The 60,948-nt window shown below is 41.3% G+C and overlaps 5 protein-coding genes across 8 annotated transcripts; 4 read left to right on the top strand and 1 right to left on the bottom strand.

Annotated features, from left to right (window-relative positions):
- Window positions 1-752: 752 nt before the first annotated feature.
- Window positions 753-10,372, top strand: LOC148323569 (LIM and senescent cell antigen-like-containing domain protein 1). Its single transcript, XM_088315704.1, has 11 exons — window positions 753-1,079; window positions 3,341-3,500; window positions 4,116-4,182; window positions 4,322-4,442; window positions 4,527-4,676; window positions 4,787-4,937; window positions 5,946-6,038; window positions 7,152-7,200; window positions 7,317-7,392; window positions 7,636-7,824; window positions 9,224-10,372. The coding sequence occupies exons 1-10, from the start codon at window positions 880-882 to the stop codon at window positions 7,778-7,780; spliced, it is 1,212 nt and encodes a 403-aa protein (XP_088171830.1). The 5' UTR covers window positions 753-879; the 3' UTR covers window positions 7,781-7,824; window positions 9,224-10,372.
- A 379-nt stretch (window positions 10,373-10,751) lies between these two features.
- ranbp2 (RAN binding protein 2) lies at window positions 10,752-27,455 on the top strand. 4 transcript variants are annotated; one of them, XM_088315322.1, is made up of 30 exons: window positions 10,752-10,969; window positions 12,178-12,245; window positions 12,332-12,443; window positions 12,538-12,690; window positions 12,917-13,147; window positions 13,378-13,520; window positions 13,708-13,903; window positions 13,995-14,129; window positions 14,215-14,374; window positions 14,831-15,012; window positions 15,165-15,364; window positions 15,551-15,674; window positions 15,800-15,961; window positions 16,090-16,227; window positions 16,542-16,673; window positions 16,768-16,986; window positions 17,081-17,164; window positions 17,346-17,487; window positions 17,594-17,688; window positions 17,757-22,026; window positions 23,402-23,563; window positions 23,912-23,998; window positions 24,071-24,246; window positions 24,711-24,942; window positions 24,988-25,038; window positions 25,144-25,233; window positions 25,314-25,468; window positions 25,687-25,960; window positions 26,088-26,437; window positions 26,705-27,455. In XM_088315322.1, the coding sequence occupies exons 1-30, from the start codon at window positions 10,898-10,900 to the stop codon at window positions 27,008-27,010; spliced, it is 8,901 nt and encodes a 2,966-aa protein (XP_088171448.1). In that variant the 5' UTR covers window positions 10,752-10,897; the 3' UTR covers window positions 27,011-27,455. The 4 variants fall into 4 exon arrangements, with proteins under 4 accessions (XP_088171448.1, XP_088171447.1, XP_088171446.1 ...); XM_088315321.1 differs by having other exon boundaries at window positions 15,830-15,961; window positions 24,711-25,038; XM_088315320.1 differs by having other exon boundaries at window positions 17,606-17,688; window positions 24,711-25,038.
- An 858-nt stretch (window positions 27,456-28,313) lies between these two features.
- Window positions 28,314-32,561, top strand: tpt1 (tumor protein, translationally-controlled 1). The gene is made up of 6 exons (XM_088315326.1): window positions 28,314-28,459; window positions 29,272-29,339; window positions 30,662-30,846; window positions 30,949-31,054; window positions 32,052-32,168; window positions 32,244-32,561. The coding sequence occupies exons 1-6, from the start codon at window positions 28,432-28,434 to the stop codon at window positions 32,244-32,246; spliced, it is 507 nt and encodes a 168-aa protein (XP_088171452.1). The 5' UTR covers window positions 28,314-28,431; the 3' UTR covers window positions 32,247-32,561.
- A 378-nt stretch (window positions 32,562-32,939) lies between these two features.
- LOC148323565 (general transcription factor IIF subunit 2-like) lies at window positions 32,940-55,320 on the bottom strand. The gene is made up of 9 exons (XM_088315325.1): window positions 55,185-55,320; window positions 54,914-54,987; window positions 54,787-54,805; window positions 54,122-54,266; window positions 36,308-36,389; window positions 34,743-34,842; window positions 34,509-34,652; window positions 33,073-33,220; window positions 32,940-32,993 (listed from the first exon to the last, which is right to left on the bottom strand). Exons 1-8 carry the CDS (start codon window positions 55,248-55,250, stop codon window positions 33,086-33,088), a joined length of 765 nt encoding a protein of 254 aa, XP_088171451.1. The 5' UTR covers window positions 55,251-55,320; the 3' UTR covers window positions 32,940-32,993; window positions 33,073-33,085.
- Window positions 42,691-44,163, top strand: kctd4 (potassium channel tetramerization domain containing 4). The gene has a single exon (XM_088315324.1). The coding sequence runs from the start codon at window positions 42,882-42,884 to the stop codon at window positions 43,656-43,658; it is 777 nt and encodes a 258-aa protein (XP_088171450.1). The 5' UTR covers window positions 42,691-42,881; the 3' UTR covers window positions 43,659-44,163.
- Window positions 55,321-60,948: the final 5,628 nt, after the last annotated feature.

Genomic DNA, 60,948 nt, shown 5'->3' with positions numbered 1-60,948 from the left:
ACACACGTATAACTTTTGTCACAAACGGCTTTAGGCTAAATTTGAGTACAAAAAAAAAGGTCAATGCGAAATCACTGCATCAAAGCTACGGCGAGATGATTTTACTTTTGCAATGCCCGTAAGTTGTCACTCACATGCGCTTTAAATCTCTTAATTTAACAATCAATGAGAAAATCAACATGGCGCATTCATGCACTGGCTGCTAATGGCCGCAATCCATGTTGAGTAACTCAACATGCAACAGGCAATCATCTCTATGCTGTCATTCGCTGACGCCCACGTCACTCACCAGGCCAGGCCCTGCCTTTTAAAGCCATACACATTCAAAGTCGCAGTTACTTTAGTAGAAAGTAAGGTTGGTGACCCAAAAAGCATAAAAATGATACCTGTCCTCACATGCACGTTACTGTGTTTAATAATGCATAGTCATTTATTATCCGATGATCTGGAGGATACTTGATTTGTAAAAATAGTTGCTAGTGGCAACCCTATATGGGAATTACAAATGTTGTTAGTTAGTGCACGTGTGCCTAGGTGTGCACGAATGTGTGACCGCTCAGCAGGCTGGCGTCAGGGTTGGCTTTTCATTTCAGTAGCCGGTCCAAGAATAGACAGCAAGTTCGACAGGCAGGAGACTGTGTGTGTGTGTGTGTGTGTGTGTGCGTGGCTGAAAAAAGAGAGCGTGTTGATGTGGGAAAACAAGGAGTGAGTGGGTGTGTGTACTTGCATGCAGGAGAGGGAGAGACTACACCCATCAGCGTCCGATGAGTGTGTCAGTCGACCGTTTGCTTTTCGGATTACTGCCCCAACTGATCGCTGGATTTGCGCCGCGGGGAATTTTGCAATCTCAAAGTCTTGTACCTGGTAAAGAGAGCAGAGATGAACGGCCGTGCTTTACCGCCTTCCATACCTGAGGATGGGGAGATCTTGGGCTACAATCGGCATGGAGAGATGAACGGTTACCATCAAAGGTTTGGGGATGGCGATGGAGGAGAGGCAGAAGTCCTGGTGTCTAAGTCCCAGAGGCGGAAGAGTGATGTCAAAGTCTATAAGGAGTTTTGTGATTTTTATGCACGCTTGTAAGTACAGAAGTGTGTTAGAGATATTTATTGCGCAATAGTATGCCATTCCTGATACCGAATCAAGACTGAATACCGGATTTCATAACTTATAACGGAAGTTATCGGTTGATACCAATTTGTCACAAATATTACATTTTGTTGACTGACATGCCACTGACGGTGATAACAGTGCTGAAACATCGTGCGGCTCCGGCTCGGTGTAGGCGAACGCATTGGGACATTCTGTCTTCACATAATTTGATACGGTGCCTGGCCCGTTTGATGCGACCTTGAGGTCTCACTGAATGTGTTGCATAGATCATACGAAAGTTGAACAACAGGTTGGATTTTTATGACGTTATAGTGCCGAACTCTGCATAAGTTATTTTTGCTCCAATGGGAGGAGTGATTATGCAAAATAGAAAATGCCAGCTGGCATCCTGAGTATGTGTCCATGAATGACATGAAGGCTAAATATAAATGCTATATTTACTGACTGAGGGCATGAAGTCATCAGCTGATTTGTGGAATCAAAAGGTTTCTTTTTTTATGGTCTTCTGTTTGTGATTTGGCAAAAAAAAAAAAACATTTGTTTTGATTGAAATCAAATTTACGATAACCGCATATAATACATTGAGAAAAATGCTCTTCCTGATTGATTTGAATCAAAACCAAAACTATCTGAAAAGCGCTGAAATATTATAAAATATTGTTTTGCAAGCCTGACGTGTATCCCAGCGGACTTTGGGTGGGCGCAGGGTACACCCTAGATTGGTCAGTTGCAGCCAGGCTTTATCCGAGTGATTTTGGGTTCATCCCCAATTTTTTTTGGACTGACTGACTGACCATTTACGTCTCAGTCCAAGTAATTTAGGTCATTGACAACAATTATTCCTCATCACATCCGACAAACCAGAGATGGGTGTATTGTTTTTCTTATTAAATCAATCAGATTTTTCCGATTGTTCAGCCTTATCGGAGGTGTGCCCTCTACTGAGCGCCGTTCTAGTTTTGAGGATACCTTTGGAAAAATGCCAGTTAAAATTGACCTGCAGAGTTACAAAACATATTTTTAACATGCCACACAGATTCCCACTCTAAGGACGGGCAACTGGCGGCCTTCGGGCTGCATGTGGCAACAACACTCTGACTTAATTGTACGTGGCTTTGTTGTGCTTGTCGTATACTAAACTACAACGTGACGAGGCCTATTAATTTTTTGTGGATTTGGAATGACATGTAATCCAAACAGTACCTGAATAATATTACAATTTTCAGTGAGTTGATTTCTGTGAAAATAAATTGCACAAAATGAGATTGATTTTGGTTTACGTTGGTTTACTGTTTAGTAGTTTTGTGCCATCCTTGAATTTTTTTTTAACAATGTTTTTTTTGTTGTTTTTTTTTTATTGTTAGATTTATTTTTTTGCTTACAAAAAAATTAAATATATTAAGATACTGTGATGTACATTGGTTACATTTTTGTCCATATTTATATTGGCATTTTTGTTCAAATGAAAAATGTTGGCCCTCTCCATTATTTAATTTGCCTCTCCCTGATCTACACTTCCGAGCACATTCTTCTACAAAACAAAGCTTTAAAAACTTGCCACATACTGAATGGCATTTTTATACATTTCTGAAATGATTGCTTATTATTACATCTCACTAAGCACATCTGTAGAATTCATTAGCAGCCAAGTTAGCCATTGCACGTTTTTTATTGAAGAAAGTCTATTCTCCACCGAGGCAGTAGCAAAATACAGGGTGGAAATGCCAAAGGCACGGATCACTTCCTGTCACTAATCCTGTAAGGCAGGGCTGACGGTGCATGTTACGTTCGTTCTCAATGTATAGATTATAGAACAAATAGAGAGAGAATTTGTAGTATTCCACTTTCTCTACAGCGTATTGAGATGAGATTTTTAGAAGCCTAATTTTCACATCCCAAACAAATCTCCACGCCCAAAATGTGACACCAATGAGTAGGCCTCACCTAGTTGTCATAGTCCAGTTATAAAATGTTATGACTGCCGTCTCCAGCAGGTCATGTTTTCATTGCTGTTAATTATTTGTCTAGTTCGCTTGGATTCTCTTCATTGTCTGATTGATTTTCATTTTAATAACATCATCCTAATTTCTGCTTATCCCTGACATATTTTTTGCACGAATCCCACGACACATTTTGGTGCAATATTTTGCACACGATACTTTCTACAATGGCTGCTATCAGTTTACTCCCAGTCACTAACGATCCCCATTTTTGTGTCATCCTTTAGCAACATGGCCAACGCCCTGGCCAATGCCATGTGCGAGCGCTGCAAGAGCGGCTTTGCTCCGGCAGAGAAGATAGTGAACAGCAACGGTGAACTTTACCATGAGCAGTGCTTTGTGTGCGCTCAGTGTTTCCAGCAGTTCCCAGAGGGACTCTTCTATGAGGTAAAACGAATGTTGGCTGCGTCATGTATCATTTAAACAAGTGTTTGATGTTGTTCTTGATAAACGTCAATAACGTCTTGCTCAATTAAATGTTCATTTTAAAAACACACTGGAGCTAAACAGCACGAGCACTAAGTGCTTCTTGAAGCTATTACGTTACGTTCGCACAAATCCAAATTTAACCGAAGGATATTGATGCGAGTATATCATTGGTGCAGTATTGAGTGATAATAAATAAATGGGTCTTCGCTTTTTTTTTTTTTTTAATTTGGTCTGTAACAGTGATGACGCTAAGCTATTAGCACATCTCACTGTTAATCCGAAAATTTTACCAGCTATGGTATTTTTCTTTAGGCAGCGCGTAGCCTCCAGGTCTGTTCTAAAAAATTTTAAAAAAAAAACTCACCAGTGGTGAGACATTGTAATTTCCCAAAAATGCTGGGGAAGTGATTAGTTAAAAATGTAAGCACTTGGTGGTATATAGAATTAGTGCTGCATATTAACATTTGTTGCCTACCTTGTTAAATCATTAATTAAAAAAAAAATCAGAGTTGCAATTTTTCTTGATTATTGGCATACTCAATAACTGTACGTCACTTTAAAATGTGTTGGCAGTTTGAAGACAGGAAATACTGTGAACATGACTTCCAGATGCTCTTTGCTCCATGCTGCCACCAATGTGGTAAGTGTACAAATTGCTCTCAAAGGAAACACAATTGGGCAAAAGCATGAAGACTGAAGTTCACAAAAAAGAAAAGTAAATAACCAAGAGAGCGGTTTCTTACAAACAAACAAATCAGAGTGATGTCCTCTTGTCTCAGGTGAGTTCATCATCGGCCGCGTCATCAAGGCCATGAACAACAGCTGGCACCCGGAGTGTTTCTGCTGTGACATCTGCCAAGCCGTGCTTGCCGATGTTGGATTTGTCAAGAATGCCGGCAGGTCGGTTTTACCTTAAATAGTGATACGATATTGACTATTGTAGTTCATAAAAGTTGAACCTTTCCCAAATTTCCCGGCTATCAGGCACCTGTGTCGTCCGTGCCACAACAGAGAGAAAGCGCGTGGCCTCGGCAAGTACATCTGCCAAAAGTGTCACGCCATCATTGAAGAGCAGCCTCTTCTGTTTAAGAATGACCCCTACCACCCGGATCACTTCAACTGCAACAACTGCGGGTAAGCATCAAAAAGCTAACATCTCATTTCTTTTTGAAAAACGTTTTGCAGTGTAGCGCCACATGCGTTTGTTTTAAATCACATCCGTCTTTTCATATGCCGGTCTGCAGAAAGGAGCTGACGGCGGACGCCAGGGAGCTCAAGGGGGAGCTTTACTGTTTGCCCTGCCATGACAAGATGGGCGTGCCCATCTGCGGAGCCTGCCGGAGACCCATCGAGGGCCGTGTGGTCAATGCAATGGGCAAGCAGTGGCATGTGGAGGTCTGACCGCAAACGCTTTCAACTAATATATTCTGAGTGCCACAAAAAAAAATTGTCATTATTCGACTATTTGAGTAAGTGCTTGTTCGGAGGCAGACAAAATGAAAAAGGCTTCAGGTTGAAAAATAAGATTGATTTCTCATAATTGCAACATATTCGAATGCATGGAGATTTTTTTTTGTAAGTGATTTTAAGACTGATTTCATTTCACGTTTAAGTGAGAATTTGCAATATTATGAGACATTTTTTGAGGCACTTTGTATATTGGGAGATAAGTAGCAATGTAACATCCAATCATACTGTCTACAGGCGACGAGTGATTTTTTTTTTTGATGAATTGAATTGAATCTGTGTTATTTCCTCAGATAGGTGCACTTTATCTCATTCGATCAGATCATCGCTCCTTTATCTCCTCTGCCTTTTCCCTACGACATAAATCCAATCTTCCTCTTTTCACTCTTTATGGGCCATTTTGCTGTCTTCCCTCTCCCACACGCAGCATCACGTCTGCACTTTGTGCGAGCGCTCTTTTCAGGGCCATCCATTTTATGAGCGGGATGGTCGAGCTTATTGCGAGACGCACTTTGACATGGTGAGGGGTCATACACTTGCCGTGATGTTTCAGCTGCGGCGAGCAGCTTTGCCTGGCCTCTGTAAAAGGGCTGCGCTGATATTGTTGATAATTAATATATTATTGGGTGTTAAACGCATAACAAAATGGAAATAATCACTTTTTCCATTTGCTCTTAAAACGCTTTGTTGGCTTTACTCTGCTTTTTGCCTGCTGCTCATCTACGCTGTCCACATTCGTTAGCTACAAATCTCCTCTATGAATTCCCAACATCTGCTCGACAATAGAGAGCATTCTGCTCCTTCTCTCTCCATTCTCTATTTTGCCCGACTGTTGTGAATCAACTCCAGGACTGGTGGGCTGATCTGAACTGTGGTGCTTGAGCTGACGGTGTTGCAGAGCTAACTGTGTGTGCGTGACCTTGGCTATGTTTGCAGCATTTTGTGTGTGCTAAGTGTGAGAAACCCTTCCTGGGACACCGCCACTACGAACGCAAGGGCCTGGCCTACTGCGAAACACACTACAACCAGGTAATATATGATGTGATGGAACACGGAAACTGTCATGGCAGCGTATTTGGGAGATATGAGACCACATGTTGTCGTTGGTTGAAATAAGGGCCACTCTGTCCACTTGGGAAAAAAAAAAAACAATAGACATGAAAAATAACAGGTTGTGCCACTAGGTGGCAGTAATTTGATGATTCATCTCTATGTGAGCATTTTTGGCCTATGATGTGCTAGTCTTCTTTTGTATTTGCGTTTTTGACTGTAGACTAGGCGGGAAACGAAATCTAATTTGAATCGGAAATTTGGTTTAGAGCTAAAAGATGTGAGGTCATTGACTAAAACTTCCACTTTAAAATGAATCGTGTAAATAAAATCTCTGAGGGAAATTTCAAATTTGAAGTGCTGATAAGTTCTTTCGTTAATTTTGTGAAATGACAAGAAGAAACTCACGGCATCCTACCCTCTTGAACTGGGTTGTACCATATCGAATTTGAATCATAATCCCACTGAATCGTTTCGGACCCAATGTATTGAGATACATATTGAATTATCTTTTATTGGAGAGATTCACACAACTACTGTTTACCAGGGTTAGAATAGTTTGGATTAATAGCATTGTTCATTTTAGTTACATTTTATTTATTTATTTTTAGTTTTTTAAATTCAGTTAGTTATAATAAACATTTAGAACAGCTTTGTTTTTTTTGTACTTTGTTTTTGTTCAGTTTTGATTAGTTTTATTTTTGGGGTCATATGGAGTGTTGTCTGATGCAAGCTATAATTCTCAAACGACTGACCTTCCTTCTTCAGAACAGGAATACAGAATTAAACAAAAGGAACCCCAGAAATTCATGTAATTTTTTTTTTAAATATTGCTAGAATTATAGTTGGTTTTTTTTTGTAATAAAAAAAATAATCATCAAAAAGCATTTTTGTTTAGATTTTACTTCTTGAACCAAAACATTGGGGCACCAGTAGGTCACGGTAGAACACATCTGTAACGGTGAAGGTGGCATGGCATCGGAATGCTGTTTTGTTACACGCCCAGAATCCAGCTGCTGAACTGTGATTTTACGAAGACGTGTTGCTGCAGTAATGCTGATAATATTTTTCCTTTCTTTCTGTAACTTTTAGCTCTTTGGAGATGTTTGCTACCACTGCAATCGCGTTATAGAAGGCGACGGTGAGATAACTCGTTTTTTTTGGTTTAAAATGTGTGAACGTTGGTGTAGGTGTTAAGTGTTAAAAGTTGCTTCTTAATGCTGTGATTGTTTCATGTTGCTTCTTTTGTGATTTCAGTGGTGTCAGCCCTCAACAAGGCTTGGTGCGTCAACTGTTTTGCTTGCTCCACTTGCAACACCAAACTCACCCTCAAGTAAGTAACAAACATTAACACGTGTACTGTGCTGCCACAAACTTGTGTTTAATTGTTGCTATTTACAGTGAGCTTTTTTTTTTTTTTACCTTTTGTGTGGACTTTTCACACCAATTTACTCCTACATTTGAATCTCTTATCCCAGATTATTGTACCTCTGTTTCTTTTCCTTCTCTCTTTCTCCATGTCGCTCCTGTCTTCTTTTTCCTCGTCTTTTGGGAAACTCTCCGACTGTGCTGTCAGGGATAAATTTGTGGAAGTAGATCTGAAGCCGGTGTGTAAGCACTGCTATGAACGTCTGCCGGACGACATGAAACGGCGGTTGTCAAAGCGGGAACGCGACTCAAAGGAGAAAAAGAAGAAACCGTTGATACCCATGTGTCTGTGATGCTCTCTCGTTTCCTTCTCCGCACTTCAGCTGCTCTTCTCTTGGTCAGTTTGCTTCTGTCCTTTTTGTCTTTTATGTTGAGTTGTGTCATTCCGTTTCTCCTTCTTGCTCCAAAAAAAAATAAATAAAATAATAATAATTTTCTGGTGAGTATGTTACATCTAATTGTAGTATGACCAGCCTTTATGTCCACCTTAAAGGGAAAGTCAAACCAAAAATATTATTTTCAAGTTCTGTGTGCTTTCACTGAGCCAAACATGGCAATTGCTTAGTATTGCATTTGTGGAAATATGAGTTAAGCAGCAAAATTCACCTCATTTTAGCCACGTCAGGGGCGGCCATATTATCACTTCTGTCGACTCAAAATGACATCACAGTTGCTCAGGACTCATCTAATGACCAATCATGGTTCAGCTTCAGAAAACAGGTGAGGCGTAATTGGCCGTTATCTGAGCCCTGAGCAACCGTGATGTCATTTTCAGTTGACAAAAGTGACAAAATGAAAGGGCAAAAAATATTTTATTCTTTAACTCAACGCTAAATTAATGACATTGCCATATTTGGACTCGTGGGGCTGCATAGAAAATATTTTTGCTCAGAATTGTTTGGGGGTTGACTTCCCCTTTAAGGTCCATGTACTATTACGCTCTTTAACCTCACTAATAAGACAATTCAGTGGAATAAATGCTCGTACAGCTTGCCCACGGTTTGAGCATTTATTCAATATCAGACTTGGGTGCTGAATCATGAATGGAAACTAGTACGCTGCAAATAATGGCTCGCAGGGCCACGTGGGTACCACATTGCACATTTTATAGAATGCTGTAGAATTTGACAGATTTCTGGAGTGCAGTGATGTGCAACTGTGCATGCACAAAGTCGCTGATGCAGTGATTTCCGTGCTCTGACACGTTTCAGCATTTGAGCAATTTGCCGCAACAAACGCAAGTAGAGAGTTAGGTTCTTGGAAAACTTCAGTCACATGTTGAAGGGACAGCTTTGTTTCACGGCGGCTCTTGTTCTGTCTGAGTCCAGAAGGAAAAGCCTTAATCACTTCCGGCAGCTTTTTATTTTTTTGCGTCCGCTGTGGAAATGCTAAAGGAGTACCGCTGAGTCTGACACGTGCCTTGTCCAGCCAGCGTGGTGTGGACAGGAAGCACAGAGTTAATCGAATTAAAGGTATTTGACACCGAAAAGAGCCAGTTCCCACACGTGTAAGCAAGTTATTCCCACAGACGTGTGAAACAGATTTCCTGTTTTGATGACCACTTTCACAGCAGTCATTTTTAGATTTTTTTTTTTTTTTTTCGGTTGCTGCAACCTAGAAAGCAAAACAAATGTCAGAAAAAAGCCTACTAGAACATCTGAAATCTCATCTAAAGTCAATCAAGTCTGTTATTGTGGAAGTGAAAAGAAAATTCCATTGTTTTATTTCCCGCACAGGAACAAGTTTGTGGAGTTTGACATGAAGCCGGTGTGCAAGAAGTGCTATGAGAAATTTCCACTGGAGCTGAAGAAGAGACTGAAGAAGCTGTCGGAAACTGTCGCAAGGAAGTGAACGCAGTGTTTACGTGAACCCCCGACATGTCTCCATTCAGTCTTTTTATGAAGAACTGCAGACCTTTGTGTGTCACGTCATGTGCCAGACAAGGTGCGCAGTCTGTATCATTTGTGGCTCAAAAGAATCTTTCACTCCGCTTCCTTTTCACGCCGCTATTTAACTCAAACACATTGCGATGGATTGACTGTGTTACTGATGCTCGAGCATATTAAAGAGCAAGCCCAAAGTAAAATGAAGAAAATGTTTTTTCGTTGAATGCTTATGTATGTGATGTTTACTTTTTGTTATTATAACTATTTTTTGTATCGTAAAAGTGTCTGTAATAGATTTTCATTTCAAGTTTTTTGAGTTTATCATTGATTGAATGGAGAATTTGTCTATTTTAAGTGTGTTTCTCCTCCATTTGGTTCAGATGTATTAGCCAATATACAATCAATGCATGCCTGACATTAAATCATTACGTAATTTGTTTCAAATTTTGTACCGGGAGAAAAAAAAAAGCTTCATGGTGGCCGACTGTATTTCAGAGCAACTCTTATGTTACAGTAAAACTTGATGAATGGTGGCATTTGCGTGTGGTGCGAAACATGTGTCGCCGCTGTTTGTAATCCAAAAATTATCCTCTTACCCCAACTTCCTTCAGACTCAAAAACAAAGCCGACTGTCCAATCTGCTTATCCAGTATTGTTTAACCTGAACTGTATTTTGCCCTAAAATGCAAATATCTTCCGTTCACTATAATTACACATTCCATAGTGGAGCAAAAACACAAGCTATGTGTTTTTGTTCTGAATTTCACACCTGATGCCAGATCATTCATTTATTCCATGTCAAAGTACATTCAGATAGCCATTTATTGGTAATTCTGACACACTTTAAATGAGGCATTGTGGTATACTAAAATATTAGTTTTTCTTCACATTGCTTGGCAATCACAAACATACCAAATTTGTATGGCCGTAAACCATAATGCAGTTATTCATCGATGGAAATTTGTGTCAGTTCAGCAAAATAAACATATATTTAAATTACGTATGATGTCATTTTTTTATTGTGTCTGAAGGTGTGTGTAGATGTAAATTACCTGATTACGTCACGAATTCATTATATTACTTTGCTGTAAAATCATATAGCGAATGTGATCTTAAGAAACCTTAAATAATCTCAAGAAAGCTCAGAATATTTTGTGGGGCTCTTAAATGCAAAGAAATATTCTCTATTTGTCATGTCAACGTCAGTGTTATTCATCAGTCGCCAATTTGCAGCGTTCAATTCAGTTCTCGCGACGTTAGAGCCCCGCCCCTTCCAACCCAAACCGAAAGTGCGTCATTCGCGTCACGCGAATGCTCAGCCCGATTGGACAAGAAGGCCGATTCGAGCCAGGGCCCCACCCACGTGATGCCTCTGCCGTTTGACGTTAGCGAGCCTGCGCAATAATATCATGAGCGGGTTATGTGACGGCGTGATCACTCTTTTAATGTTCGCCTTTATAATTTGTGACGGATCACATTCTATGCAACGTTAGCAACTTGTTTAGTGCCCTTTATTCCAGCGACATGCGGCGAAGTAAGACTGAAGTCGACCGGTATGTGGCCTCCGTACAGACGTCGTCTCCCTCACTCAAAGAGGTAAGTGGAGCCGGTGGCGGCTAATGTTAGCGCTGCTAACCGCGATCACTGCTTCACCTGAATCTTTAGTCAACTCTCATGTCATTAACGAAACAATTAGCATTCCTTTGACGGCGACTTCCATCGACGCGGTCTTTTGTGGTCGATAACAGTCCAGCTGGCCCTCGAGATCGAGTGGCTTTAGCTAACCGGCGTGATGACGATAGCCATGTCCTCCCCTTGAATGCCGAGAAAGCGCGCGGCGTGGGCTCGCCATGGAAGCTAAGCTACTGATCGCTGCAAGCTAGCTTGTGTGGACAGACGAAAACATTTCAACATAGGTGGTTATGAGCAAGCGTGTCCAATTTTAAACGTGTTTATAGTTTGGAGGATATATAAGTAAGCGGGTTGATAATACATTGATGTACCTTTTTTTTTAAGAAGCACTCACTTCCCCTGAAAGTGAAGTAGAATAATGAAACTGAAGTCTAATTCTAAGTGGGCAAACATTTTTTTCTTGAAATGCGTCTACTGCATTTCATGTCATGTTTTCATTAGATGTACGTGATTTAGACAAGTCCTAAAACAGGATGGTCAGATGCTATGTAATAGATTAAAAAAATAACATGTTTTTAATGTACATGGTAACACAATATTTGATTAAACGAATCAATTTGATCATGTGTGTTTTATTTTCATGATCATCATAGTGAACATGTTTCCATGTGTCCACGAAATTGCTGGGACCATGTTTTGTGCTGATGATTGACTAAAGTAAAAATAATAATAATAATTTTGGCTCAATTGAATCTGATTGTTGAGATTAACAATTTAATTTCCAGTTTGACAGTTAATTAACAGTAACATATTAACTGGAGAGTTTTCTGTAACCCAAGGCACTTTTGAACTTCATCTAGGCTGGGATACTCAATTTAGACCAGTGTGAGGTTACACAAAAAAAAAAAAAAAACAACTTCCCAGTGCGTACTAGTTAGCCCCAAGGGCAACATGAGCAGCCTTTGGGTCTGATATAAAAGTAGCTCACATGCGATGGGACACTCAATTACTAAGAACTAAACAAAAGATGGTAAATATGTTTCATAATGTACCAAATATTATGTATTTTGTTAAAGATGAAATACGTTTGTGTTCGATGGGAAAGAAATTCAGTTATTAATGTTTGTGGTTGTTGCTGAATCAAGATGTTTTTGAATGATTGTCATTTACAGAGGCCAGTCAAAGGATTTTTATTTGCTAAGCTATACTTTGAAGCCAAGGAATATGAGCTGGCTAAAAGGTAAGCATTTGTATGGGGGGGAGATAGGGGGTCTGAATTATGCAGTACTGTCTTTAATATCTTTACCATGTTTTCTTTATTCTAAGACATGTGTCGGAGTACCTTAAAGTTCAAGAGAGGGATCCCAAAGCACACAAATTCCTCGGGCAGCTCTATGAGCGCGAGGGAGATGTCAACAAGGCTGTCGGATGTTACAAGGTAAGAGGGCCATGTTGATTGCTAGTTAGCTGGTAGGAAGTCTGTGCATGTACGTGGTCGCTGTGTGCCTAAACGTTCTCTGTGTTGTCTGCAGCGCTCTGTGGACTTGAACCCTGTCCAGAGAGATCTGGTGCTGAAGGTAGCTGAGTTATTGGTCGGCAAAGAGGAAAGCGACAGCAGAGCCGATTTTTGGGTGGACAAGGCTGCCAAGTTGTTGCCAGGGAACCCAGCAGTCTTCAACCTGAAGGTGAGACTCATTTTCTTCTCAGAACTGCTTTTACCGGCTTTTGCAACCAAAGGTGTGAAATATATTTAAAATCATACGGAAGGGTCTGAAAAATATTCCAACAGAGGGAGTCGTGATACACGTTTTATGTTATATAATACACCAAAGTTAATGAATCCTCATTGTCATGTGGCATGCGAAGAGTATATCGTACTGACTGCTTTCCAATCACCTCCCATTTGTGAAGGAGCGTCTGTTGAGTCGTCAGGGCCAGCAGGGCTGGAACCGACTGTTTGACCTCCTTCAGGCTGAGCTGGCAGCACGACCAGGCGATGCGCATGTCAACGTGAAGCTGGTCCAGCTCTTTTGTCAGGACGGTCGACTGGAGGAGGCTGTTAAGCACTGCTTGGCCACTGAGCGAAGGGGTCTCCTGCGCCACAGTCTGGACTGGTACACTGTGGTGGTGCACACGCTTCAGGTTAGTATGCACTCAAATGGAGGATTTCGTAAAACGGCGCCGGTATGTAGTTTTTGGTGTGTCGATGGGACTTTAAAAAAAAAAAAAAAAAGGCTAGCAAGTAGCAGCCATTCACAACATCTGTGTGAATGTGTGTACACGGCACAAAAAACGAGAACACCCTCTCCAAACTGGTATGCTGTCAATACCTATTGCCGATTGACCGAAATCCTTGGACCAACTATTTTCAGGATTACCTGACTCAGCCCAGCGTGTCCAGCATTGACAAGATGTGTCGACGTCTTCAGAGGGAGCTTCTCTTGGCCCACTGCAACCTTGTGAGGATTACACTCTCTGGAAGCGCTGTGCAGTCTTGCGTTGATGCTCTCAAATGGTAAGCATGTGTGCGTCTGTCTTGAATTTGCCTATAAAATTGCATGCGGACCCTGGAAATTTTTTGCCAAGACAAGTGTTTCAACTATATCTTGTGAGAAGTGGTTTGAAGGAACGCCTAACTAAAAACAACTATTTTTAAATTGTCATCTATCGAAGTCTTACATTTTTGCTGTCTTTCTGCACAGTTTTGACAGTACTATGCAGAAGCTGAGCAGTGTTGCAAGCCGGCACACGGATGACCTTTACGAGGTGTTTGTGGAGATGCGAGCTCACCTGTACCTGCATGCTGGCACGCTGCTCCTGAAGCTGGCACAGGAACGCGTGCAGACATGGAGGGGAGTCATAGACCTGGCGGCGCTCTGTTATTTGCTGGCCCTGCAGGTACTTGGCCCTTGACACGAGTGCTGTGCATAAAATGTTATCAACAGTGTAACGTTTGACGACATAAACCTCCATTTTCACTACCCACTAGGTTCCCAAGCCAAAGGCGACCAAGCGAGATCAGACGACCCCGCATCTTCTCGAGCTGCTGGCTAACGACAGACAGAGTCAAGCTGGCCACATGCTGCTCAACCTTAGCACTGATCCATGCAGCTTAATCCGAGAGGTATGCGTGATTTTTGTTGATTAATGCTGCAAATGTGTAGAATGACCATGTTGTATTATTATTTTATTTTTTCGTGTTTATGTAGGTGGTGGAGGCATTTGGGAACCGTAGCGGTCAAGACTCCCTCGTTGAACTACTGTTAGGACCGCAGGCCTCGACTGCATCCTCTTTCATTGCCAACGATAACATCCATTCCATTAGAGCACAAGCTCCGGAAATATCTCAGCTAGCCAAGTGGGACGCAGGTACAGAATTACAAAGACTGATGGCAAATATGAACAAACATTTGGTTTAGTGAAATGTATTTATTAATGATGGGGTAATGAAGCTTCAAAATCCATCATGAACCAGTTGCTGTATTTTTTGACTACTCAAGATGGCACTGTGTCAACGTAGGGCTGAAAGCAAACTGACTTGCCATTTCTTAATTTCCTTTCTTTAAACCAGAAGTGTCATCAAGAGTAACAAAAATACGATAACTGGTTCAGGAAGCATCTTGAAGCTTCATTTCCTCATCACTAATCTTGAAATATTACATATTGATCATTGTGTCTACAAGGGCAATCATGGGTCAAGTCAAATTGTCACGTCAATGTGCAAAGGCCATTATAACAACTTAATTACACTCACATAACACAGCATATTCCTGTTTGAAAATCCAATCACAGTGCAGTGCGATGACTTGTGTGCTTCCTCTGTAGGTTCTATCCTGTTGTATTGCGGAGACTTGCAACATTTGAGCTGGTTGGGCTTGCAGTGGGCCCTTTTAGGCCAAAGACCATCCTTGCGAGCCTGGCTACAGCAACTCTTCCCCAGACTTAACCTAGAAACATCCAAACTGGACACAAATGCACCAGAGTCCATCTGCCTTCTGGATTTGGAGGTCGGTGGGAGCAGTCCCTGCTTATTTTGCATATTTATTCTACAAACATAACTCATAAGTACACAGTGACATCTTTTAAAAAAAAAAAACGTCACTGTGTACTCATGAATCTTTATTAATGTCAGCGGATAATTCTGTTTCTTGTCCTGCAGGTTTTTATTCTTGGTGTGGTGTTCTGCAGCCATTGTCAGCTACAGGAGACGGCAAAGTTAAACAGTGGAATCAACCAGCAGCAGCAACAGCAGCTCTATGAGCCTCGTTGCCTCCCTCTCCCCCTCCTACGTCTCTTGACCACAGAGAGACAGAGGGAGTGGTGGGATGCCGTCTATAGTCTTATTCATAAACGAGCTGTGTGAGTGTCTCCCTTCCTCATTGGTTCATGCTTTTGCTACGAATATAGCTGAGAAAGGGTGCTAACACTATCTTCAAATCATCGCAGTGTCAATCTATATGTGGACTCAAATTCCCCTTAAAATGTTTCCCTGTGCAATTTATTGATGGTTGGTTAATAAATATATATGCCTTTCTTTTCTCTAAGTCCTGGCATGTCAGCCAAATTGCGGATGATAGTACAACATGGGCTGAACACATTGAGAGCCGGAGAGAAACACGGACTGCATCCAGCACTGGCTATCTACTGGGCTCAGTGTCTCAGTCAGACGGTAAGTACGTTGATTTGCACACGTTGTAGATTTAGATCTGCATGTTTGAAGAACAGTTTGTCCATTTATGTGGCAGCGGAGGGCTCATCTGCTCATTTTGGTGTCCACTTTTTGTGAAATGAAAGGGTGATGGTGTTAACTCATACTATGATCAGAAGGAGTACGTCAGCCGCAGTTTCCACTACTGGAAAGTTGTCCTTCCACTGTTGGACAAGATCAAAAACAGACGAAGCATACCAGAACCTCTCGACCCCCTCTACATACATTTTCCATCCAAGGATATTCGGGTTAGTATCGGAGTTGTTGGCGTTCACTTTTAGTTTGGTCTTGCTGAAACTCAATGACTGTCTAACCTTGAGACAAAAGATCACATGGCGTCTCATACTTGTATGAATGCAACCTTTCTCCTGCCCAGGTCGCCTCCGTGAAGGGCTTTGAAGAAGAAGCCAAAATAGCACATGCAACGTTGCTTGACATAGAAGGCAAGACAGAAGAGGCCATTGCAACATTGGAATCAATCAATAACATGTCATCTGTCTGGCATTTGGCTCAGGTTGGTCGCGTGATTTTACTCAGGGGTTTATATGGCCAAATATATTTGCATGATTTCAAAACCTTCATTTCAGGTGCATTTCATAAACCTACTTGAACACATTCCATAGAGTGTATACTAATACGTTGTTACGATTCCAATGAGACTGTCCAATCTTGCATTTGTGTCGTGATCTGTTCTGTAACGTTCATGATGCTCAAGTCTTCTGGCAGCTCTCCCAACTCAAATGATTTATTACGGATCAACATCGATAGAAATCCCTCACATGTAATTTGGGCATGCGATTTACAAGACTATCATGTTTTGTTTGATAGATCTACCAGCGGCTGTCTGAGGAGGCCAGCAATGGCGTTGAGGAGACGCAGGACAGGTGCATCACTTTTCTGAAGAAATTCAGGATTTATCTCCTAAAGATCTACAATGCCAACGTGGATGAGGTTGAAAAAGTAATGGCTTTTTTTTTTTTTTTTTTAATTTTGAGAGCCTTGTGCTCATAAACTCTGAAAGCTTTAAAACCATTGCCTGTTTATTGCATTCCAGCTTCCTGTATCCATGGAGGAAGTGTTGGACCTTCTAAATGATGTCAACCAGCAACTTGGCGAGACTGGAGAGGATGATGACGAGGAGAAGAATGACGGTTGTAGGGGACTCGGCCATTCAACCCCTGCTTATCCCTCAGACACAAGTGCCACCATATCCCACATCAAGTTTTCCAGTCCCTCCCCTAACAAATCTGTTTCTCCCTCCAAACGACACCTGGTTGGTTCCATTTACATAATAACTTATTACTTGGATAATCATCTGAAATAGTTTCATGATTAAATGGTTTTCAACTCTTGACTACGTCTTCTAGATTTCTCCAAAGACCCCACCTCACTGGGTGGAGGACCAGAAAAGTCTCCTCCAAATGCTGTGTCAGCAAGTTGAAGCCCTTAAGGTCAGTCCATGAATCCCAATATTTAATACAGGTGAAGCGTAGATCTGATTTTGCTTTTTGTGTAATAAAGACCTTCTGTGGAAATGTCTACGCTCGGGCCTAACAATCATTTTCTTATACAGTATTTAAAGAGGTTATATAAGGACAGCCCTGAGCACGGCATTTTTTTTTTCTGTTGCAGAACGAGGTCCATGACCTGAGACACAACTCTTCAGCAAATGTGAGCTCTCCTCATCACAAAATGTATGCTGAGTGCTACGGCGCTGAAGGGCTACAGGAGTCTTTTGCTCCTGGCCAGTCCTACCATGGGGCCCCCTTGACAGGTCGGTGTCCTACCTGGAACACGTAACATTCTTATTCATGATTGGTTATTGTTAACCGCAATAGTTAATGGTAGACATTCTTCATGTTTGTGCTTTGTTGATCAAGTTTGCACTACAGGTCCCTCTGGGTACTACAATCAGTCTCCAGCATATAACTCTCAGTATCTCCTGCGCACAGCTACAAATGTAACCCCCACGAAGGTAAACAAAGCAATTGTTTCTCTTGTTGGCATGAAAATCTCATCCTGCGCTCCCCCTTTTTTACACAGGGCCCAATGTATGGTATGAACCGGATGCCGCCTCAGCAGCATATGTATGCCTATCAGCCGCCCACCCATACTCCTCCAATGCAAAGCGGCCCCGCTTGCGTTTATCCTCCTCAAGAACCGACCTTCCCTGCCCCGCTTCGATTTGAATCGCCAGCAACCAACCTCCTGTCACCCTATAGTGAAGATTACTTTGGACAGAGTGTACCTCACCAAACCACCAATCCTCCTTTACCCGAACCGGGTTATTTCACTAAACCGTCTGTAATTCCTGTTCAGCCACCAAAGAACATTGAGGGGAAACCTATGGATTTTGGGAAGCTCTCCTTTGGACAGCAGGCACCTGCTGAAGTACCCAAAGTCCCGAGTTTTGGATCGAGCACAGTTTCCCAATCAACACCATCAGCTGCCTTTAAATTCAACTCCAACTTTAAATCCAACGATGGAGATTTCACTTTCTCAGCATCCAAAGCCAAGCACAGTGAAAGTTTGCTCGGTCTTCTTACATCTGACATCCCCAGTAAGACGGATTCTTTGCCAGAGAGGCCGCCTGGTCAAGAGCAGACAGCGGGCCAAGCGAGTACTTTCACTTTTGGCAATAAAATAGCATCCGGCTTCTCGTTTGCTAATACAGCACAAAGCACTGGCACTTTGGGTCTGTTTGGAAAGGCGGACCAGCCATTTAAATTTGGAGATGTGAGCCAGCCAATATTTGGTAATGCCAAGTCAGTCCCCGAAGTTGAAAATGCCGCAGATAGTGACAACGATAGCACTCATGGTGAGGAGGATGAAGTGGAGGAAGATGATGACGACGGTCCTCACTTTGAACCGATTGTGCCACTTCCTGATAAGGTTGATGTGCGAACGGGTGAGGAAGATGAGGAGTTGTTGTTTTGCAATAGAGCAATGCTGTACAGATTCGACATGGAGACAAAAGAGTGGAAGGAACGAGGCATTGGCAATGTTAAAATCTTGAAACATATCACTACGGCGAAGGTTCGACTCCTAATGAGGCGGGAGCAAGTCCTGAAGATATGTGCCAATCACTACATCACCACTGACATGAAACTGGAACCTAATGTTGGTTCCGATAAATCATGGGTATGGAATACCATTGATTATGCAGATGAAACGCCCAAGTCTGAGCATCTCGCCATCCGCTTCAAAACAGTAGAGGAGGCGTTGATGTTTAAGAGTAAGTTTGAAGAAGCCCAGAGCATGGTGATCAAAACAAATGAGAAACAACAAGAGGATAAAGAAGACGAAGTCAAAACGAAACCAGCGGAAACTTTGACGGCAAAGTTTGCGATCAAAGAAGGTCAATGGGATTGCACTGAATGCTTGGTGAGAAATAAACCCGAGTGTGTGAGGTGCGCCTCTTGTCAAAGTCCCAATCCCAATTCCACCCCCGCACTAGACACGGGCGCTGAAAATGAAACAAAAGCCGCTCCCTTTACTTTCAAATTTGGCACAAGTGATACTTTCAAGTTTGGGACTAGTGAGGTGAAACCCAGCAGTTCTGGCTCTACCTTTCCTGGATTCGGCAGTTCTGGAACGTCATCTTTTACATTTGGCATTAATTCTAGTAAACCTGCTGACACTACAGAAAAGCAAAGCCCGTCTGCAAGCAAGAACTCCGAATCCGATGCGAGTTCTGGGTTTGGCACCCAAGTTACAAAGACACCAGGCCAGTGGGAGTGTGATGCATGTTGGGTCAAAAATAAAAATGATGCGGAGAAATGTGCCAGCTGTGCAAATCCCAGGCGCAGCAATGATTCGAAAGGGTGGGCTCCCGTGGTTGCAAATCCACCTGCGGCTCCATTTTCGGGTTTTGGAGCTGATTTAGCAAAGGAGGACAAGCCGGCGACTACGTCAACTTTACAAGCCCTATTTTCCAAGAAGGACTGTCAGTGGGATTGTGACGTCTGTTTGTTGAGAAATGACTCCCCGAGCAGCAAATGTGTTGCCTGCTCGGCGCCAAATCCCAACGTGAAAAGCACAAGTAGTACGACTTCATCTGCTTCAGCTTCCGCCTTCAGCTTCAATTTTGGAGTGAAACCGTCATCGAGCCAGATGACTGGAAGTGGCTTCACCGCGCCTCTTGGCGCTGGCGGTTCGTTTCAGTTTGGACAAAACAAAGCTGAGACTTCTCCTGCCACTTTCAACTTTGACGCTTCCCAGTCTGCTCCCAAAACAACAAGTTCTTCTGGGTTCTCTTTCTCGATGCCCATGCCCGCGGGTGGCTTTACATTTGGAATTCCAAGTTCTGAAAAAGATGAAACTGATAAGTCCACCACATGTGATGAGATGGCTTCAGGTTCAGCCTCCAGCTTTCTTAAAAGTATCGCTGATAAACACAAGGTGAAAGAAAATGATTTTACTCCTCCAGAAATCAGTCAAGAGTTTGAGACAAATCCATTGATATCTGGCAAAACGAATGCTTTTAGTTTTGCAGACTTGGCAAAGTCTTCCGGAGGAGACTTCCAGTTTGGTCAGAAGGACCCCGGTTTCAAAGGTTTCTCTGGTGCTGGTCAACAATTGTTCTCGTCAACACCCACCAAGGTGAATGCTCCAAATGAGCAGGGGGAAGACGACATGTATAAAACTGAAGAAAACGATGATATCCAGTTTGAACCGGTGGTTCAAATGCCCGAGAAGGTTGAACTTGTCACAGGGGAGGAGGATGAACAGGTTCTGTATTCCCAGCGTGTCAAGCTCTTCCGGTTTGATGCAAATAGCAGTCAGTGGAAAGAACGTGGGGTGGGAATCTTGAAATTTTTGAAAAACAGCTCTAATGGCAGACTTCGGGTTTTAATGAGAAGAGAGCAAGTTCTGAAAGTGTGTGCCAACCACTGGATCACGACCACCATGAATCTCAAGCCTCTCGCTGACTCGGACAAGGCATGGATCTGGATGGCCAATGATTTCTCCGATGGCGACGCCAAACCTGAACAATTAGCTGCCAAATTTAAAAGTCCAGAACTCGCTGAGGAATTCAAGGTGAAGTTTGAGGAATGCCAGCGACTCCTTTTGGACATCCCCCTGCAAACCCCGCACAAACTGGTTGACACAGGCAGAACTGCACACCTTATTCAGAAAGCCGAAGAAATGAAGTCTGGTTTGAAAGACCTCAAATCTTTTCTGACAGACGACAAAACAAAGATAAACGACGACAGCCAGCTTCCATCCACAAATGTCAAGTCAATGTCAAGTCTTCTAATCAAGCCTCACAATGAAACCACCGGCCCTACCTTGGAGTGGGATAACTACGACCTGAGAGAAGAGGCTTTGGATGACACGGCCAATTCGTCCGTCTATGCCTCTCCACTGGCCAGCAGCCCGCTAAGAAAGAACCTTTTCCGCTTTGGGGAGTCCATGGGTGGTTTCAGTTTTAGCTTCCAACCTGGCATAAGCCCCTCCAAGTCTCCCGCTAAACTCAACCAGAGCCGATCCTCGGTGGGCACAAACGACGAGCAAGATGTCACTCAGGATGAGGAGCGAGATGGTCTGTACTTTGAACCCGTAGTTCCTCTGCCTGACCTGGTTGAGATTTCCACGGGCGAAGAAAACGAACAGGCCGTCTTCAGTCACAGAGCCAAACTTTATCGTTATGATAAAGAAGTCAGTCAATGGAAGGAGAGGGGTATCGGAGATCTCAAGATCTTACAAAACTATAACACAAAAAGGGTGCGGTTGATTATGAGGCGAGAACAGGTACTTAAGATCTGTGCTAACCAATGGATCACGGCAGCCATGAAGCTCGAACCGATGAAGGGTGCCGAGAAGGCGTGGGTGTGGAGTGCACTGGACTTTGCTGAGGACGGAGAGGGTAAAGTGGAGCAACTGGCTGTGAGATTCAAATTGCAGGAAACTGCAAACACGTTTAAGCAGGTTTTTGATGAGGCCAAGATTGCTCAGGAGAAAGTGGAGCTTATGACCCCCGTGGCATCCGTCGTGCCTCAGGACAGTGGAGACTCTTCCAAAACCGTGTGTGGGAAGGCAGCCATTGCTATTTTGGAAGACACCACAAAAGAACGCACGGAACTCTTTATTGATAATAAAACAGCCGGTTCTCCGAGTCCAGTCAACCCCACCAAGTCGGTGATGTCGCCCCCTAAGTTTGTGTTCGGCTCTGACAGTCTTCAGAAGATATTTGGCAGTCCCAAATCCAACTCTGATAGTGGTGACTGTGAAGGCAGTTTGAAAGCGAAAGATTCTCCGCATACGAACAAGGGATCGTCTGTACCACCTGCCTTCAAAATTCCACAGATAGGTAAGCAAAATTTACAGATTTTTTTCTTTTTTTTTTTCAAAAAGGGAACATTTCCTTCCTTCACAAAAAAAAATAAACCTTAATTCATATGATTTCTTGGGTAGAAAAATACATTTCTACCATTCGCAAATGAAAACAAGAAACATTCTTTGACAAATATTGGCCTTTTCTAAAAATAGCAACGTTGATGGCCATTTAGTTCCTGTTAACCCAACAACGCATCATCCTTTAGGACTGGATTTTAGGCTTTTCAAAGATAATCCAATGGCCTTTTGGACAAGCACATCGAGCGCTCGGTTTGAAAGTCCAGGTACTCTCATGACCGCAGTGTGGCTTAATACCTTTCAGCTGTCACCTGGTTGGTAGATGCAATTAGAAAGGAATAACCTAGATGCACGGAGTGGAAAACAGTAAAACATCAAGAATGTGTCTGCATGTCTATGTACAAAGAGTTATTTTTGTTGTCATTTAAAGCAGAAGTCAAGTGAAAATTTGTCTTTGTAATGTGCACCAGTAGTATAAATGACAAAATTCCATGTCAGAATTGGACAAAACTTTGTATGTTTGTTCATTATCGTCAGTTTTAACCTACACTGTATGAACAAAGAATGAATTATGAACAATGCTTCGGCATCTTTCACAAATACGCATGGAATGGCACACAAAAATATTCCTTGAAAATGTGTTTGACAACCAGATATTTTAAATTTTTCTTTTTTTTTTTATCTTTAATCAATGATTTTTTTTTTGGTTTTATTTTTAATAGGTATATGATATGGTCTACTTATATTGTGATGCAATTCTCAGCCATGTCGTCCAGCCTATATTTTACCACTAGGGAGTTCCAATTCTCCCATTTTCGTAGCATTAAATTAAATGGATTAAAAAAAAATGTAAGATATCAAATTGGAAATACTGGTACATTGACACAAAAAGAACGAGATTCATTTGATGCATCCACAGAAGCATACCTCGATCTTTAAGATAAGACTGTTGTTTGTGGTCCTGTTCCTGAATGACATAAACGATATCCTTTAAGAGACATCATTGTTTAATTTCAGTGCAAACTGTAGCTCCTAAAAACCAGAGACAGTGCCACCAACCTATTCACACAAGAAAAAAAAATCACTGCGGTGTGTTGTGTCAAACTCTTAATTCCAAGTAGCACAGAAAAATGAGAATCACCCTGGCATGCATACAGTATGTCACTGTTGTCCTTGTAATAATGTAACCCCTCACGTCAATTTGGATGCATGTTTACTTTTGCTGTGCATAATGTTTTTGTGTGCAAAACTAACACCTCAATGGTAATCAAAGCTGATTTGTTTCCTGTAAATATCACTCACTATTGTAGTTGTTCCTTAATTTGTCACAGGCGTCAGCAGTGTGGCGTCAGATGAGGACTCGGAGGTGGAGATTGTGTATGTCCGGGAACCCACCGCTGAACAAGCTGCTTTAGCCAGGAAATTACTGCTGCCGCTGACGTTTTTCTGCTACCAGAATGAACCGGGCTACACCAGCGACAATCAACCTGATGGTGAGACCGCAGCTTTAGTTTGGACGGCAAGAGTTGAACAATGATGACTGAATTGGTCGTCCGCATGCATAGACATAATGTAAAAGGGGTCAGCGTGTCTCATTTTTTTATTCGCACCATTTGAATACAGCAGTGCTGGAGTTTTTGTTTTTTTTTCCATCCATTTTAAAATAATAAAAAAATAAACAGTCATTTATTTATCTGTTGTGAAGCATTTTAGAGGCGTTTGAAGAGCAAATTACATTTGTCACGTTACATTGTATTCACCTCGTGAATTTGATAACATTGTTAGAATGAGCTTATTCTACGTACAACAAATGTAGTTCTTTCTTGACTTTTCTTGTGCAGATGAGGACTACGAATCGGCAGTGAAATCCTTGAATGGAAAACTTTACGCTGATCCCCCTGAAAGCAAAGACACTGTTTCTGGTCACGGTATGGGAATTTCTGAATCACTCGTTTTTATTACTCATCAGCTTACTAACGTTGTGCATCCAATCCCTTCAGAACCCGACTGCCAGGTTGTTTGGGAGAAAAAGCCAACACCCGAGCAGGAGGAGAAGGCCAAAAGCCTTCAGCTTCCACCCACCTTCTTTTGTGGCCTGAGCACCACTGACAGCGATCTGGATCCTGATAAGGCAGAAGACTTTGAGACTGAAGTCCAAAAGGCACAACGGGAACTGGTAGGGAAAAGATGATGAAATAACGTTTTAGTACGTGGTCTTATTTTTAGATTCATGGGCTAACTAAGCAGTTATTGATATATACACAGTCGACCTCTGCTATTTATTGTGGGTAGGGACCAAGCCCTCCCGCTGACAGCGAAAATGCTTTTCACAAGATGATTGCAAAACATGGAAATATTATTTCTATCCAACCCATTCTGTATTAACCAGAAAAAATATATGTAACTCAGCAGATCAAAAACATACTTGTGGCGATCAATCTCCCACACAAGCAATGCTAAATAAAGCTACTCCCTGACAAGCTCTAAACAGTCAGTTGAACTGAACTTAGCTACGCCGATTGTTCCAGATTAATGGCCTAGAAAGATTTTCTAATACAATATCATCTGATTTTTTTTTTTTTTGATTACTTCATTTTTATAGCGATAACTACATGTCATGGCTTCTATTCATAAATGCAGGATGCCCAGTCAAACGCGGCTGAACAGGTTTCCGATAGCACTGCTGCAGATCCGCCAACTGAGCCGTCCCCAAGCTGCAAGTCAACCACTGATGAAAAGGCGTCAGAGCAGCCGGCAAACGTGCAGACACAAGCTCCAAGCAGCAACAGCAACAACTCCCCGATCGACCTGTCAACTAAGCCGGAACCTGAGACCGCCCCTGCCCCCTCTCCAGTCTCAACTGAGCCGGAGCCTGAGACCGCCCCTGCCCCCTCTCCAGTCTCAACTGAGCCGGAACCTGAGACCGCCCCTGCCCCCTCTTCTGTCCCTCCTGTTTTTATCAGTACAGGTTTGTTTGTGCACTAGATGATGTGCTGCACTTACGTGTGTGTGTGAAAATCCACTCACATACATAGATACTATACATATAGAATTTTCTTTTCTTCCGTTTCAGGTACACCTAGCTTTGACTTCGCCACACTTGAGGGCTTCTCTTTTGCTGATCTGGCCCAAAATACAGAAGGTTTTGCATTTGGAACAAAAGGTGAGTTCGGCGGTGTTGTTTATTTTCTGTCATCTACACTGACGTTTTCTGTTGTTTTAATTGTGTGTGTGTGTGTGCAGATTCCAACTTCTCTTGGGCAAACGCGGGCGCAGCTGTATTTGGTTCCACAGCCCCCACATCATCTGCCAAGAACAACGATGAAGGCGAAAGTGACAATGAGGACTCTCCGAAAAATGTTGACATACACTTTGAACCGATCGTTTCACTACCTGAGGTACTTTCTTCACGCAATCATGTTCGGAGGAGCCAAACCCTGGCCTAATAGAAAATTAAACTTAATTGCTTGGTCAAGGAGGTATGTTGAAGTTGGATGCTGTTTAATGTCAAGGAGGTTTGTTTAGCTTGGGTTGTGAGCGGAAGTTGCAGAGAGTCTTTGCCACACATGTAGGACTTCGCATCGTTTAATTGTTTGACCTCACACCACTCCCTCAGGTGGAAACCAAGTCTGGAGAGGAGGACGAAGAGATCCTGTTTAAGGAGCGTGCCAAGCTCTACCGATGGGACCGGGACCTCAGCCAGTGGAAGGAGCGAGGAGTCGGTGACATCAAGATCCTCTACCACCCAGCCAAGCGTTTCTACCGGATCCTCATGAGGAGGGAGCAGGTGTTCCGGGTTTGCGCCAATCACAACATCTCCCAGGCGATGGAGCTGAAGCCCATGAGCACCTCGGCCAACGCGCTCATCTGGATTGCCACGGACTACTCGGGTACATGCAGACTCCGTTGTCGTAGATGAGCGAACAATGGGCACAACAACCGTATAGCAATGTCGCGTGAGGGAATGTGGTGCTTTTTTTTTTAAATTATTATTAATCGTCGGCTTCTTACTTGCAGACAGCGCCGAGGGTGTAGTGGAGCAGCTCGCAGCCAAGTTCAAAACCCCGGAGATTGCCGCGTCCTTCAAGAAGACCTTCTGCAAATGTCAGAGCCTCATCGGCCAAGTTGACGATTCAAAGAGCTCCGCGCCAATGTCCAGAATTCAGGAGCACTCCAGAGACTCGAACCCGCAGGTGTTCCTAGCCGTGGAGGCGGACGGCCAACCGCTTGGCACCGTCACCGTTGAGCTTTTCTCGCACCTCGTTCCTAAGACAGCGGAAAATTTCCGGGTGCTTTGTACGGGCGAGAAAGGCTTCGGCCTGAAGGGCTCCATCTTCCACAGGGTCATCCCGGGCTTCATGTGTCAGGTGAGGAGAACAACAGTGTTGTCAGTTTCTCACCTCAATCATTATGGAGTAATGCTTCTGGATTCAGAAATGTTTCGAACAAAGATGATTAAACAATACTATCTGGTCGAAAGATCTTATCAAATTAGTTTGTCGGATGTTGTAATAAGTAAAACATGTGAAAGAGGTAAAGCCTATATTGTAAAAAAATAAATAAATAAAAATCTGGAATTTCCCCTTGGATAAGTGGAGGTAATGCCATTAATATGTTCTTTGTGGCTCCCGCAGGGCGGTGACATCACCAACAGCGATGGCACGGGCGGAAAATCCATCTACGGCACAAAGTTCGAGGACGAGAACTTCGACGTCCGCCACACGGGGCCGGGCATCCTGTCCATGGCCAACCGCGGTCGTGATACCAACAATTCCCAGTTCTTCATCACACTGAAAAAGGCCGAGCACCTGGACTTCAAGCACGTGGCTTTTGGCTGGGTTCGACAGGGCATGGAAGTGGTGCTACAAATGGGGGAGCTCGGCACAAAGGGAGGCGTCCCCTCTAAGAAGCTTTTAATCACTGACTGTGGTCAGATTTAGACTTTATGGACATTTGAAGCTTGCGCAGTCCAATTGAATCGAAGAATTACACACTGACCACAACACCACTGGTCAAAAGCCACAAATATTTTGTAGAGGGTGCTTTGATCTATGTCACTGTCCAATGTGCAACTCTCATCCATTTATGTTGTCTATATAATTGTACATTAACTTTTATTTTTTTGTTTTGCATGTGCTCAATTTGAATGTATTGGTATTCTTTACACACACACACACGCCATCCTTTTTTGACCAATCAAAAAATGATTTTAAAGAAATGGAATATTATTTGAAAGCACCATTGCTTTCTACTCGTTCCATGTTGACTTCCTGTTAGCGTTACTTGTTCCTGCCCTAAATGTGATGGTGGGCCACTTGATGAAAATCAGTTGCAGTTCTGTTCAAAATTCATTATGAGCAAGAAATAAAAATGCTTTGAATAATACACGTCCTTGGGAGTCACAAGGATAATCCATTGTACCTCGGTGGATGTACTTGGAGAGTTGTTTATTCTGCTGCTGCGGTTTAATGTCTGGGACTTGGGTTGCCATAACAGCAACATGGAAATGAACTGCTTGCCGAACTTAAGCCAGCTCTTAATACACAACTATCGACAAGTGCATCGTTGGAACACTTGCTCAGAAATAAAAGATGCTGATTTATTATATTGTAATGCGTTCAGAATGCTACAGATGTGTTTTCCTAGTTGCTAGCTGCTGAAATGTGATTGGTTATAGTTAGTCCCATTATTGAAATATATCATTACACGGGCCAACGCAACTGATTCTTGCGACTTTAGCCCTAGGAACCACTCCCTGTGAAAACTGACAAATACCCTCATCAGTGGTAGTGAAGTAGTCGAGTTAGATACGCAGAACAATATATTCTGTTTAGATAACTGCATCTATCCAAGGATGTTTTCTGGGTTTGGCTGTGTGATGTTCACGAGGTGGGAACTTGGATGTCATTTTTAGTCAACAGTAGGGGACCTTGCTAGGTGCTGTAAAATGTCCTTGGATGAGTTCACGTTAATTTTATTACGTTTTTTGTTGTTGTTGGATTGCATTCATGACGGGCATATTTAATCTGTAGGTTTTTTTAAAATTGCCCTGCATATAAATAGTTTGGTGTAAAAGCCATTGGTTTAAAACGGGAGTTTACCGGAAAAGGCATAATTGTGTTGTTTTGCCAACCGCCCAAAATAAAAAGAAATTGATTATCTAAGTGTAATACCGGTTTTGGCCACCCCGCGAGGTGGCAGTAAAGTCCGCGGCTTGACGGCTCGGAGAGCCCACCCCTCCTGATGACGTCAACAGGATGTAAATGGTCCGCATCGTGGCCTGCTCGGCCTTTTCCTCTCCCGTTTGGTTTGGGGTGGCACGGTTTCTGTCTCGGGAAGATTGAACACCAAAGCGGCAAAAATGATCATCTACAAGTGTATCATCTCCGGTAAGAAGTTTCCCTTGGTCCACCTCTTCGCGTTTGTCTTTCGCAATTGCCGTCGCGGAAGTTATTTTACGAGTGATTAACACAACAAATGTTTACAAATAGTTTTCATTTCGCCTTCGCTAACTCGCCGCCCAGCTAACTCGTGCCGTCGCGTTCCACATGCTAATGCTAACAAAATGACGCCATTACTGCGACCATTGTTCGAAATCCATACGTGTAACTGCCGCGATGTCTCGCAGTGAACGTTGATGGCGCGCCAGAGTCATGCGTCTACTCGCTTGTAGTTGAGCGAGAAAAGGGGTTTTCCTTGCCCATCTAAAGTTTAGCTTTGGCATCATATACGTGGGAGCCTTCTAGTTCTTGTACTTTTAATGGCGGATGTCTATGTCAAGTTGTCGTTTCGCTTTAATGTAATCGTTTTCCAACTTCAAGTCTAATGTGTGTGAATGTACCCTCTTTGTCTTGACAATTTGGCGCCTGCCTGAGCACCAAAATCTGTACGACATATTAGTAAGAAATCTCCATGTTACTAGTTGGGCCCAACTGCGCTCTAGTATCGTGCAGATGTCAGCTAGTATACCTTTTTTGCCTCACTAGTTCCACTACTAAGCCAAAGTTTATGAAGAGTAGAAATATTAGGAAGACTTCAATTGTATTACTTCTCTGATTAGAAACCAGTAGGCTGAAGTTGGCATTCATGACTAAATGCTCAAATGCCTCAATGTTTTTTTTTATTCTATTTCTTTCATCAATTTATTTTTTAGCATCAATTTATCCATCTGTATTTATAAATGTTTGTCTTTCCCCCATAGACGATGAGCTGTTCTCAGACATCTACAAGATCATAGAGACGCCAATCTTCTACGAAGTGGAAGGAAAGGTGAGCAAGTGACGTGTTTTCCACAATGTTGGCTTAATGACTCAGGTTACAAACAAATGCTGATGTATTAGTCATCAGTTGCTTTAACGTCTCATACCAAGTGAATGACTAACCTAGTTGTGCCATAATCATTGATTTAAGTCTTGATGGGTTAGGAGCACAGTGCTCAATACATTTTTAGATCACCTAAATGCAATACAAAAAAAATACAACTTAATTTGTATAGCGTATGTCACACCAGCTGAAGCGGGGCTCGAGGAGGGTCCTTGCCCGGTGAGTGAGTCTTTGATCTGACCCTGTTCTATATTCGGAAGCACTCTTATTTTGATCCTGAAAACATTTAATCCCCAAATGCTACTCGTGTATTCCAGTGATTCACAAATTATCAGCAGCAGGAAGTTAATGTTTCGTTTGACTTAATTGGTCCCAAAAATAGTTTTCTCAGGTCATTAAAATGTTTTAAGTCATGAAATAGATTTTGTGGAAAATTAAGGCCTTAAATTGGATAGAAAACCATTGAATATAATGTCTAGAAGCATTGAGGTTGCTACAGCTCTCTTCAGGGGTCTGATGGGCACTCCTAGACCTCTTTGAGAGGCAAGAGTCGCGTATGCTCTGCTTATCGCTTGGAATGACTTCAGGTAACTTGCTCTTTCAACGTGAGGTATTTTATTCAACAACTCCTCAAGTTAGCCCGTGTAACATCATATTATTTCTGGCTTGTTTATAGGAAAGCTGTGTCGTTAACGGCAACACAAATCAGTAACACTTAACTACTGTATTTTCCAGACAATAAGTCACACTTTTTGGGGAAGGGGAGGGGGTCGTGCGACTTGTACTCTGGAGCAATTTATACATGGGGGAGTGGGGGGTAATTTCACAGACAGCCACGAGAGGGCACTCTAAGACAAATGAGAACGGCTGAATACAAATGAGAATCATTCTGCTGACTACCAACCTGCACGTAGTGAAATTTGCAGCTCAAAACTAATCAAGCAGCAGAGAGAAAGTTTGGAGTGAATGAGTATGAATAACTTGAACAAATATTTAATTGTACATTTAGAACAAATGTGTGATTAACAATGAAAATCGTGTGATTATGATTTTAAAACCTTAATTGAAACCTTGAAAAAGAATTTAACCTTGACCTCGGGGGACAATTTGCATGCGCACAATGAAAAGGTTTGTTGCCTAACTCGAAGGCCTCCTCCAACTCCATCAAAAATTCATCAGATTGCTCAAACATGCACTCTTTTTAACCATTTGGAAAGCAAACTCCAACAAATAGTGACGCCTACTGAGTTGTCCTACTTGTGTTTTAGATCGTCACCACCACAACAGACTTCGACGACGCTTTAATCGGCGGCAACGCATCGACTGAGGAACCGGGGGAGGGCACAGAGGCGTGTGTTGAGTCTGGCGTGAACATCGTCATCTTCCACAAGCTGCAGCCAACGACTTTCGACAAGAAGAGCTATCTCGCATACGTCAAGGATTACGTCAAGAAGTACGTCCCGCCTTGCTGAGCAATGTCTTGTCTTTTTGGACTCATTGCTATACTCTCAGGATATTTTGGCACGTACGCTCAAGCATTTCCTTTCTCATTCAGAATAAAGGAAAAGCTGAACGAATCCAATCCTGAGAGAGTGGACCAATTTATGAAAGATGCCACTGCTGAAGTGAAAAAGATCCTACCGGATTTCAAGAATTTTCTGGTAACTACGCGCAGACACGCTCAATGCAAAACATACAAGGGTGCGATCCTTTTCAATTCTTCTTTCGAATGAGTCTTAACTCTAGCATTGCGCCATCTATCCATCCTTGGCTCACCATCTGATATAACTTCAGCTATCTGCTTGCCGCTTTGTGTGACGAGCAGGATACATACGTGCGTACGCGCTGTCGTTACTCATTTCGCTCTCTTCAGAATGCTAAATTACAATCGTGCACTGCAGCCATAATATAAATAAGAATGAAAAATGTTTATTTTCAAATCGATATTAAAATATTATCCAAAATATCTTGATAAACCTGTGAATTCATTTTTCTATTTCTGAGCGCAAGCTGTCCATGCCCTGCGATAGCGAAGCACACTCATACCATGTTCCTCCACACATGTCCACAGAATATTTTGCCGGAAAAGTTGTGGCGCGTCCACATCCTCACACTCTTAGTGTTCGTTTGGTTGATTTGTCAACACATGTTGGTGTGTGCCACTGATTTCTACAAGTCTTCAGCTGACTTTTCAATCCTGTTCGAGGGCTGGTGTCCAGCCTGTTTGCTCATCTCATCAACATGATTCAAATAAGATGGAAAACAGGCCAGACACTGGCCCTCAAGGACATGATTGAGGACCCCCGCTTTAAAGTTTCTCATTTTACTTCCTTGTGCCCTGTGCTCTTGAAGTCAATTTCACAGGACAAATACTACTTGGACTGAACGTAAACGGCTACCTCAATTTGTCGAACAAAAGCAAATCAACAACAGAATGGCTTCAAAACAAGAAAATATATTCAACACTTACACCTATTAAGATTCTTTCCAAAATGGGTACAATAGATGTTAGCTGGAAAGTCAACTTCAATCTGGAACTTGTTGTTGTGATTTGCACTCATACAAAAAAAAAAGACTGCTCACGTGCTTGTTTTTCTTTAATCTATGTCGGGGTTTGCGATTCTTTGATGGATGAATTAATCCCAGTTGTCTTGTCAGTTTTATACAGGCGAGTCAATGAATGTTGATGGCATGGTTGGAATTCTGGACTACCGTGAGGACAACGTCACACCTTTCATGCGCTTCTTTAAAGATGGCCTCGTCCAAGAGAAATGTGTAAGTACGAAATGCGGACAAAAGTAAAAAAAAAAAAAAATGCATACGATTTACCAATAATTGTTGTTCTTGCAGTAACTACAAGGACTAACCTGTCAACTGGCTTCTGCTGCTGCTTTCTCCCCGCAAATGCCCCGAGAGCACAGTGCATCATGTGCTGCATTTCCATCATGGCCCACTGGACAATAGTTTTAAACTTTGTTTCTTCTTGCCATAATCAGTATTTGACTGGGTCTGCCAGTAAAACTGAAGGAATATGCTCAAGGCTCCCAAATTTGGAATCTTTGGATGTTTAGCAAAGGAACTCTGCTTACTTCTGCACTCTGGGTTTGTGGTTGCATTCAAAATTCCATCTGTTTTTGCTTTAAGTTGAAAATAAACCCGAGTACCATCTTTTGCTTGTTTACTTTTAAATGGGATTTGTGATATTGATGTGAACTTAGTGACTTATTGGGATAGCTTGATTTATTTTTAGCTTCATCTTTTACTGACCCTATTTAGTTGGGTCAGTAAGTGCATGTTAACTGACTGCTTTTTATGGAGTAGGGGCCTATTGGACCCATCGTTTAAATGTTCACACATTCTCGCTTCGATTTAGGTGATTACCACCAGCAACAAGCGTTGCATCTGCTTTTACATGTTGAGGGCGGTCAGACGTTTTAAATTTTAAAATCCTAAGCAGCGTGCTTCCACCTCACATGGTGTTGTGTAAACATGACTAACAGGGGTCCACAGTTGCCATAGCAACAGTGAAAGAAAGACACAGCAGGGTCGAAAATTAACTTTACTCTACCCCCCAATATAGAGGCAGCGGCTTTGCGATCACTGAAAAGAAAACCAATTCGTCTGGTGAAACAGTATGAACGAAAACAAACAAAATTAAACGAGTAAAAAATAAAGTTACTTGGAAGTGGAAGTTAGGTCGTCTGCATCTCCTCTTCCTCCTCAGCAGACTGGTAGTGTCTATACTCAGCTTTCAGCTCCCACGTGCTTTTGTGAGGACCCTTGCAGTTGTATGTACCAATTTCCCTCATGATCTCTTTCAGGTAAGTCTACGTGACAATGCATACATTTTTTAAAAGATCGCATCACAAGTTAAACAGTGTATCTAGAAGTATTCAGTGCTTTGTTTGTTTTATGTTACAGTCTCATACTATAATTGCTGTATTCATCTTCGATACTGACTACTCTCCCAGTTACTGCCACTGAAAAACATTCTCACAGCATGATGCTGCCACCACGGGGATGGTGTTGGTCAGGCAATGAGCAGTGCCTGGTTTCCTACAAACATGACACCTGGCATTCATGCCAAACATTTCAATCTTTGTCTCATCAGACCAGAGAATTTCTTTTTCATGGTCCGAGTCCCTCAGGTGCCTTTTAGCAAACTCCAAATGGGCTGCTTTAATGCACCGTCACCAGTGCGACCTAAATAGGCAAGTGTATTTCTTTCCATATCATGTTCAATCAACTGGATTTGTCATAGGTGGGTTCAAATTAAGCCAGAGGAACCACTCAAGTATAATCATTGTGTGAAGGCGGAGGCCTTCACACACGTTATTCGGATTCTTTATTATTGTGTGAAGGCGGAGGCCTTGACACATATGTTATTCCGATTATTATTATTATTAATCACGTCACGAACCGGAAGTGACGTCACGGACAAACCGGAAGTGACGCATTCCGACCGGGCGTGACGTCACAAACCGGAACTAAATGTCAAGTATGTGGCTAAACTTGTACAAGCTCATCCCAAACTTTCACCTAAAATCCGAATATTCCGAACCATCATTTTGAGTTGGCTTAAAGTTGCACACGCCGGCCTAGTCAATAAACAACCACAGGGTGTCGCTGTGGTGCTTGAAGAGCCATGCATACCGTCTGCACACTGATGAACAGCAAGACTTTTGACAATGGGCATTTCGGTTACTTCGGTTCAGTTAATTGGAGTGCTAGCCAAGTGCTTTGGGAGAGGAACGGTGGCGTGGAGTGCGTTGCGGCGTTTGTCTCCCACTCAAGCGATGGTTACGCAATCAGATGCAATCAGAGGGAGCGGAGGACCTCAAGGTCTCATCAGCACCTACACATTGCCGTTCTCTGCTCGCTGGAACAAATCCACCGTTATCGATGCAACCCATATGTGTGTGCATGCGTGTGTGTGTGTGTGCGCAAGAGAAAGAATTGGCCCAAACTGTAGCCACAGCTGAAAGTGTGAACACGCACAAACGTCACGCTGTGGCCGATGGGTCCAAATGTAACGGAGCAAGGTGGAGAGTGGGCAGGTGTATTGTTTGTTTGTTGCACTTTCCCCGTCAACACCGTTTGTGTGTTTTTGCTCACCACAGGTTGCTTGGTGATGTCCACTAGATCTTTCATGTTGTAGTACTGGTGCTTCTCAAAGGCAGAGAAGAGGATGTCCAACACCACCTGTCTCTCAGCTCTCACCATCTTCCCTTCAGATTTCTTCTTCTTCTCATATTCCACCTGGTAAACACACCGGAGGTCACCGCTCATGACGCGCTGAAGCGTACGAATGATGACGTTTGACTAGCGTGGGCGAAATGGAGCTCTGACGTTGAAGTCGTGGTTGGCCACAGGCTTGAAGACGGTCGTGATGGCTTTCTCCAGCTGCTGTGACAAACGTTGAGGCTTCAACGACTCCTTCATTTGAACCCTGACACGCACGGACAAACGCATACGTGAATACACTTTCATGCATTTGTTTATGGATGGAAACATCTGGCCATCAACAATCTTGACAACATAGTTCGTAGTCGTGATCTAGTTTTTTTATATGTTTAAAACCGGTTTTATATTTTTATAATGTTTACCGTATAATATTGATATAAGTGATAAAAATTATGCTTGCGTCCCAGACTTCAGGCTGTAACTGGCGGCAACCATGTATTAAAAATTGAAAGTTTGATTTATGATTAATTTGTCCCATAACTCACTCAAAAAAATGGGAGGCATAATGACCTGAATTACAAATGCTAATTTTTAGCACATACGGCTATGGAGCTACCAATTACCGTATTTTCCGGACTACAAGCCGCTACTTTTTTCCTAGATTTGAACCACGGGGTTCAAACAATGATGCGGCTTTTCTGTGGATTAGTTATTAGTTACTTTCAATATGCAACGTGTAATTCTCTTTGTGTTACGTTTAGTTTGACAGTAACCTTCAGCTGAAGGAAAAGAGGCAATAAACAGCTTGAAGCCTCTTTTTTGAAGAATATGAATTACCTTTATCACCACTGTATAACTAACAAAAGAGAACCGCTTCATGTCTACAATGACTACATTCAGTAACGAGAATCAAAGCGAAATGAGAGGAAAGATTCTTTTCAGACAATTCTTTCTTGTTCCTCATGTGCCTTAATGGAAGGACATTTGTTGGACAGATCACTGTGTACTAAAATGTGGCCATCTGTAATGTCTGACCAGCATCCAAACCAACTGATCAGTTCAGAATTTGAACACATTAGTCCCCCCGGACCGCCGCCACCGGGACCATTCCTATCAGCAAGTGTGCGCTTGCAATGAATGCACTTTGTTAGTTTCAATGTTAATTAACAGGACACGGAAATGGTCTGAAACGCATTGCATTGGACTGCATTGTCGTGGCGCATCTGCCGGTGATCGTTGCTATAGTGATATCACCCACTAAACTGCCCTCAATAGTTTATTCCATTGAAAAGCAGATACATGTCAGTAAGTGGTGGGGGGAATAAAAGTAGTGGACATACAAATGCGCACACACACTCGTGGCGTGTTTTGGTGCCAATATCACACATGGCAGACCACTACGGCGTTAGATTTCTGCCACAATTACGGAAGCAAAACGTCATACGAAAAAATGTTTTGTAAATCAGCGTTTTGCACGCGGAGAGAAGAGAGAAACTGAAGCGTAAAACCTATTTTGGTGCGTACGCGTGGTGGGTCTTGTACACGCAAAACACATTTTGGTATGTACAAATGTTACATGTTTTCATACGCGGTATTTGACATTACGCTTCCGTAATTGTGACTGCAACCCATTTGTGAGACCGAAAAGTGCGATGTCATACTGTGTATTTCATCCTATTTGTTTGTCCACATCAGTTGTGTCACTTGACAACATTTCAAAGACCACTCACTTCTTTAGCTTCATGTAGTTGTCAGTGACGACGGGTCTGCATTCAGCTCTGTGCACCACCATCCCCTCCAGACTGATTTCATCTACAACAAAGAAGCACGAGGTCAGCTGGTGCATCATGAATCACATAAGTGTGGCTCAACCGCTGTGTGAACATTTGTGTCATGACAAAAAAAAAAAAAAAAATAAACGTGATCATCAACTTGCCACAAACTTTTGCTTGATTGACTTTCTTTGCAACTCGCTGACGGTATTGATTTGAGAACATTACATACAGACACCAGGTGCATTCATCACGAGAAAATAATTAGCGTGATGCAGCAAGGCAATTACAGTTGGAGTTACAGCACGCTTAGCAGAGTGCTGCGGTGTGCTAAGTGGTTGTACAAATTAGGACGATGCAATCACAGGATATTGCTCGCATATTTTAAACCAAAATACGGTCCAAAATGGAAAGACATTTATTTACAAGCGTGATAACGTAACGTGCTCTTAAAAGACACGTAGCTGTCACACGCTCAGATTGTGAGTGACCCCGCCACTTAAGTCATGTGCGGCAATTTTTTGTGTGTGTAACACTGTAGGTGTTGTAATACTGCTGTGCTTATTAGATTTCATTTCCAACCGTATAATTACTCAAGACAGGCTTACTGATGACCAGTTTGAGGATTAAATGTCTTCGTACCATCGGTAGGTTGTTTATGGAATGCTTCACAGAATCCTAGCAATAACCTCCCTACAAAATTAATAGCTGAATGTACATCATTTGAATTTTATTGTGCTTATTGGACAAGAAGTCACGGGGAATTAAATATCGTCTTCAGAATAAACCCAATAGTTAGTATTGTTGTGATTGTGATGACGACGACGTGGTGATTCATGCGCTCGTTTTATTAGTCATTGTTTGTATGCGGACACGCAGCATTTGTGAGAAGCGGCGACGTTTTACACTCAGTTGAGGGAGCTGCTCAAAGGGCTGCAGGAGGTCCAGATGACCTGCGGAGGAGACGGAATCCTCTGATGTGTGAATGAGTTGACTATGCAGGGATACGCGCCAACGTCACCTTGTCTCCGCTTTTCAAATGTGTGGGCAAGCGAGACGAAAAAAAAAAAAAAAAAAAACGTGTGAAGGCTGACGTCTTCTTGGCGTGACGACATCCTGTGACGGTTGTGGCGCAGCAGGATCTTCTGTCGGAACATGCCAACTGTTACCACGCTTCGCGGTTGTGCTTTTTGTTCCTTGCTTATGATTGATGATGTCACACTGTGTGAGATATTAATAACTCAGATTTTATTAATGTAGATTTTTTTTCTGAGAGACACATGAAGATCACAATTTAGACTTAATTTGAACTAACTCCATGCACCAATAATATCATCCACTATCTAAGCCGCTTCTCCTCACAAGGGTCGCGAGGGTGCTGAAGCCCATCCCAGCCGTATTTGGGCCGAACTGGTTGCCAGCCAATCGCAGGGCACACATAGACGAACAACCATCCGCGCTCATATTCATACCTAAGGGCAATTGAGAGTGTTCAATCAACCCACCATGCATGCGTTAGAAACATGGGAGGAAACCCTGCGTGTCATCCAAAAATCGGTGACAATTTTTTTGTAAGATTTATTTGATAAAGATACGTCATTTTGCCGTTCACAATTTGACTGATGGATACACTGCTTTGTAATAATAATAATAATATTCCCTTTATTAGTCCCACAATGGGGAAATTCGAGATTCGTACCCAGGCCTCCTGGGGAGACTGGGTCCTGAACGCGGCGCCTTAGACCACTCGGCCATCCTGTAGACTGAGTAAAACAATTGATCTTCTGTGAAAGCCTCTGATCCTCATTATACAGGGAGGGAAGGTGAAAATGGATGAACGACTGCAAGTCCAATCAATAAAGGAGACGGATTAGACTGAAATCTCCCTCAGGCAACAGAAGTTCCTCAGCGTGGCTTCTTGCACAAAATGTTCCGTGAAAAGTATTTCTGATTGACTTGAGTAAGTTTTACCAGTGGAAAAAAACTTGCAACATGAAGAAGAAAACGCATCGCAGTTTTGGGGGAAATATATTTGACAAAAAACTAAGATCAAGATCAATGGAATACGCTCCGAGCATGCAATGCTTTGCTCTGACTGTTCGGAAACTCAGAGAGTCGTTCAGAAGCCGTTCGTTTGGAGTGTCCCATAAAATGAGTGCCAGACTCCAGTAAGTCAGTCGGGACAGTACAGATGGACAGTTCTCGCACAAGCTGATTGCTTTATAACACAGGTGCTTTTGGTGCATTACTGCCACCTTGTGGCCATTGGCAGTGATGCACTAAAAGTATTCGCCAACCGCCAAAAAAAAAAAGTCAACACAGTTTTTAATAAATACAAGTCACACCTGAGTTTAAGTAGCAGGACCAGCGAAACTATGAAAAAAAGTGTGGCTTATAGTCCAAAAAATATGGTAGGTTGAATTCTGTGCAGCCTGAATCCTCAAAAGTGATCGGTTGGAAGGAAAAAAAATGATTTAGGAATAAAACCGAAAGCAAACCACCAAAAGATAATACAGCCCATAAAAAAAACATTTGTGAATGTGTCAAAATACCCTCTGACTTCCCTACTTCTGCTCAGCCAAAAACCAGATGGTTACTCTTAAGACTGAAAATGGCTGCACCTAGCTGTTGTAGTGACTCAGTGTGTAATCGTGAGCAAGCGTACATATGTTCAGTCCACACTTTGGTTGAGCTCACGTTTATTTGGCTAAAAAGATGATTGCCGCTTGCGAGCGCTGTCATTTGATTTAAAAGAGCCGTGAATCATTTAGTGCAGGTGCAATAGCTGTGGTCACCATGGCAACCACCACATGCTGTCCAGCTCGCGTCACATTAAGTTCAATCAAATTACAGTCGGCGGGTTCTGAATATTGACACCATTAACACTGGGGTCGAAATCGAAGTCAGAAACGGAAGATTTTTATTTATTTATTTTTTGTGTTCAAAGCAGGCAATTCATGGAAACGTTTGGATGAGAAAAATGGAAGCTTAAACGACACCCACATACAACACACGTGTGGACGCGAGTAAACGACTGAAAATGTTTGGTAGGTGGGGGGGCCACATTGAGAGGATCTCAAAAGGCTTCGGTGCGGGGGAGGAACTCTTGAGATTTACAAAGAGTCCAGCATGTGGGTGATAAATCTATGCTTTGGCCAACACAATCATGGAGAAACTTTGTACGGTGGTACCGCTTAAGTCAAACAAATAAGTTAACTAATAGGAAAATGCAAAAAAAGTTTAAAAAGAAAGTTAGTTTCACCCAAGAGAATATTACTGTAGATCAAGTCCAACATCTTGCTGTTTTAGCCAGCGTTTCATTTTTCATATTTTGTGCGCACCGGTGACATTTCTGCACTGGCCCATTTGCAAAAATCTAAAAACAACAAAACAAAACAAAACAAAAAAAAGCAAAAGTACAGCACCAAACAATGCATGCAAAAAAATACGGCAATCATGGGTAATTTATGACAATTGCCTCTTTTGAATCTATCCTTCAAAACACACGGAGCACAAATTGACCGCCTGCGTCGTATAGAAGCGACGGGTTTACTCTGTTGTTGTATTGCAAAAGAAAAAATAAATAAATTAAAAAAAAAAAAAAAAATGGTACTTGTTGCATGCTGAGGGCTCACACAGTAGCTCTTGACTTTTTGTATAATTTTAAGGTTGCATTTCAGGAGATAAAAAGAGATCATTTACACATTCTTCAAGGGTAGAGTGAATCGAGGTTGAGAGGAGCGAAGACAATCGTGAGACAGATGCGAGGGAGAGGTTACCGGTCCACCCCCTCACACTCAGCTCATACCTCCATCTGTTTCAAGGCACTATGCTTGCAGCTCTGACCTTCCTAATGTTTCACACAACAAACAGAAAGCCACCCACCAAGCCTCCATGCACCACCAGTCTCTAAACCTTCCTCGCCTCATCCATCGTATGCAACACGAGCTGATAAACACACCGGATAGATGTCGCCCAACATTTTACGTGTCTAAACACTGCCGACAGAAAGCATCTGGGGTATTTTTTTTCCCAGTCGTTAATTGCCATGTCGAGTCGCATTACAGTTTAGAGGATTGCTAGATGTATGAGATGTGCCGCAATTAGTTTTCTGAACATCTGTACAAAACCCAAAAGACACGCAATCAATGCAATAGTAATCAAAATAGATTCCTTGTGCGGATCGTTTATTTACCCTGGAGGCACATTTTTCCTTCTGTGTCGTGAGCGTTTCCTCGTCGTTCCCCACCCTGAACTCGCGTTAGGCAATGTCAACGAACCATTATCTCGGTAATCGACCAGGACACATCTCCATGTACACGAGAAGACTTAATCATGTGGTTGCTTTAAATAGCCACGGCCGAGCTCGATGGCAGATGCGCCGGACTTGTTGGAATGCAAATTGATGAGTGCATTATTTAATTGGCGTTTTTGTGAGCGCAAACTTACTGTCACCATGAGGTATAGAAATGATTTTAAAAAAAAAAAGGAAGAAAAAAAAATAAAGATAAAATTTACAGTAGTGTGTGAATTTTCTGACTGAGGCAAGGCTCTTATTTACCAAGAAAAAAAAGGTGCCCTCACAAAAGAATATCAACATGTTACATATCACGGTTGTGCTATGTCCAATTTTGTTCAATTTCATTTTTGTTTTCACAAATTGATAGCATTGGTCGTGGGTCTGTAATTTTCACAAACTTATTGACCGTTCTAAATTGTTGCATTGTTAATGGCTCAACAAACGGGTTGCATTCTGGTCTCCTGAAAAGTGATCGTTTTGGAGATGCTCGGATACTGCTGGTAAACTGTCGCCTGTCAATGCTGACAACAAGGAAGCAAAGTGTGTGTGTGCGCGCGTGTGCGCGTGTGTGTGTGTGTGTAACTTGCTGATTAGCTCTCCAAATATAATTTTCTATTAGAAGCTCATCTGTGCAGCCCAGAGGCTGCTTCATCAAGGAAATGCAATGATTCCATTCATTACCATGCATATAATTTTCCAACATTTTGTTCAGTGTAGCGTGACTTGACAAGACAAAAAAAAAAAAAACGACACAAAAACGATGCTTGGCCTTGCTGATCAGGACCGCGTTTCTAATTACAATTTACCTTCCTAACAACTTGTAAGTTGAGTCTATTGAATGATCGACACACGCAGACGGAAAGGCTTCTGCGCTGAATAAAGACGAGACTGACAGCTCTGAGTTCATAGAGGACCCTATTTTAAGTGGTTGCCATGCCAGCTTCACAGCAGTCAAGTGACTCCACGTTTCACCAAGCGCTCTTACTGCTTCTTAATGAATTATTCACCACCTTAAAGAGGGAAGGCGCATCCCTTTTTTTTTTGCAGCATTTTGGGAAATGTAATTGATTCAGCTATAACAGCTGTGCAAAATATCAGCCTGACATTTTTTAGGGGGGGGGGGGGGCAAATAATGAGCATCCTCGACTGGCCATCTTAATGAAAAGGGGGCAGAAAGTAAGTCCATAAGCACAGTCCACCCCGTTACATTTGGCTTGTGGTTGATAATGACGCCACTAATTGCTTATGATTAGAAAACCACCGCAGAGACAGACTCACACATGCATATTTGCGAAGACTTGCAGCATTTCATCACAAATCAAACTTTCAATCCATCATCGGCAAATCATCGTCAATATATGATTCCTATTTTCAAACGTAATAAATTGTACTTAGGAGCCTTTTTTTTGGGGCCTTCTGAGAGATCAATGTGCTGACTAGAACAAAACAGGACAAAAATCCATCCTCTCCAATCGATCTTGTGGAAAGTAGAGAGTACCGTTACTTTTATAAGAAGATTTTGGTAACTGGATCCCATTTCACATTTATTTTCTTCACATACAGCCAATGCCAAGCCAACAAATACAAACAAGCGCACGACACGCTGCCAAAGAAAAAAAAAAAAAAACGCCTCGAGTGATAGGGTGCAAGAAAGAATGTACGCATTAGCATAATAACACGTTGTTGCTTCGCAATTAGCGAAGAATAAGATGGCAAAAACAAGCAGAGAAAAAACAAGTCTGCAAAACCTTTTATGAAAGGGTGTGAATGTGTAAGTGTGGATTTGTGCACACTAATGGCGAGAGCTTATTTCTGTACCTAGTGTGGGGAGAAAAAAAAGAGACTGAAGTTCATACCCCTCTGCAATGTACTCCCATACTCTTTTTTTTCTCCTTTTTACCCTCACTGAATGTGATTCTGTCTGCCCACCCACTCATGGGGAGGGAGAAAGCAAGGGAGGGAGACAGCGAGAGAGTGCGAGCGAGCGAGAGAGAGAGAGGGAGGGAGACCAGTATAGAGATCATTCCTCTTTTCAACGATCAGTCCACAGGAGCGCCTCTGCCAGACAGGACTCAGCCGCCCACTAGTCGACACTTTTAAACATACTCGCCTTCACGACACAAGAGCCGGTATCAGAAGCTCAAGACAACTCATCCAAGCAGCGCGGCCGGCGCGCATGCATACACGCCAGCTTTGAGGAGGCTGGGTCCAAACTGGAGAGGCTAACTGAGAATGGAATGGAATCTCAGAAGAATGGAAAGTGAACTGAGACACATCAACCCAGACCTGCTGCAGCCCAGCAAGAGCTTCAAGAAGCCCACGTCAGGCACGATCACAATCAACGTCGGGGGCTTCCTGTACACGGCTCACCGCAGCACCCTCGCTAAGCACCAGGGGACCTTTCTCGAAGAGCTGGCCAATGGTAAGAAACCGGTCCAGCACATGGATTCCATGGGAAATCCGTTCATCGACAGGGACGGTCCAGTTTTCCGACATGTGCTCAACTACCTCCGAACGGGAGAGCTGCAGCTACCTGACGACTTCCGGGAGGCGGGGCTCCTCCGGAAAGAGGCCGATTTTTACCGTCTGGTCGAACTTGTAGAAGCCGTGGCTGAGTGGGAAAGTCACAGGGCTTCCCAGCGGGAGCCGGCGTTTTTGGAGATGACAGATAGCCATGAGAGGTCGCAAGGCCTCAAGGTGTATTGCAGTGATCCCACCTTCATCGACAAGGTCAAAGGCCGGCTGGTGCAGATCTCCAAGAGTCGCCTGGATGGGTTTCCGGAAGAATTTGAGGTGTCATCCAATGTGATCCAGTTCAGACATTTCATCAAGTCGGAGCCGGGCTCGCGCCTCGTGCTGAAGGAGGACAGCACATTCTTGTGCACGCTTGACTGTCTGAAACTCGAGACAGTGATGCTAGCCTTGAGGTCCGGCTTCAGGTTGGTCACCAGCCTGGACAGCAGCAAAGGCTCCGTTGTGGCAGCCGAAGCTCTGCATTTTGTCAAATAGGCTGAGAAGCAGATTGGAAGAAAGCGGAGAGGTGTGACGCCATGAGGGGGGAGAAAAAAGAAGCAGTGCCTGATTCCATATCCACCCCTCCAACATTTGATTTTGGCTTGAAGGTCTTGTAATATGTGTTGAGTTGTGTAATTTGTTATTAGTGGAAAAAGAAAAGGACAACAATAGTGCGCTTTCTTCTGTGTAGTCACTGCACAACATTGGCCCGTAATCAAAGCATTTAATCTGGCTGGAATAATTTCAATGCCGTTATCTGCAGGAATTCTATTTTGGTCTCAATCTTTGTACTGCCAGCCCGATTGCATTTCATGGTTGTAGGCTAATTTGACTGACTTAAAAGAGCGTAGACGCACATGTGGAGTGAAGACGGCTGCGCGACAGCTTCAACATCGAGGTGAAGAAAGTGAGATTCTCAACAACGGGTAGCTTCACCAGTGGTTTCTTTGCACATATACTGCTTCTGCTGCTTTTGCAATAGCTGCAGCCCCCCCCCCCCCCCCCCAAAAAAAATCAGTGTGACGTGCACCATCGTGCCATTCAGCTTTTACTACAGTGTGTATGTGTGTGTTATGAAATTCAATGTGTGTACTTGGTTTAATAGTTCATTATGCACAAAGAGGTTGACGTCCTAATCAGAACCAGCATCCGTTTCTCTTTTCCTTGCATTAAGATGAGTTTAGCGCAAACAACTGTGACTGTTGTAAAGGGCTTTGAATCGAGCATGATACATATGTGCACTCAATAAATTTTGTGTTGGTTGCTGTGAGCCTCTGTGTAGTCAGTGCATCAATCATGACTATTTTATGAATAAAATGCAACTGAAACCCTCTGCAGCAAGTGGAAGTTGTTTCATGTTTGTGAGTGGTGATTGGAATATTGCTGGATTTGTCACTAATGAAACCACAAAAATTGTAATCATGAGACTATGAGACAAGCAATCGTCAGCTAACATGGAACTACTATGGCGCTGTAGTGACGTGTTCTATACAGTTTAATTTGTAAATTTACCAAAATTCACATCAACATTTTTTTGTTGACTTTGAAAATCAAGTATATATTAAAAAATATTCAAAAGGTACCTTTAAAAGCAATTAATCGAAATTCAATTACGATTACTACACTCAACTATTACAAAATTGGCATAATCGCGAAAAAAAAACACTGAATATATTTTGATATATATGTAACACTGTTAAAATGGTATTTATTTTACAATGTCTAATACTAGATAAAATAAATTTTAATTGTTTGAATATCGTTTCCATGTATACATTTTGTTTGTTTTGTATAAAAAAAGTTTGTATAATCGTGATCTCAATTAATTCTAAAATAATTGTGATTAAAATGTTTTCATAATCGAGCCCAATTCAAAAGTTAAAAACAAACAAAAAAAAATTCATTGAACATTTCATTCTTTCAATAACGTCCTTCCCATCATCTCAAATTGTTTTTAGAAAATATATAGAAATAGATTTGTAACAACACGACACTGTATTTTCTTGGAAGCTTCTGTATTTTGTAACCATGTGCTAAAGAGTAAATGTGTTCAGCAACACTAGTCAGAAACTAAAGAACCGGTGTCAACTTCATGTGCCTGGGTGCAGGGTGACACGCACTGATAATCTGTGAGTGCATCAAATCGTAGTGCTCTGAATTGCAGTGTAATCAAACACGCCATCCAACTCAAAACATTATTGACACAAACTGCATACTTGATGAAGCCTGAGCTGCTCCGTAGCTATTAAGTGCACAAGTAGGCGTTCAGGGTTGTCAAAGTGAAGACAAGAGACACTGTTCTCCTTTTAGTATATCGTCAATATGCTTTGCCAAGTTGCTTTAGCAAGTAAAACAGCCAGATGGTGTCAAAGATCTTAAAATGGTAGATTGGAGTTACTTTTGAGTCTTCCTTTACTTTTAAGACCCATTCAAATAAATTTATAGATTTAAATAGCACTTTTATATGCTTCTCTAAAATAACAAAATAGGATTAACATAAGGCAAAGTGTGTCCACAAATATTGGTGACAAAGGTTCTTATGAATGAAATCACATTTTGAATGAGACGTTAGACTATGACGAAGTTGCTCAAGAACAAAAGAACCGCTCTTAAAAGCACACGTTAAAGCACACAACCGGCTTGCTACCATAATAGTGCAACTCAACCGGTCGCGGTCCTCGGGGAGAGAAGATCTGGTATCGGGAAAATAGGCCAATCATCCTCTTCCCTCAAGGAGAAACACTTTTTATCTGACTGCATGTGAGTATATTGCACTATTAACATGAAAATGGCACACAATTACCCCATGTACGAAGTAGTCCAACGCCATTGGAAAATATACTTGCCAAATTGCACCATTACATATAAATTTGAGAAGGAACTCCTCTTATATGTTACGGGCTGCCGAAGCACAGATTATTACACGTTTAATTTGTTTTTGATAGGTCTCGAAACTGCCGTCACATTATGACTTGCTCGTGGCTGTAATCTGGCAGTATTGGCTATTGCACACTACTGCAGCCTTCAAGCTGCCTGAAATTGTCTTAAAACGGTAAAAATGACGACCCACATCATTAAAAGTTGCAAAAGCAAGATGGCTGGCTTGAAGATTCCAATAAAGAAAGGGTAAAAATGAATTCTAAATCATTTGTTTTACAAGGAAGGCAAGTGGTTCAAAATTTTAAGAATTGTGCACGTGTGACCCACAATTCTCATCCTGAATATTAATCTGATTAAAATATGTAAAACGTAAACAAACACTTGACAGACTTTTCACCTGCCCGTTTGACGGCGACAAGATCCCCCCCCCCCACACCACTTGCACCATTTGCTCTGACTGAAACCACCTGCAGTCGACATCCCGAAGTCCTCCATGAATTCATACAGCCACATCAACCTCGAACATTGCAATGCAACTCATTTGAAGTTCAAATGGAAAACATCCACGCAGACGTCACACAGCAAATATTGTTGATGGTTGATTAAACATGGGCATTCTTTAACTAAATGTTGGTAAATCTGGCCGGTTCTTATTTCAGCGGCAAGCTAATTATAATTGCATTTGAGCTTCATACATTTTGAATGGTGGTTAGTGCTATACTAACTAATTGCAAGGTCACATGATTCATGCATCATCAAAAGGCATGAAGGCAAAAGGACGAAGCGAGTGAGAAGAAAGCACTTTAACGAGCTAGTCAAGCAAATAAACTCGCTCTTTTCACCTGTTGCTGGGCAAACTCAATTCCTACATTTCTGTCATCATCCTCTCAAACACACCCCCGTCATCCTTGTCTCAGCTAGAAAATGACTAACATACCTCAGATTCTTATCCTACCGGTCAAGAAACAGAAACCATGGCAAAAGGGGGAGCAGGGGACAAGTAATGAAGAAGTAGAAGTGAGGACGCCAAGGACATTCCATGTGCAAATCAGAAGCACAAGGGAGGATTTTTCTAAAAGGATGAAAAAAGGCATCCATTTGTCGGTAATCAAATCAGACTGTCAGGAGGCTCTGGAGATTTCACAGTTGTAAGATCGACATCCGCATTATGTTTGTCCTCAGGTCGATGGTTGCCCATGAAAAAAAAATAAAATAGGGACAATAAATACGCACGACTTCATCAGCCCATTGAAAATGAATTGAATCAAATCATTGGAGCGCTAGAAATACTTTTTCGATTTTCTTTCTTTTTGATGTATAGAGACAGCTCGATGGTACGTTAACTGTTGCCACGACAACAACCGGAAGCGGAGACACTAATAACGCAATTAAATTAGGGCCATCGCAACAAACACTTCAATGCATGTCAAGAACAGGCACAGAACTCACATCCAAATCGTTACTTGCAGCCAACAATACTTGATTCAACTGGTCGGTACAATTATTTATGATTGCACTCCTCTAACCATTCATTGTTTTCGTATTTATAAAAAAAGAAAAAAAGTGGGAGACTTATTGTCTGCCTGAACTATGACTAACTGCTGTCCTACACTCAACCTATGAACAAAGCACAGTATGCGCAATGATTCATACAGCCTGTTGCAGTTTCAATAGCACCATTGAGGATGTTTGAGCATCACACGGTGTGGAATTGTCAATCCAGATCAGGCCTGCTTTAGACTATTGACAACTCATGGTTGACCGAAATGCTGCACTGAAAATCAAACTAATAAGACTAGACCAATTTAAGCAAAGCTTTTTTTTTTTTTCCACCACTGAGTAAAATCGGCCACAACACAATGTTTACCCTGCTGAAGCATCGCTCAAAAAAAAAAAAAAAACATAGGGTCACTGCTTGTCTGGCATATATTTTGAATTTAAAATTTCGAGTCACAATTTATGGTGGACAGATACCCTACCCAAGATGTGTTCGCGGGGAAAAATAGTTTGTTGCCTTTTTGCCACTGATGGACCACGCTAGCATTTGCACAGCTTTTCCCCAGCTTGCTGTCCCGGCGGGGGTGACGCATGAAGGCGAGGTTGAAGTCAAACCGGGAATTTGCCAGTCTCAGAGGCATAACAATAGTCGTGACAACAGTGATGTAACACCCGAGACTCTCAGTCCACACTCATTGGTGATGAAAGCAATCATCACTGTTGCACTCACAGGGGGGCCACAATTGGGGAAACTCACATTGGGGGGTGGGTGTGCGTGTGTGTGTGTGTGTGTGTGTGTGTGTGTGTGAACACATGCTGGCAATGTCCAAATGAATTCCAGGCTTACCTGGAATGTTGTAAGAAAGCAACTCCAGATTGTCATTGCAGTTATGGAGAGAATTCATCCATTCTTTCAATGATGCGACAATAAAGCCAATGGAATCTGTCTGTGAATCTTGAATTATAAAAGCACGGGATCATTTGTAAAGAAATAAAAAGATGCTTATGAAACTCACTCTTGGCGCAGCATTTGTTCAGGACAAGGACCATTTCGGTAATAGTTACACATCTGAGGTTTAAAAGAGAACTGTAATTCCAGAAAAATGTCCATTTAGTGTTTGTCAATTAATATCATTCATGAGCTTTTGGGGTTCATTGTAAAATTATTTATATCAGTATTGCTGTACATCCGAACAGAATAAGAAAGGAAGAAAAGTCAAAACTACAATTAAAATAAATAAACTATTGTAAGTTTGGTGTATAGTGCATCTGTTTATACTTCCACAAAAGAAAGCGCCCCAAAAAAAAATAAAATAAAATTGAAATTCAAGGGGAAAATTTTCTTTTCATGATTTTTTGTTCTATGAGGGACCAGTAGTCTAAACAGGGCATTCTGATTAATATTGTGTTTGTGGAATATGAATTAAACAGTAAAATCCACCTGTTGTTAGCCGTCTCAGGGGGCGGCCATTTTGTCACTTTCTGTCAACTGGAAATGACATTGCAGTTGCTTGGGGCGCAACGGTGATGTCATTTCCAGTCAACAAAAACTGACAAAATGGCCGCCGCCTGAGATGACTAAAAACGGGTTGATTTTGCCGCTCAACTCGTATTCCACAAATGAAATATCAATCAGAATGTCATGTTTAGACTAGTGAAGGTGCATAGAACATTTTATTGCAAAACATTTTAGGTGGTTGACTTCGCCTTTGAGAAAGACTTATACCAAAACCTTCCAAGTTCTACAGGCAACATTGTCACACATTTGACCAACCTTTTTCGTTATGTTCATGGACAGGCCTCCTGTGTGGGAGCACAGCAGGTGGGAGGCAAAGCTTGTGTGCGTAAATGACAATGCATATTAAATTTTGCCACTTAAATGGGCTGAGTCACAATCCCATATTCACCTTGGACAAAACAACCACGGCGAACAATGAAAGTACCTCATTCTCTTGTCAGCTCAGCCCCCTCATTCACACGGCTGTGCGATAACACATGAAAAAAAATAATAAAATTTGATTTGAAGGTCCGTCCTTTTAGAACGTAAGGGAAAACCCTGCAGCATCCATAAGGAATATGAATTCAATGTATCCTCCAGATGGATTGTAACCAACAATATATATATATATATATATAAGCTCTAGACTACAGAATCTGGGAAAGAAGAAAACTTCAAGAGACTTTATCTTCACAGCTTTATCTGCCGTATGAATAATACTAAAAGCTAAGCATGCTGCAGTATATTTCTACACAAATTAACATGCTTGCCAAAAGAAAGAAGTTCCTGGGGCGGTAGAATGCTCCTGAGGTTTGAACTTTGAAGCGGAGCTTGAAAGCCTAAAAATAATATACGGGTACATTAATCGTGTAAACAGCTTTTATATTTGGAGTACAGCACTCTTTTATGCCAGAAATGAGTCACATCGCAACGTTGTAAGACGTACAGTAACGCCGGATAAAAGTGCCTACCTGGGTGTGGCTTTGTGGTGCCATTTGAATATAATTCATGCTAGTCAGGAGGTGCTTCATCAAGTGAAAAGACAATTCTGTCTGACACCACCAACTGAACATTAATTTATTAGCCGCACTTAGCAGTGACATCCAAGGATAAGATCGCAATATTTCAAAGGCAGCAAGTTATAAAAAATAGTTTACAAATTTTAATGACACTGGAGAAACTATTGTTAGTCTAAAATGCATTTTTTTTACTTGCTGTGGAAACCAAAAGAAAGATACCGGTACTTTTAATAACTTTATATTCTATGTCATGCGAAAGGATAATTCCATTACATTTCATGCCACTAGTTGGAGGTTTAAAAGTGCGATTAAGCACAGACTGGCACCAAAAATGCCCCAAAGCATGATGCTTTGTTTCCGCGCTTTTCTTCTAAGGCTGAGCAGTACTTTTGCCAAATACACCTTTCAGAATTATAAGCAAAAAAAAAAGTTACATTTTGCTTTCGCTGGAAAAAAAAAAATCACCCAAACATGCGCAAAAATGAGGAAAAACACCATAATATGTAAAAAGCCTGCAAGCAACAAAGGACAAATAGATGGGTGCTTACAGAGGCTTCAAGGTTGCTAACAGGTTAGGACAGTCTTAGCCTTAAGTAATAGAGCATTTGCTTTACAGCTGGCTTTCTGTTCTCTGCACACTTCTGTGGCAGCCAAGCCTGTTGCTTAGCAACTTCTGGATCAATACCTGCCCCTTGCCTGAACAAAACACGAGGAAGCGAGGGAAACAATGAAGTTCAATTTGGTACAAAAAGTATAAAAGCCAAGTCAGAAGCCATTCATGTATTTATCTGTCAGTGATGGTTGTCATTAGCAACCTCTCATTATCGTCGCTTGACTGAACACTTGCATTACAAGGGCGGTGGCGGGCAGTGTGCAATGTGGGGATTATTGTGGAAAGGCATGAGGTGGACTGAATCTTGTCGGCCTTGGAATTCACAGGAATTTCGGCACGAGTTGGCTCGTCATTCGCTTCAATTTGATCTGCAATTATTTGAACGCTTGTTGACAATATGAATTACACAAATGTGCACAATGGGTCCTTAAAACCACTGAAAAACCAAATGGTCGCACAATTTGGCATTTGAACTCAATTCCCAGGGAAAACATGCCTTCCCATCCGACCAGTAACTCTTGCGTTCCTGTTTCAAAACGTCAATATTACAGTAAAACATTTCCTGCAGGCAATGGTGAATGGCATTTTAATGAGGTCGTAAATTTGATGGATGTTAACAATTTGCGAAAGACTCACTTAAATATAAATATCAAGTCTACGTCCACCTTAGGCTGTTGCCATGGCGACAGTTAGCTAAAATATTGCACGTGCCAGATTGGTGTTTAAGATCATTGAAATAAATAATTTTTGGGAGTGTGTTTCAGAGTTGGAGGGGCGTCACATTGTTAATGCAAGTTTTAAAAACGCTTAGCATTCGCTTAAACGAGCCGCGTTGTTCTGTTGGTTGAGTCGCTGACAGTAATCGCAGACAGTACTTTGAGATTATTTCTGGACATTTCTGACGCTGCTGGACATCCGTCACGTTATCAGCTATGATTCCGCTGATTGATGTTTGACATTTTTGCCGCGGTACCATTTTAGAGTCGGTATCGAGGTACTTTATAGTACACCTAACAATTTTCGCAGTCTCAGACTAAAAACTGAAAGTCGGGAGGAATCAACGACCAATAGATGCGCTCTAACAAAACCGGAAACAGCAAACTTTGCAAACAACCCCAAAAAAATGTCAAAGTAATCTACTTGTGGTCTTATAATTAGTAGTGAACCTGCAACATTCACAATCTTTGTAAAATCTCAGTGTGACACTAGTCTGTGCCTAAAATAAATAAATAAATCTATTACCGTTCTCAAAGGTAGCTTAAGTCGGAATTTTGGTAAAGTGACAATGCTATCATCAACCCCACAAATGCTATTGTTAGTGGTAAACATTGAAAAGCCCACAAACATTCACATGAAACAAGCTTTAAATTATAGCCTGCAGCAAAGGTCTTCAATCCTGTTCCTTGAGGGCCAATTTCCCGGATATTTTCCATTTCTCCCCACTGCAACACACCTGATTCAAATGATCAGATAATCAACAAGGTCTGCGGGAGGTGGAGAACGAACCTGATCATTTAAAGTGAGGGAGAGATGGAAAACAGCCAACCGCCCCTCGAGGAACAGGATTAATGACCCCTGGCCTCCCGAACGGTTACAGAGGCATATAGCAATGGTTCAGTCGTAAATTTAAATATTCAAGTGGAAATTGGTGCAAATCAGGACCTCAACAAAATAGATGTATTCACTTTGACAGAGATAAACAATCAGTTAAACATAAGTAAGATGCACCGTGTCAGAGGTGTGTGTGTGTATGTGTGAGAAAGAAAGAAAGAGACAGACTTGTCAGAAAAGTGAGTGGGAGAGACGTGACATATTGCACACTTTACTGTAGGTGAGTGATGTCGTAGCTGAGCAGCAGCTAAGAAAACACTATAAAAAAAAACATGACACCTCGTAGGAAAGAATCTGAATTTTAGTTACATTGTGTTTTCATAATCCTGTGACAACTTTAAAAGATCTTTTTTATGTTGGATTGTGTTTTTTCAGTTTTATTTTTATTTTTGGAACTGCGCAATGTTTTTTAATCAACGTGCACAAAAATTAGTAAGTGTCGAAAAAATAACTTGCAAAACAGGAGCAGCAAGCCATTATCACGTGTAGGTGGTATTAAGGCCCAATGTGGGTGCATTTAAAGTGCTTGGAGGTGCTGAAAGCATAAATCTTCTGACGCAGGGCGCTTCCTAGTGAAGGCTTTAATTCAATTTTCCGCAGTTTAGAGGTGACATTTAGCAAGGTGGGCAGAAATATGACGAGGATCAATTAAGGCAATCACGTTCATAAATATACATGAGCTCCGTCCACCGTCTGCTTTTTGTGTGTTTTATTGTTAAAGTCCATGTTTTACTATCATTTTGTCTAATAAATGGTGGATTGAAAAATCAGAAGCATAATGACGCTTCATTTAATTTTCTTTTTCATACTCATTTTCATGATTTGTTTTGATTTGCTATTTTTTCAGTGCTTCATAATGTGGTGGCAGTTTAATGGCCATCTGGACTGAGCTGTCGCGAAAATACAGAAGGGAGCCTCATTCTTGAGCAAAACAAGTCTGATGTTGCATTTTCCGCCTGGGTTTGTGTATTTCTTGTCGCATCCTGTCGCTGAGGGTTGAACATGATTTAATTTAGAAGCACCTTGGTTCGACTGTAACTTTTTCTCCCCATCTGCTGCGCTGCTTAATGAGTAAATTATAGAAATGTGTTCCCCTTTCACTCAGTTTATTTACCTTTACAAGCAGGACAAGGATTCTGTTCAATTTTCTCTGTTTTAGTGTAGCCAACAAGATAGTCAATTATTATCTGAGATCCACTGGCATGGGTAGCTGAATGCTTGCCAGCTTGTGATGTGTTCGTCCTACGTCAATACCATATTTATCAGCATTCAACAACATTTCTTTAAGTTAAAAAAAATGAATAATAATTGAATATTGCTTTATCATTTTTTTGTCATTGCCACCCCAAATTTTTGATGATTGTGCAACAAATTCCAGAATTTTTTTTTTATTTTGACACTTTCAAAGGGGATCAGACTATTATTAAAATCTCATGTGTTTTAGCGTTACTTGGTGTAAAAGAAAATGAGCTCATTAAAAAAAATGCTAATTTGCAAATGACGCTGTTTTTAAAAAATATATATTTTTCAAGTGATCAGACAAAAGATGAAAATGTAGTGACTCGTGGAATTAATCTAAAAACCCCCCAATATAGATACAGCTATTTTTATGCTGTGATGCAAATTCCTGCAAATCTCGCAGCAGTATGGCACAATAAGCCTGCCAGCAAACAGCCTACAAATGTAAATCAGAATACCCTCGCAATTTTCTCGCTCACAATGTTTCAAAACAAATATTTCTGTTAAACTTGCACCCTTTTCTTAAGTGTGTTAAAAAGATTTTTAAAAAAGCGTTCATGCAACATTTAAGTTAACATTTGTTCTCAAAACCAAATCTGACCTTTAGCACCCTGGCTGAAGACCGCCATGGTCTGTCCACCGGGTGAGTTCATTGTGAAGGGATGCTCTCTGGGGACCTGCAGAGGAGACTCACTTTCCCCAACAGCACCCAATGTTGTCAGCTCTTCATTCAGGCTGAAACAAACCTGACCAAAACAACAACAAAATACTTATATAAGTAAAATATAAGAATATAAAATTCACTGGCTTAAAGGAACCGCAGCTGCAACTCATACATTTTCAGTTTAGCGAAAAACGACATTTTGGGGGTTCAAATGACTCGAGTTGCAATTTTTAGGACAAGCATAGAACCTGTTCAAGCACGTTATTCAAGCAAGGCAGTCATTGGTGAATTCAATGAAAGGGAGCACACAGCACTCGCAGGGTAGACTTAGGGCGTCAGTTTGAATTTCCAAAAGCACCCTGAATGTTGTGTTTGATATCCTCCAAACAGTGTCCTTCTTTGTCTGTCACTCATGCGCAAGCTGGTGTGGATTTACTTTTTGTGGGCTTGGCCTAAAACTGGTAGGTACTACCAGTATCCAATTGAAAACTGTATTGAGCATCATGTCAATTACTCAAAAGTCTGATTTAGTTGCTTAATAATATGTTTAGATATAGCAAAAACTTAATTTGAACCCATTTCTTTCACTGGATATGCCTCACCTGAGTTTTCCCTTGCTTCCTAGAAAGGTGACAAGGAGAATAAGAGTCAATGGAGAACAAAGCCAAGACAATAATATCGATCAAAAACATTGCAAATAAAAGAATGACTCAACTATGCCATACATACTTTCCAATGGTAATCTTCCCCACTTCTGCTTGTTCCGTTGCTTTGTCCCATTGTTGAGCTAAATATTTTGGAACCTGGGGAAAAGATAACGGGAGTCAGCTCAAGTCCGTATTGATCATTTTAAAACAGGCCAATACATTAAGTGTAAAGATAATTTCATTTAGCCTTAGATGAATATGATGTATCGACGGCTTGCTAATTTTAACCAAATGATGGTTTCGTATTTAAAGTCCAAAACTGGACTATTTTGATCAGTTGCAGGTGAACCAACCTTGACAAGCCACAGGACTTTACTTTGTTTAGCTCCAGTGACATTTACTTCCACCTTTTCAGACATATTCGCATGAAAGAATTCGTTGATCCCACGCAGGTGCGTTTTATTTTCAATTGATTTGGGTAGACATTTTCTGACCGGAACTTGCCATTATAAAATAACCGGTTATTTCTTTCAAAATAAAAGGCGATATGTGTTTCCCGAATCACTCTAAAAATAATTTCCAAACCATTCCCATTAAAAAATAAATAAAATACAACAATATATTAATGTATTACCTAGACGCAATTACACGTTATTCCTGATAATTTACTTGAAAAATACGATGTTTTTTTTTTTAGTTCTGACGCAAAGAAACAAGCAAACACTACTACAGAACATCAAAGACCAGAATAAACAAACCCCAACACGTACATACCACTGACTTAAAGAAACACTTGCTACTTGGCTTCTGTCTCCTTAGTGTCAATATAAATGCAGAAAATATAGTAAAATAAGAGTGCATGCTTGTTTACGATTGAAATTGAGACTCCTCAGACGCAGATTTGAGTTGTGATTAACACCTAGAACCCCACAACTGTGAGGAAGACACGCTAAACTATTTTATTTTATTTTATTTTATTTTGCATTAAAATTAGCAGGAGACGCCCCTACAGTACTTTTGGCCTCGTCTACAATAGTTCTATAACAGAGCTTTAGCGTCATCTAGTGGATTAATAGCAATTCTGCACCGTGGTTTTGTTAGTGCACTCGTATAGAAAATAGGACGGGATTCAATGTCATAAAGTGTCTTCACTATCAGCAGGTTGCTCCAGAGACACATAGACTGTAAACGTCACAGTAAGGCATAGAATGTGACGTGCTTAAAAACGTGTTTGGTCTAATTCATAGATCAAACACCTTTTGTGAATGAATGATCAGCTCCTGACAGCAAATTGGACAAAAAGTACTGTTTCTGAAAATCACTGACTTGTGAGCCTTGGAAATTCAAACTTTGGAGAAGGTCAAAGTAATATTCACCGAGAAAGATTATACTGCAGTGCATTTAGGTTTATACCGAAAACTGTCTATGCACCAAGCATTAGAGAAAATAGATGGATGCAATATTACTAGGGAAAAAACAAGATTGTTTAAGGCCAAACAAATGACTACCCTATATTTTACAAAATGAAAACGTCAAGGGCATGCCCCCTTCAAACTTATCAGATGGTTGAACGGTTCATAAATCCCTTTTCATCGCAAATAAAATTAACTTGGCACCCACTAACAGGAGGTATTGGTTTTCCCTTCCAGACAATGTTTTATTTCACAAAGGGTGCAGCAGAGCTATGGATGAAACAAGAGCTTTCATTATATGAGTAGACCTTAATCCTATAATCATGACCGCAATATTTTCATAACCTATCTGCCTCACTGCAATGATCATTAGCCCAGAACCTGACATTCTTTAGCATTTATATAATATTAATCAAGATTCTAACGGCACAGATTTCTACAATGAGTTGAGGGTCTGTTGCCATAGCAGCAACCATCTGGCAGATAGTCTTTAAAGTGGGAGTACAAGAACAGCCGCCAAGATTTTACAGGATGCAAGACCTGTTGTCTTGCATTTTATAAATTGAATTCTACCATGTCAAATATTCCACATTGTACTGTAACATCGAAAACATTGATTATTCTTTCTCTTATGCCATACTGGAACAAAATACACGGCACACAGCCACCCATCTCATCCATATTTGTAAATTTGTGACTCAATGAATGTCCTTAAATTATCCTGAATCTGAAAACGTCATCATACCAAGCCATTTTGCATAATTATATACTTTCATTCTATTTTGTGGGACCTGGAGCATGGACTTTTCTGTTCAGAACTCTACAGCTCTCACCTCAACCACATCAAACACATTAGGATGAACTGGAAGTGAAATTATGAATCAGGCCCTCGTTAAGGCCAGCTGACAATGCACCTTTTCTTTCATGATAAGAAGTCAGCTGTATATTTTTTTTGCATCCTCCATTGCTGATAATTTAATGTTTATGTGTCCCAATATTTTATTCATGGCATCTCATGTTCATTCCCATTGCTTGGAGAAGGTTGTTAAAACTAACAAGCAAATAAACATTTATTTGGACTTTGAAATGCTTCAACTAGAAATGCACTATAGTGTTGTACACTAACTGACCTGATGAGGGCGCTGTAATCAAAGGTACAGTATTTCTGGTGGTGTTTACCATTGTGGTATTGTGGAACGCTACAGACTGATGCTTTCATTATTGCGCGTGCATGATCCAGAAGAAAATGCTTGGCCAACAAATAGGCTGGAACCAAATGTTTTCAAAGTTGCATTACTATATCAATTAATTGGGTTGTGTTTACTGGGTAATAGTGGGACACGTTGACATTCAGCGAAAGAATGGAAAAACAAAGGAAAGCAAACACCACTTGACAATCTGCATTCCTACGCTAGCCTTGTTTTTCAAGCAGTTTAACGAAGGTCCCTCTTAAAATGTTGATGTTGAAAGCTTAACTCATTTATCAGCATAGATTTTCTCCTTCATTATTAAACCATGGCTGCGCTCAAGTTTCGATTTCACTCATCAGTATCGCATGCCTATCTAAGGTGAAGGATTCATTCATAATACTGACTGGAACGGAGTTCACAGATGCAATGAAGGCTCGTCAATATTTTAAAAATATATAAAACATGTTTGTGGCACTCATTCTTGGATGGCTTAAACAAACCCAAAAAGATATGGGTTCCCAGTCATAATGGGTTACCTGCCTGTCAGGGGATGGATTTTAAAATCCTTGATTTTTCAGTTGTGTATTTTAATTTAAGTTGATTTGTATAGTCCTCAATCACAAAGCGTTAGAAGCCCACAGATAACAGAGGAAAGCAAGTTCCCATGATCTAACCCCGCCCCAATTTATTTTCTTTTTCTGTTTTAATGTTTTTGTAACACATTGACAAACTTTGTTAACTTGTCAAATAAACTTGTCTTGTCATGCTTAGTCACCTGAAATTCGCTTCAGAACCTGTCGTGAACCTGAACTGGATCAGTATTAGGAAATGAATGGATGGATATTGAGTAACCTTGACGCCTGCCCTCGGGAGACTGGTGCTGATAACACCGACAGTTGTGTTAGTGCCTTTCTTTACAGCTTGCAAAATGTTTCAGCCCCTGTCTAGTGTGTTGACACTTGTTACTTGTACACCAATGGTTTATTTATTCAGGGCATTTCAACAGGTTTTTTGGCTTTGATCATCTGGGCAATGACTGGTTGATGTCCCATTTTCTCTTAGGCCAACAAATGTTATTTTTTCATTGACGACTCTCTGGTTTCCATGTTGGCTACACTTCTATGAATGTATTATTTGTCTATAAATGACAAAGAAATTTTTCAGTCAAGAGTTTCAATTATTTTGCTCATGTGAAAAAAATGTAGATTAAGTTACATATCTCACCCTGGATATAAAAGCTTAAAGTTCCTAAATCTATAATAAAAGGATGTGGAAATGATTGTACTCAATGTTCAAACTGAAGTAAGAGAAAGAAGAAAAGGGAAATGGATTTCTATTTCAATGGTGGGGTTCATTGACCTATGGAGGCAACATATGTATACATTTTCTCTGCGCCTCACTACCTCTCTCTTGTACACATAAACATGAGGGCGAGAGAGAGAGGGAGAGGCCCCAAAACAACCAAAGTACAGTACTGTACCTGTCTGTGGAATAACACTCCAGTGTGGTTGACATGGGTGTCTACAGAGAGATCTAGCAAAGCTCTACATACCTTTGTTTCAAAAACAGTGTTGTGACGTCAATGGAGTTGGTCAACATTAGATCAGGTAGACGGCTATAGTGGTTATTTTGCTTCTAGCATTCATTGATAAAACATTTAACATGATATGGCTTTATAATATTACATATAATATACTCTTAGGCTGAGTGGTGCTGCATCTTTAAAAGACAAAGCAAAGAGGAAGCAAATTGAAAGCAATATGGACCAGCACAAATGTTGAAAACCATCAAAGAAAAGAATTGTGTTTGTGACAGACTTGGTGAGGTTGCAGATCAAGTGAACAATCCACTCCATATCGGCATTATAAATCTCACGATACAAGAGGACAATAAATGCACCCACAACATGTACGGGATTTACACATGCATCTCAGATAATTAGAATGTTGTATATAATTAATTAGGGAGCTCAATTCGGATTCATTTTATTCAATGAATTTGGATTCATTAAACACAAGGCCACAAGGTCTTACATAATTTCAATATCAAAATTTTATTTTCATGGTTTCTATGTAGTATTGCAATTTCCCGGGATCTTTTACTATTTGTGTTAGTTGTAAGCGATAATAATGTATACGTACAATCATGAAATATTTACTGAGTGCATTAAATTAAAAAAAAGGATGCAACTACAGTCTAGATTGTTTTCGCTGATTCAGAATCTGCATTAGTTTTTTTTCCTCTACCACTACGGGTTTTCATAGTAATACGATAACAATAATTGAATATGTATCATAGAAATATTTTAAGCAATATTTATTAATTAAGTAGGTTCAGCAACAGGTGTAGGGCTTTCTACAGTAAAATGTTTTTTGCACAAGCTTTTATACACATGAAAAAAATAATGAAAACTTCTAAAAAAAAATATCAAAAACATCGGGAAAACCCTGTGCTAGAAAAATCGAAAGATTTTTTTTTAAATTAGCGTCAAAATATGTTTAGGGACACTAACGCCATCTCTAATTAGATGTTTCTGAAGACCATTGCTATCAAACCCTATCCTAAAGTATAAATTTTGATCCAAATTTTCCATGAGTGTAATATTACATTATACCATCATCAAAGTCTTCTTGTAAATAAATTGAAAGGCAGTAAAGAAAGTACTAAACATGACGACTGGAGAATGACAAACGTGCTCGGCAAGTTTCGGCAACTTTCGCCAGTTTCGGCATCGGACGCTCCCAGACTGCTTTATGTCTGGTAGCGGAGACCACAGACCTATAGCCGTAGATGCAACATTGAGCGTGTTGTTCAGTTGCTGCAATACGTCAGCGCGTCCGCCATAATGAATGTGGCAGCTCGATTGAAATGAACGTCATAAAGAGACAATAAAAAGTACACAAAGTTGATGCCTATTATTCAATATTTGGGGAACAGTTAAGCATGAGATTAATTACTTTTAATCTGTTAATAAGACATGTTTATTCCTTATGCTCAGGATAGATAGAAGCAGGTAAATGCCCAAATAATTTATGTATTTCCGTAATGATTTCATCTGACGGGTTGGTGTTTATGAATAACGATTACTAATGTTTACATTAAACATTTTTTTTAATTTAAATATTTATTTCGTATTTGATACAGTAAAAAATCAATAAACAATTACAAATAAGAAATCAATATAATGGCAGTCATTGGAGACAAACAAAAAACGTCACACGTTAGCAACAATAAGACTTTACTTCTGGTTAATTTATTAAATAGTAAATACTTTGTTGTTTTACACAAGAACTTCAATGTGCTGCCCACAAAGTCAGCAAATCCTATATGCAAAATGATATTGTAACAACCACATACAATCAAAGTCAGTGTCCACTCATGAGATTTATCTGTAGCTTTGTGTGCAACGGTTGCTACGTCTTTCAAGCGGCGTCCTCACTGTTGACTCTCCCCCTTTGTCACATCCACTATGGCGGCGACGTCGACGTACGATTTGGCGCTCAAGCTGATGTCTA

This window comes from Idiotropiscis lumnitzeri, chromosome 14 (assembly GCF_059441095.1).
Source record: "Idiotropiscis lumnitzeri isolate Australia: NSW breed Sydney's pygmy pipehorse chromosome 14, RoL_Ilum_1.0, whole genome shotgun sequence".
Lineage (NCBI taxonomy): Eukaryota > Metazoa > Chordata > Actinopteri > Syngnathiformes > Syngnathidae > Idiotropiscis > Idiotropiscis lumnitzeri.
Note: the sequence above shows the minus strand (reverse complement) of the source record. Positions and strands in the feature narration are given on the sequence as shown.

What these genes read in the sequence shown, in the direction of transcription:
- kctd4 (XM_088315324.1), top strand. Translation starts at nt 42,882, where the DNA reads ATGGAATGGAATCTCAGAAGAATGGAAAGTGAACTGAGACACATCAAC.
- LOC148323569 (XM_088315704.1), top strand. Translation starts at nt 880, where the DNA reads ATGAACGGCCGTGCTTTACCGCCTTCCATACCTGAGGATGGGGAGATC. An exon ending in TCCATGCTGCCACCAATGTG is followed by an intron (nt 4,183 to 4,321) that starts GTAAGTGTACAA and finishes CTCTTGTCTCAG; the next exon opens with GTGAGTTCATCATCGGCCGC. An exon ending in AACACCAAACTCACCCTCAA is followed by an intron (nt 7,393 to 7,635) that starts GTAAGTAACAAA and finishes CTGTGCTGTCAG; the next exon opens with GGATAAATTTGTGGAAGTAG.
- tpt1 (XM_088315326.1), top strand. Translation starts at nt 28,432, where the DNA reads ATGATCATCTACAAGTGTATCATCTCCG. An exon ending in TCTACGAAGTGGAAGGAAAG is followed by an intron (nt 29,340 to 30,661) that starts GTGAGCAAGTGA and finishes CTTGTGTTTTAG; the next exon opens with ATCGTCACCACCACAACAGA. An exon ending in GTCAAGGATTACGTCAAGAA is followed by an intron (nt 30,847 to 30,948) that starts GTACGTCCCGCC and finishes TTTCTCATTCAG; the next exon opens with AATAAAGGAAAAGCTGAACG.
- LOC148323565 (XM_088315325.1), bottom strand. Translation starts at nt 55,250, where the DNA reads ATGTCTGAAAAGGTGGAAGTAAATGTCACTGGAGCTAAACAAAGTAAA. An exon ending in AAGTCCTGTGGCTTGTCAAG is followed by an intron (nt 54,988 to 55,184) that starts GTTGGTTCACCT and finishes TCTTTTCCCCAG; the next exon opens with GTTCCAAAATATTTAGCTCA. An exon ending in AACTACATGAAGCTAAAGAA is followed by an intron (nt 34,843 to 36,307) that starts GTGAGTGGTCTT and finishes CGTGCGTGTCAG; the next exon opens with GGTTCAAATGAAGGAGTCGT.
- ranbp2 (XM_088315319.1), top strand. Translation starts at nt 10,898, where the DNA reads ATGCGGCGAAGTAAGACTGAAGTCGACCGGTATGTGGCCTCCGTACAG. An exon ending in CGTCTCCCTCACTCAAAGAG is followed by an intron (nt 10,970 to 12,177) that starts GTAAGTGGAGCC and finishes TGTCATTTACAG; the next exon opens with AGGCCAGTCAAAGGATTTTT. An exon ending in ACGTGGATGAGGTTGAAAAA is followed by an intron (nt 16,674 to 16,767) that starts GTAATGGCTTTT and finishes ATTGCATTCCAG; the next exon opens with CTTCCTGTATCCATGGAGGA.